Raw genomic sequence first — 59,003 nt, forward strand, 5'->3', positions numbered from 1 at the left:
AACTCCAAAAATCGGACCGAATTGCAGAACAGATCCTTCAGATCGGATCATTATGAACAATTGTAATCGTGATCGATCATATGTCAAGGAATGCTCTCGTTTAAGGTTAACTTGTATATTTAGAGATGGAATTAACGTCTCAAAAGAATTAAAATTCAATCACAGAAATATACATATGTATTAATTAGCAATTAATTTTCTATTATTTTTTATTTTTCTAGTATAGTTTACTTGAATAGTGTCACATAATAGTTATCCAGTTAGGAGTCGGTGTCATTCCTTTTGACTCTAATGACAAAATAACATTTGCTAATCTTGTTTTTTCTTTTCCTAAAACTGCTCTTCTCAAAAATAAAAATCATGTTATTGAAGAATGATACTCCCTCTGTTTTTTTTTATCTTTCTCACTTAGAATCTTGACACTATTCATGCATAGAGAGAATCTTCTCAAATGTTCTCAATTTATAAGAAAAAACATAGTCATGTGGGGTCTTGTTTGATTCGTCTCAATTAGTACTTTATTAATATTCAATCGTTATAATTTTTACTAATATATAATGAAAGATATTTAAGTTTTAAAACGTGCATTGGCAAACGTGCAAAGTCAAAGTAGGAATGATAAAAAAAAACAGAGGGAGTACTTTGCTGTAAATTCATTACTAAATTAGGGAATCTTGTAGATAAATTAGCGTGTTAATCCTCATAGTACTTTAGTGGGGCTAATATTATGCTAAGGACACAAATTAAACTCGACCTAATCGAATTTTCGTATTTTTGTATTAGCTTATCATTACAATATTTCTAACACTTTGCTCGTATCTTCATCGAATAATGATTAATCACTAATGGATAGTGGAGTGCAAATCCCTTATCCAAGACATAATTGTAATTTCACGCAGCGGGGAGGATTGGTAATTAACTTTGAAAAACAAAAATGAATTTTGTCTCTCCTCAATCCTCGTATTGTGTGAAAGCGACTAATATCTCATAAAAGAAAATAAAATTTCTCTGTCCTTTGTAGTATGTAGAGGTGGGCATGGGCTGGGCCGGCCCGGCCCGGCCCGTTGTTCGCTATGTGGGCTGCGGGTTTGTCACGGTCAAGAAATTTTATTTTCGGCCCGCACCGGCACGAGCCCGCGTGGGCCGGCCCGCGGGCCAAACGCTCCTTTCCTTTGTTTTTTTACCCTAAAACTGTCAAAAATAAAAATACAACATAAAACATGTATGGGCCGGCTCGCGGGAAGCACGAGCCCGGCCCGCGGGCCCGCGGGCCCCTGGGCCTGGGCCGGGCCGTGGACAAGTTTTTAAAATTTCAAGCTCGACCCGCCACTCATATCCCCAGCAGAATCGGGATGTCAGCTCTTTCTTGAGTCAGTTTCTCCGCCAATAGGCGAATAGCATAAGCTAAAACATTACCATTCTTAGACATTCTACTACACGACCTAAAATTAATGTAACTCTACTTTAGGTTTCGATACACAATTTTCATGTCATTCTCTATAAAGGCAACATTTGATTTGACCATACAAGATCGCATTAACATACAATTTCTCATAGAGTAATAATAATACCACAAAATAGCTCATCATCAATCATAGAATCATTCATGAATAATATTCACATCAAGAATAACACGTGTGAGGATCAATAAAAATTCAATCATAACAAATAAATAATAATATTCCCATTCACGTGCCAAAATAAAATTTTGCTCACTTGGATAACTAAATATTTACTTTTTTTTATTCCTCAAAAGATGCTAGTAGCAGTTTCTTTCCAAAATATAATATTGTAATATTCCTAAACAAAATAAGGGTACAAAAAAAATATTTAAATCATTGCTTGACTCATTATCCAATATTTATTCTCAAAGCATAAATACATAGCTAAATAATCTAGGGAGATACATTATTAATCCTATCCTTAATTTTCTTGTATTATTTTTCTGGAGTGAAAACTTCATTTTCAAAATCATCAACGTCCTTAGTGTTATAGTAGTAGCATCTTCTAGTCCTAATAGATCTTTGTATTTTCTAAGGCTGAGGCTCGTCTTCTTCTGACTCAATCACTCTTAAGTCTCATAACAGTATGGTAAATATTCATCCTGGTTCATCCTCTAGCACAGTCAAACTTGTGGAGAACCTCATTATCACTGTCTGGCATACCTACTCTAAGGATCCTACGCATGATAGACTTCTAGGCTAGTGTAGCTATCATAGTCAGACTCATATCCTCCATCATCCTCATCATAACTTAGTATAATAACAAATGATACTCTCACTTAGCATATAATCCCAACAATAAACAATAAGTAAGAATAACAACAGCATAAAGTATAGGAATAACTTAAACAGTTAGCAGGGAAGAAAATATAATCATACTGAGCTAACTATTTAATATAGACATATAATATTTCTATCCTATATGCCCTTCCTATACTACCCATCTCTCAAAAAATTCAAAATAAATTAAAAGTATTAAAATAAATGATATATAAATTTCGAATATAAAAAAAACAAAAAAAGAAGTTCGAATCTAAAACTTTTTTTGGACCAAATAAATAAAATAACAAAAAAAAATATCAGACCTTTAAAGAAAATAAATATTTTAAAATCTTGTGTCTAAAAGTTTCGAAGTAACTTGAACCAAACGAATAAGTAGGAGCTCGATTTCTGAGAATTTCATTTTAAGTAACTAGCTAGCTAGGCACCTAAATATTTAAAGTTGGTACGAAAGGCCAATAAACACTAAAGCTCCAACATACCACTTTGAAACACCCCGGATTCTCTATTTTTCAAAATACCTTTTTAATATAAAACTTAGACAATTATCAAAGTAGTATCGCCCGTGTGATAGCGTATCGGCTTATCAGAATCTTGCAGTGCAAAACATAATAAATAAATTTTGGAAATAAAACTTAGTCAACCAAAAAGTCAACTCTAAAAGTCAAATCAACAAAAGTCAAAGTCAACCTCAAAAGTTAAAATCAATGAAATAGTCAAAGTCAAAGAAGAAAAGTATAAAGTCAAATAAAATATATAGTCAACACAAGCTCTCCAATCCCGAACCCATGATGCATCACCTTCAAACCTGTAATGAATAACTTAGTCAACTATTGATTCCTAGAGATTGTTCACCAAATGGGTCATCACAGTATCAATAAGACATAGCTACAATCAACACATACACATAAAGCATGTAATTAACAAAGCTAAGTACTACTTCATAAATAAACAATCCTAGCATGATGGTAATAAATAATAAACAAGGATAAATAATAATAAAATGACATTGCAGACTACTTTTATTGAAATAAACTTCACAATTAACTAATAGATTAATTAATTTAGATGAAATAGTCTTGAACGAGCTAATTGTCTAAACCAAAACCAGTCTTCAATCTAGAAGACAAAATACGGGAGCGACTCCGTATTCCCCTGACCTACGATATCGGGGAACCTTTAAAACAAAAATAGGACACAGTGACCAATCTGGTCCAAGAAAAGCTATAGGCTACCATCATGTACTCCAACTCATACTTGTCCAACACTTCAGACGTGCACAGGTCTAAAGCTATTGATATCAACGTTTCAATTTACATGATTAATAATTTATTCACTTGTTATGACTCACAAGTAGGACAAGTAATATAATCACCAAAAAGTCATAAACTTCCATTTTTATCTTAAAATTAGATAAGGTGGTCAACAACTTACAACTAGAGATTAATTCTGACTTTCAAACCGGTCATAACCTTCCTTTATTCGTTAAACCAAGTCAACAACCAACCTTTCATAAGTATAAAAATCCACTTACCAAATAAGACCCCCGGTCCTCATAAAGTAATTAAATAATCCAAAAGGAACAACATGATTCAATCATGATCAAAACCAACATAAATATTAATCTTTCATGTGAATTAATAAAATTAAAGTTCCCGAATCCCATATGTTTGCGTCAAACTTCCATACAAACATAATATAAATATCATAACCAACATGCTTCACACTACAGCATAAAACATGCAAAACCAACTTGATAGAAATCACATATGAACTAGAAATAGTTCCCTATTCATGATACTACATAATCCTAATCCTTAGGACATGATAATAATCCAATCACACATAGGTATGTACGTACCTTGTGAAGACAAATCTAAAGGCCACTTTCACAACCTTAAAAGTCACCTAAAGATAATTCTCCAGTTAAAAATAACCAATATAATCCACAGTCAATACTTTATAAATTTCCAACTATAATAAAATACTTTTGTAGGTATAACAATTCACTTACCAAAGAAGGCCCTCAGTCCTTATAAAGTAATTGAATAATTCAAAGGGAATAACATGATTCAATCATGATCCTAACAAACATATATATTAATCCTTCATATGAATTAATATAATAATGTTCCCAAATCTCATATGTTTGCATCAATCTTTCATACAAACATAATATAAATATCATAAGCAACATGCTTCACACAATGGCATAAAACATACAAATCCAACTTAATAGAAATCACATATGAACTAATAATAGTTCCCTATACATGAGACTACATAAATCTCGTCCTTAGGACATGATACTAATTCAATCAACACATAGGTATGTACATACCTTGTGTAGACAAATCGAGATGCCACTTTCACAACCTTAAAAAGTAGCCTAATTAAAGAGAATTCTCCGCCTAAAACAACCAATATAAATCCACAATCAATGCTATATAAATTTACAGCAATAATAAAATACTCTAAACCCTTCTTAAAAGTGTTTAAAAACCTTTCCCACCATTAGAACTTAATTAGTAAAACCTCCTCGTATAGTACTACTACACTAGTTGTTCAAAACCCTTACAAACTTATATTTAAATCATAAAACATCCATCATTAATACCCTTTTTAAATTTTCAGCAACATATTATATACTAAATCTCTTTTTAAACATACTTAAAATGATAAGAATGATAGATAATATAAACTATTATATACTACTATGATTTTCCAACTCATATAACCCTAAAAATCCATGCTTTGATAATTAAAATCCCAATTCAAACAAAATTAGTAAATCTAAAATTTAATTACTTCATTACATAAATTATATAATCTTAGATTCATAATTAAATCATCAAACTATAACTTTTCAACATAATTAATCATATTAAAACAAACCCTTAAAATACAAATTTTGCATAAATAAAACTTGAGGAGGAAAAAATAACCAACAAAGAAGAGGAGGAGAAGGATGCATGACACTAGGCGGCAGCGGGTTGTCGGTAGTCGGTTGTGGTCGACAAACGGCGAGGATGAGCGAAGGCCAAAAGGAAGATAGAGAGAAAAAAAAAAGAAAAAAGAGAGAAGAAATAGAAGAGGGTGGCCGAAAGTGAGGAGGGAAGAGAGAAAAAAAAGTGTGGAAATTTTGGGGTTTTGGGGATTTATAAAGTTTTCCCCTTTTGGGCTTAGAAAAAGGTGATTGGGCTAAAAAAAATTATTTAATGCTTAATGAGTTGGGCGGTTGGGGTTCCTCAAACCCAATTTAAAAGTTCTTTCCACAAACCAAAAATTATTTTAAGCTTTTGAAGAGTATTTCAAAGTATGACAAACTAAAATGATTGACTTTTTAAATCTTAAAATAATTCCTTTGACTTTTAGATAGTCAACCTTGTGAGGAAATAAATTATATAAATGCTAATGCATACTAAATATATATATATATAAATATACATTAAAATACATTTATAAAATGCATAAATTTACAGGGGATTACATACTTAGAATGTATAATTCAACTATGTATTGGGTTTTGGATATATTTTGGTATGTGTTGGTAATAGTATGATGTTTTACACTTACATACACAATGCACTTTAAACTACTAAAAAAAACTAATATGAACCTGGTGCACACTAATTAGTGTGCACCCGATCCATATCACGTGAGTTTAGGATAGTGTATATTGATATGATATAGTGTATGTTAATTTGATATAGTGTATGTTAAAATGATAAAGTATATGTTAAAATGATATAGTGTATGTTAAAATGATATAGTGTACGTATTTTTGATATAGTGTATCTATTTTTGATATAGTGTATGTTTCTGTAATGCGTTTAAGTAAATATTTTTCGATAGGATATAGTGTACCTAGTTATGATATAGTGTTCCTATAGGATCTAGTGTACCTAGTTATGATATAGTGTACCTCTGTACGATATAGTGTACGTAGTTATGATATAATGTATCTATTTTTGATATAGTGTACCTATGTATCATATAGTGTATCTATTTTTGATATAGTGTATAAGTGAGTACTTCTTAACCGGTCACATGCCTGGCCTGGTCCACACTATTTTTACTGTGAACCGGGTCCATGCAAGACGGACTGTTAAACTACTACTGCCAATGTGCCACCCATATATGTATAGTAGTGTTGTGTTACACTTGGAATTCCCATGTAATTACTCCTTTGATCCTACACTAATCTATCTGTACAAATATATTAAAAGGGGTGTGTGACAATGTATATACGCCACGTGGCACCTCTGTTACTCCAGTAGAATTGTGCAATGTGTACATAAGTCATATCAATTAACAAAAGTAATTACCTTGCAACAAGATTTGAACCCATGACCTCTAGCTATTATAATGACACAATTACCATCTCAACCAACTTTTAATCATGTTTTAAGTTTCCACATTATTATATTTGTACCTTTTTAAATGTTGAGTTTTCCTTAATATAGTTTAATGGGAATGGGAAAAATACATAACAAGTTCGAAAAATAATACCAACCGGCAACCCGGGGCAACGTCCGGGCCCAAATACTAATTTGATCCTAAAAGATGTAGCTTTTAATATAATTGTATTATGGGTTAGTGACAGATAGTAGCGAAATGCAATAATCTTACATTGAATATGCAATATTGCACCACTGTTATTAATGGTTAGTAATATTATTCAAGTGAATATTATTAATGTGAATACCACAGTGTATACAATGGCTATTAATGGTTCGTGGCAGACAGTAGTAAGTGAATATTATTCAAGTGAATACCACAGTATATAAAAAAATGATTTTGTTCGATTAAAAATGTATATGTATTTTATGTTTGTTGGTAATAGTTATTAATAAAGAATGAAGAATTATTTGACAGGACTGCACCCGGAGAGGAGTATGTGACATTTATAATACCTTTTTTGGGTTGGTATGAAAACAACACAAAGTTTGGAAAGCATTAATAGCTTCTTTGATGGTTATGTGCACAAGAATACAAAGTTGGTGGACTTTATTGAACAATATTGCAATGAAATGGAGACGAGGACGAATTGAGAGAAAGCGACTTATGCTAACTTTAGTAGTTATGTAAAGAAGCTTGCAACGAACTTGAAAGTTTGAAAAGGTGTTTCATGGTATTTGAGGAGATGCTAAATTCAATGAAGTACAAGCAAAATGCTTGAATATATGTACGTTCATTGGACAGGGTTAACACAAATAAGTGATGGTGTGTTGGAGAAGTATACATTTGCCGATGTGGTTTGGGTGGTATGTAAGAAAACAAGGAATGAGATAGCTTTGTCTAAGAGGAGGACGTATTGTGTGAAAATTGATAAAGTTACCATATAGGCATCGTGTGAATGTAAGTTATTTCAATCGCATGTTATGATGTTCTTAATATTAGTGAGATTCCACAAAAGTACATATTGAATCGGTGGTGGAAAGATGTTTGTCGAAGGCATACAATGGCTAAGGTTGCGTACCATGACCCTTCTAAAATGGAAGAGGTGATGTGCTACGATAAGATGATGGACACTTTTGAACCCATATGTTTGAAGGCGTCCCATTATGGAGAATCGGATATAGTGGTTGAAACAGTGCAATTGTTGGATGTTCGTCTAGAAGAAAGGCATGCAATGAAAACAACGCTGAATGGAAAGGTGGCACGCACCCCATCATCGGTTGGGAACAACATTATAAAAAAAACAGGACACCGGCTTATGTTTGTAAAGGGCAACCGAAAATTTAAAATAAAATTAATACAATATTAAATTACAAGTGAATGAGCAAATAATTTTAGAAAAACTTAAAATTAGAAAATCTTAAGCAACGCGTTACATTTACTAATAGATCCGTAAAAGATGAAATTAGTAAATTTTCATTTATGTAAAAACATAAAATCCTTGTAATATTACCCATATAGTACCATAAATACACTTACCCCGAATTCAGAAAAAATTTACACTCCAAACTTTCAAGTTTTTGCACTGCATATGAGAGATGAAGAATTTTTAGGGAAAAAAGATAAAATTAGAGGTTTTCAGTGCATTTGCGAGAGAAAAAAAATTCAACTGCAAAATTCAAGTTTTCAAGACGAATACACTTACCCCAAATTTGGAAAAAAAATTACACTCTAAAATTTCAAGTTTTCCACCTCGGATGAGAGACGAAGAATTTTTGGAGCAAAGCATATGAAATTAGAGATATTTCAGTGCATTCGCGAGAGAGAAAAAACTCCTCTATACAAATTTTAGAGAAGAGAAGGTAATAAAATAGGAGAGAAGAAAGAGTCATTATGACAGAGGAGATATAAATGAGTTGCTTTTAGCCTTTCACACAGTACAGAGGACAGATAAGAGATAAATTTTGCTTTTTCAGAATTAGCAATCCTCCCCCTGCGAGAAATTACAATTATGTCCTGGATAGTGAATTTGCAAATCAACTGTCCGTTAGTGATTTATCATGCCTCTATCTTCAGCTGTATTGATTGCACATGGAGTGATCATCTTCGTTTTGTATATATATTGCTAACCCTGGCCTCAATACCTCTAAATTAAGAAACACTACCTTCAAACCATCATCTTCTAAGATTCTTCCTTCCTAATTAAGCTTCCAAAATTTTGGACATGCACTATGCAGACCATTAAAATTCAATTTAAATCCTACAATCACAAATTTAAACACAAATCCCCTCATTATGAATCCTAATTTCAATTTCCAACCCTAAAATCTCTAACTTAAAACCCTGATTTTAATTATACAATCATAAATGTCGAATTGTGATAATTTTGATACAAGCCATCTTAAATGTATAAAAACATATGCAAAGAATTAATGAATTTGGCATAGAACTTTGATCTTTAATCTCCAACTGGGAAGAAGGTTCAGGGAGAAGTGAGCTTGTAGGTCCTATTGATGATTCATATACCTTATTTTGATTTTTTTTGCAAATATTATAAAATCTATTATATATATATAGGATCACGTGATAACCACCACTTACGATGAAAATTGCAACATAAAATGAGCAAAAAATTTCTCAAAATGAGCAAAATGATAAAAAAAAGAGTAAATATTTCTTTAAATATGAACAAAATTATGAAATGAGTAAAAAAAAACATAAAATGAACAAACACAAAAGTTTTTTAAAATGAGCAAAAACATAAAATAAGAAAAAACTTGTTAAAATGAGCGAAAGTTTTCTAAAATGAGCAAAAATATAAAATGAGCAAAAAGGTCGGTTTTCAGGTTAAGGATAGTGTTTAGTGGATCCTACCTCTACGTATATCAGTTTTTAGTTTAGGGTTAGTTTCTAGTGTGTGTGTGTGTATATATATATATATATATATATATATATATATATATATATATATTATATATATATATATATATATATATTTACCCTCCTAGAAAATTTTGAGCCCAATTTTTTTTTAAAATTTTTTGTTTCCAATATTCATTTTTTGGAGTTACATCACTTTTTCATATAAGTTACATCACTTATTCATAAGGGTTATAGCGTGTAAAATTCATTATTATTTCTCATGTAAGTATGCATTCTCATATGAACTCACTTATATATACATATATACTCCCTCCTTTTCCTAAAGATCTTCCTTGTTACTATTCCTACAGATATAAAGGAGGATTCATTTGTGTGGGGTGTTGGGTGGGTAAAGTAGGAAAGAGAAAGGGGTTAAGAAAAATAAAAAATAAAAAGGAGTTAAAGTAGGAGAGAGAAAGAGAGTAAAATTGAATTAATAATGTAATGGTGGACCATGTGATAGGGACATGAGTGGGTAAAAAGGAGAAAAAGTTCCAAATAAGGAATAAAGTAAAAGAGGAAAGATCTTTTGGAAACGCACTTAAACGGAAATTAAAGAGGGATGATCTTTAGGAAACGGAGGGAGAATATATATATATATATATATATATATATATATATATATATATATATCGTGAGAATCGTTCATTTTACGCAGATTTGCCTCATTTCACAATATTTTTACTCATTTTATGTTTTGCTTATTTTATGTTTTTGCTCATTTAAGATTTGTATGCATATTTCAATATTTTTTGCTCATTTTACATTTTGCTCAATTTACATTTTTGCTCATTTTAGTGATTCTCACCATAAAATGATTCTTACTAGAAAAAATACACACACCGCGCGCACACAAGCACAAACACTTACTTTTATATATATATATATATATATATATATATATATATATATATATATATATATATATATTGTGACGGAGCCACTGCTGGTCATGGTGGGTCACTTGACTCACCATTCCCAAAAAGAAAAATTTACAAATAGTAGAACTATAGTAGTATGAAGCTGGGGGGGATCTTGCCATGAATTTTCAGGGTTCTTTTCTATTGGTTTTTCACCCTCGTATGGTGGAATTGATGTTTAATCTATTCACTTTTATAGATAAAAAATAACCTATTAAACATCAATTCCACCATTCCCAAAAAGAAAAATTTACAAATAGTAGAACTATAAGTATCTTTTTTAGATTTTATTTTTTGAATAAAATGGGAAATCCCCAAGTTAGAAAGTAGATTAATTTCTATACTTATAAAGTTGAGGAGACAGAATGAGGATATGAAATAAGGAGGAAGAATAAAAGAAAGAGGGTTTGTACTCTTTGTAGGTGGATTAGTAAGCAATGGTGAGGTAAAAAATAAAAATGCATTCACTAGTAGAAAAAGGACGATTTGCGTCCCCTGATTTGCGTCGCACAGACACGAAAGTGACGCAAAAAACCTATTTGCATCGCATGACAAACAGAGTACGATGCAAAACATGGGTACACGTACCAGATACGAGCTATATGCGTCGCACGTACCTTAAGTGCGTTGCAAAAAATCAATTTGCGTCGCACCTCAATCAACGTGCGACGCACATACCCAGCCCAATTTGCGTCGCACCGTATTTAATGTGCGACGCAGATACCAAGGCCCACTCATTTTTATTTCAAAAACCATGCATGCCGCGTCACTCAACCCTAATTCCTCACTTATTCTCTTCAGCCATTTCAACTTTCATCATATCTCTCTCCACCTCCCTCTCCCTCTCCCTCACTCAACCGTAACTCTCAAAGCTTCAGCGACGATTTTTCGGCGAATCTTCTTCTTCACCAACAACGACAACACCATTTCCGGCGAGCGAATGTTCAGCATCGAAGACCCGACAACACCAACATCGACGATTTTTCATCCTTTTTTTCACCGACGAGTTCGAATTCCTCGCTACTGTTTTCTCAAATTCAAGAACGAAAATTCAAGAAGAACGAGTTTTGAAGAAAGAACGAGGTTCGCTCTGATTTTGGCGATTTAGGTTTTTTTTAATATATTTAGTGTAATTTCATTCTTGCATGTTAGATCTGATTTTGTTTTTTTAGGTTCAATTTTTTTAATTTCGTTTTTTATATGTTAGATCTGAATATTTAAGTTTGCTCTGATTTTGGCGATTTCGTTTTTTTAATTTTTAATTTTGTATAGATTATGGTTGATTGATTTTGTTGATTTTGTAAAAACTAACTTCTAATTTTATGTTTTCTTTGTCGATTTTGATTGGAGACTCTTGATTGGAAGACTCAAGTATCAAGTTTGGCAATAATCAAGCGTGATATCAACTTCTTCTTTGGACTTCTTTTTTCATTAAAAAAACATGGCATACAAAGAAGCAACTGTGGTTTGTTGTTTCTCATTGGAGCATCAGTTGCTCTTCATTGACAAAATGAATTGGTCCAGATTGCTGGAAAATGCCGAAGCAACAATGAACTTAAAGAAACCGAGGGAGTTCCAGCACAGGATCTTCTATCAGATTGCAATAGGTTAATACTTGACCCTTGGGTGTTTTCCACTTTGTTTCCACAAGATCTGTAATTAGGCTTTTTTTTAATTTTCGTTTTTTTAAAAAAAATCTGTAATTCTGTAATATATTGACAGTTACTCTTGTAGTATATTTCTCTTCTGTAATTTCTCTATAATTTCCTCATTTTGATTTTCTATAATTTTATCCTTTTGGTTTGTAAAAAACATCCCTTCTATTCAATGTAGAATTACTGTTTGAATTCCAATTGTTTTTCTGTAATGTATTGTTCGTGAGTTTTTTTTTTAATAAATGGCAATTTGCGTCGGATGGGGTGATATGTCCGACGCAAATCAGTGTTTAAGGGCTATGTAAACCTGGGCAGCATGTGGGTGGGAGCTTTGCGTCGTATGTTGGCCATGTGCGACGCAGATGAGTGATTTGCGTCGCACGTTGCACTGGGTGCGATGCAAATTCCCGAGCCATTTGCATCGCACCGTATACAACGTGCGACGCAAATAGCTAAACGATCTGCGTCGTTTCCGCATACGACGCAGATCAATTATAGGTCATCTGCGTCGAGACCTGTGCCGTCGGACCTAAGTCCGACGCAAATAGGGGTCCCAGGTCCGACGCAAATCAACCTTTTTCTACTAGTGATTGTGCCGAGGAAGCCATTTATCTCTTTCCTTTTTTTCTTTTCTCTTTTTTAGTATGAGAGTACATAATGATTTTTAGTTACTATGAAGAAGAGGAACAATAGCAGGAAAGACTTGATGGCAATGAAGTTAGATATGAATAAAGCCTATGACATAATAGAGTGGGGATTCCTACGAAAATTATTGTTGACTATGGGATTCGATGGCAGATGGGTGAACTTGTTGATGAGTTGTATTACCTCAGTATCTTATTCTTTCATTGTTAATGGAAGAGTGAGTGGTTCAGTATCACCCTCCAGAGGATTACGTCAGGGTGATCCTTTATCGCCCTTTTTGTTTATTATGGTTGCTGATGCCTTTTCGCAGATGATCCAACAAAAGGTCACCACTAGAGCACTTCATGAGGCTAGAGCTAGTCGAAATGGTCCGGAAATCTCACACCTTCTTTTTGCAGATGACAGTCTTCTCTTTACAAGGGCTGCCCGTCAGGAATGCTTAACAATAGTTGATATATTCAACCAGTATGAAGCAGCATCCGGGCAGAAAATTAATTATGAAAAGTCCGAGGTTTCCTTCAGTAAAGGGGTTAGATGTGAGAAAAAAGAAGAGTTGATTGATATTCTCGATATGAGGCATGTTGATAGACACCAAAAGTATATTGGTATCCCTACCTTTAGTGGCAGATCTAAAAAGGTGATGTTTCGGGAACTTTTAGATAGAATGTGGAAGAAGTTGAGGGGACGAAAAGAGAAGTTGTTATCTAGAGCGGGAAAGGAGGTTCTTATTAAAGCAGTAATTCAAGCCCTTCCTAATTATCTGATGGGTGTTTATAAAATTCATGTTGCTGTTATTCAGGAAATCCACTCGGTGATGGCTCAATTTTGGTGGGGAGGGAGAGGTGAAGAAAGGAAAATGCACTGGTTGAGCTGGGAAAAAATGTTTAAGCCCAAGTGTATGGGTAGGATGGGGTTTAAAGATCTTGCAGTTTTCCATGATGCTCTGCTTGGAAAACAAGTTTGGCGCCTGATACATTATAAACACTCTCTTGCCAATCGTATTATGAGTGCGAAATATTACCCCCATTGTGACATCCTTTCGGCAAGGCTAAGGTTTTCTAATAGATATGTGTCGCGTAGTATTTGGGGAGCCAAGAATTTGGTGATGGAGGGCTTACTCTGGAGAGTTGATAATGGAAAGCAGATTGATTTATAGGGGGATCCTTGGGTTGGAGATGAAGAGGGAAGATTTATTAAAAGCAGTCGTGTGGATGGGTTTAATGTAGTAGGTGACTTGATTGATGAGGCTAGAAAAGAGTGGAGAGTAGAGGTGGTGGAATAACATTTTAATGAGAGAGACCAACGTTGTATCATGTTTATACCTTTAAGTTCAAGAGATTTGCAAGATGAGTTGACATGGGCTTACTATAAAGATGGGGCTTACTCGGTGAAAACGACGTACATGCTAGGGAAAGGAGGTAATTTGGAGGATTTCCATAGAGCTTGGGGCATCTTGTGGAGCTTGGAGTTTTCACCAAAAGTTCGTCATTATCTGTGGCGAGCTTGCACCAACTCGCTTCCGATAAGGGAGCTTCTTCATAGGCGACATCTTGTTGAGGATCCTTGTTGTCCGTGTTGCTTAGGCCATGTGGAAACTCAACATCATATGCTGTTTTTTTTCTCGAGTGTGTCGATTTTGTGGGAAGAATTGGGTTGCCGTGTTTTGTTGCAAGGTATCGAAGATGAAAGCATATGCAAAACCCTTGAAAGATGGAGTTCTCTTGATTCAAAAGTTGTTCAAAAAGGCAGCTACATTATGTGGAATGCATGGGCGGTGTGAAACAAGAAGGTATTTGAAAATCAAAGCCAACATGTTACCGTGGTTAGCCAACGAATCCAAAGGCAAGTTGACGAACATAATCAATATACAATGATTTATGGGAGCAATTCGAGGCCTCTAGGAAGCAGTCCAACTCAATGGTGTGCGCCCCCCTCTGAGGTGATCAAACTAAATGCGGATGCATCTATTAGCAATGATGGGTGGGTTGGCTTAGGAGTTGTGGCTCGTGACCCGAGTGTGCAAGTGATTTTTGCGGCGGTTAGAAGATGTCGTGCCTATTGGCCCTCGGAGGTGGCCGAATGTAAGGCTGTTCATATGGCCCTAAGATTAACTATTTCGCACGGCTTATCCCATGTTATTTTTGAGTCGAATTTGCAGGTGGTCTCCTCCAAACTCTCCAAGGCTGCATTATATTTTTCAGATTTGGATCCCATTTTTGGTAATGTCCTCTCCATGTGTAACACTTTTATTTCCATTCGTTTTAGCCATGTCAAAAGAGATGGAAATACTGTTGCCCATAATTTAGCTAGAGTAGTGCCGTTTGTAGTTGAGCAATGTTGGGAACGTCATAGTCCTAGCGATGTTGCCCCTTATGTATTCATGGACTCTTTGTCCCTTGATTAATGCACTTCTCTTTTCCCTCAAAAAAAAAATACTCTCACTATTTTTTTATCATTCTCACTTAGAGTCTTAACACTATTTAGAGAGAATCTTCTCCAGTTTTTTCAATTTATCAAAAGAAATATAATCATGTGGGATCTTGTTTGATTCATCTCAATTAGTACTTTATTAATATTCTATCGTTATAATTTTAACTAATATATAATGAAAGGTATTTAAGTTCAAAGATGTGTTTTGGAAGACGTGCACAGGAAAGTGAAAAAAGATTTTTTTAAAAAAAGAGGGAGTAGTTGGGTGTACTTTTTTTGTGATATGAATGTGTAATTATTCATATTTTTCAAGACATCTATATAAATATATTAAAAGGCATTCATAAACAAGGACCTGTGAGACGTGGCACTCTCCCTAGAGAGTTTTAGTTCATGTAATCCATCTACAACAAAATAATTAGAATTGCATGGTACAGGTTTTGATCCCATGACCTCAAGTTCATATACTAAAGTATTAACCACTAGACGAAGTTGTATTTAAAGTTTTCATTTTAAAGTACAATAATAATAAATGAAATTTTTTCTTACCCTGGGCTGCCTAGTACGTAACTAGTTATATATAATTGTATAACTTCATATGTGGTAGTGACTTAAACATATGTCCTCTGTTCTAAAATAAGTGAAACACTGCTCTTACACATCTCTCACATAAAAACGAGAAATGTTTTAACTTGTTTCAGAATGGAGGAAATATATTTTAGTTATCTGTAATATTTTTAAAAAGATTTATTGACCGAATGTCTTACCCGTTTATTGAATTTCGCCATTTTTCTTTCCGGTATTCGTTCTCTTATCCGTCCAGATGCTAAATAGATTATCTAAATGCCTAAATCTTAATTTTAATTGTTTGTTGTTAAGCCGATATTTTCACATTGTAATATAATTATTAGTTTTGAAATGCTATTTTGAATTTTTTTTAAAAAAATTCATTGATAGGACAAAAACATTACAAATAATTTGTAGTAATCCACCATTCATAAATTCCTAGATCTGCAAATATATATATATATATATATATATATTTATTTAATATTATGGTGACCCTTTCTCTTATTTTTACGAGCACACAAATATATGAACCCCACTCCTCGCTCCAAAATATTGTTGCAAATTGGTGGAGCAGTAGTGTTTTCCTTATAATAAAAAAGAATGAAAAAAAGTAAGTGGTGCAGTAGTCTAGCTTCTAAATTATAGCCTATAGCAGCCATCTTCCTAACCTATTGGGCCTTCTGTCTCATGTTTCTCATCTAGTCCACTCGTAGCACTCCTCTACACAACTCAACCCACTAAGCTCATCTCCCCGTGCCCGACACTCCTATCTGCCTGCTCCTGCCTCACCTTTCTCGAGGTCCAGCTACAGCAAGCCCACAACTTTCCCTCCTTCCAAGCCTACTTGTCTCTGCTCAACCACCAACGTTTCATCCTATGACCACTGGCACATTCAAAACCAAATTTCCATTCGACCTCTCGCCCCACGGGCCCAAACACCTCCACCAATCTGTTCTCTTCCCACAAGAATCCGAAACTAGCTTCCGTGGACCGTGATTCCATCTATTCTTCCTCTTTGTTATGCTACTTCTAGTACTATTGTCTATTGTGAATCTGTGATAATGTTTATATACTCCATGACTCATGAGTCCATGTATCATAGTGATGTTCGACATTAGCACAATATGTCGAGATGAACCTCTATTAAATAGAGTGATCATAAGGTTTATATTTTATATTCTTGAGTTTGTGAGGCCAAGTCTCACTAGAGTTACTTTGCAGGTGGGATTTTCTTACCTACCCCCTCACTCTCAAAGTGCATTGACTTCGTAACTAGGGTTGGATTGACATGTGCGAGATTTCGGTCAGTATGACACTTCTCCGTTACCAATCAAAAAAATGTTGAGATGAACATCTCATTTTGGCACGACAAGGTAGTTGTAGAACATGTTCAGGCGGTGCATGTCTTTTCTTCTTAACACTATGCTAATATTCTCGACTCTTTCTTGAATGCAAATCCTAATTGAGTGTTCTCTTTTATGTCATTTGTGGGGGTGTGAAACATAATTTTTATAAATTCTTTAAATTTACAATGTTATTTTACTATATGTTTTATAAATATTCTTTAAATTTACAATGTTATTTAGTATATATTTTATAAATATTAGATTAAGTCCAATTGTAATTCTACTTGCATTCGAATTATACATATTATTTTGTTGTTCAAAGAAATCTGATACAATTGATCCGTTCCAAGATTTTGGATATTCAATTCTTTTTTTACATTTCTATTGGATCGGGTATTCTGGAAAAATCCTATCGGACATGAATCATAAAAATTTTATTTTAAATATCCGAATTTTATTTTTAAAGTACTAAAATTTTCTTTTTCTAATGATATATATGACAAAACTTTGGATATTTAAGCAGAAATTAAAGCTTATACAAAAGATTAGGACAAAATAAATAAATATATATATATACTTCCTCCGTTTCTTAATAAGTGCAACATAGAGAAAGTGGGGGAATACCAAGGAATGTAGAGAGAGAAAGTTGGGACCACAATAAAGTAGAGTAATTCAAGTGATGAAACAAAAAAGTTGTGGTCCCCTCTTGCTTTTTGGTGGCATATTTGTAATAATATTGAACGTTTTTTACCATTTTGAGCTTGGTTGCACTTATTGTGACTATTCCAAATAAGGAGAATGTTGCACTTATTAAGAAACGGAGGTAGTATATATATATATATATATATATATATATATATATATTATATTATATATTATATATATATATATATATATATATATAAGCCAAGGGAGGAGGTGTGGTGTCCTCTTTTGAAGTGACTAAAATACCCTTTAATAATTTAAAATAGCATATTTTTTTACAAAAAAATTGAAAAATGAGAATCAATAAAACTTGCCAGAATGGAATATGCAATACCATTAATAACTTGACAAACTAGATTGACACAATCAATTCACGAAATCAATTAGAATCTTCAACCAAAAATAGTTAGCAACATATCGTGATAACATAATATTTCATATATACAAAGTTCAAACAATATGGTTTATTAACATCTATAATTGTTAAAGAACTATACTAAAGTCGCTGAAAAGAAAATTATTAAATCATCGACCAAATTTTACAGTGACGGTATTGAACAGTTAAAAATCATTCACTTTTAATTTAAAAAGATAATAACATCTACAAAAAAGACCTCAATAATTTACATCTCTATCAAAATAATTTTAGATGAAAAAACATGTCCATTTATTTATAACTACATAAGATTGTCGACGCACGCATCGCGTGCATATGCAACTAGTATTATATAAGGGAAGGGGGAGTAATGGTGTCCTCTTTCGAAATGCCTATTTTGCCCCCTTCTCATACAATTGAGAAAATCACGTTATAAAAATCACGCAAATCACTCAAATAATCCGAAAACTTTATTAAAACTTAAAATTGGCATACAAACTAAAACTAATAACCTAAAGTCAATACATACAAAACATTTACAAAAAATTTACTTACAAATCACTATTCTCAAGAACCATTCACAATTAATGGGTCATGATAAAAAAAATAGAGGTGTATTTGTAGTGAAATAAATTTAGAAGTTAGACAAGGAAAAAAATTATTTACTTTTTTATAGTTTCCTATATATAATGAAACTTTTACATATATTTGGACCTATCTTTTCTATTATATAATAGCGATTAATTATCAAGGTAAAAAGGTTTATGTAAAATATCATTCAAGAATTAAAGTACAACATATCTCTATTATATAAGGGAAGGGGAGCTATGGTGTCCCCGAATGAAGAGACTATGTTACCCCTTCCCATTCTAAATTACAAATTCACTTACAAATCAAAGGGGCTTCAAACAAAAATACAAAAATATAATTATAACAATCACTCACAAGTCAACTAAAAATAATATTACGTTATGCAAATCACTAAAATGAAAAACTTTACAAAAACTTAAAAATTCACTTACAAACTACAACCTAGAAAAAATTGACTTGAAATCAAAGTGTCTCACTTTCTTTACAATTTATGAAGTATGTACTTAATTCAAAAATCAACTAAAAAATTATAATATTAGAAATCATAATAAATTCAATAAAATTTCTATTTTGTTCATAGAATTTAACTTTGAAAAGAAAAAAAAAAAAGAATGGTGAGAGACTTAAGTGACAGAGACTAAACCAATCAAATTTTACAACAAAAACAATTATACTTCGTATGTCTAATGTTCAAATTTTGACTTTATGCCGAAGAAAATCAAGTTTAGTTTCGAAAAAATTCAAGCACGCATCGCGTGCAAAATCTAGTATATATATATAATATATATATATATATATATCATATATATATATATATATTATATATTAATATATATATATAGAGAGAGAGAGAGAGAGAGAGAGAGAGAGAGAGAGAGAGATAGAGAGAGAGAGAGAGCGCATATGCAAAAACTGTTTTAGAACAACATATTTAACCTCTTTTTAGGAAATAGACTTAATTTTTTAGAATATATGCAACACTTTTTAGAACAACATACTTAATTTTCTTAGGAAACATACTTAATTTCTTTAAGGAAACAAACTTAAATTTTTAGAACATACGCAACACTTTTTAGAACAACGTACTTATTAAATTTTTTGTTTGAGTATTATATACTTAAGTTTTTTTGTAGGAATTATATACTTAAATTTTTAGACCATATGTTTCATAACATATTTTTCTCTCATGTTAATTTTGTGATTATTTTGTCGATAATAAAAAAAATGATGTTCAGTGTGTTTGTTCTTATGCTCCAAATGTAATATAACATATGTTTTAAATAGTCTTTCTAGTATTTTAAATACTCTTTGTATGTACTAAATAGTTCTTATTATGTTCCAAATAGTTCTTAATGTGTTCTATATAGTTCTTGTCGTGTTCTAAATAGTCGCACTAGAGTTTTGATGTTCCTAATTTATAAATTTATGAAAAAGAAAATAAATATGAGTAGTATCGTATTCTTTATGTATGCATTTTGATTTTTTTTTTTAAAAACTGAAAAGTACCAAGGATCGAAATTTCTCAGAATTACTTGATAATTATTTACTTTCTTCTTTGGAACATGTTAAAAATAATTTAGAACAAACCTAAAATGATTTGGAACATACTTAAAATATTTTAAAACATACTTGAAATAATTTAGGACATAAGTTTAAAAATTTAAAACATGTATATATCAATATATGTATATGCATTGATTAGGGTCTTACAAAAAAATATATGTGCTCATGTTCTAAAAATCATAACATATGTTCTATAAGTTGTTGCTCTAAAAATCATACCATATGTTCTGAAAACAAAAATTTAAGTATGTTCTTAAATTATTGCATATGTTCTAAAAAGTGTTGCGTATGTTCTAAACATAAATCTGTTCTTACATATGATACTAGAATTTTTTACACGCGACGCATGCTTGAATTTTTTTCAAAACAGAAACTCGATTTTCTTCGGCACAAGAGTCAAAATTTGAACATTAGACATACGAAGTATAATTGTTTTTAGTTGTAAAATTTGATTGGTTTAGTTTATGTCACTTAAGTCTCTCACCATTCTTTTTGTTTTTTTTTACTTTTCAAAGTTAAATTCTATGAACAAAATAGAAAGAAATTATTGAATTTATTTATGATTTCTAATATTATAAATTTTTTAGTTGATTTTTGAAGTAAGTACAATACTTCATAAATTGTAAAGAAAGTGGACACTTTGATTTCAAGTCAATTTTTTCGTAGGTTGTAGTTTGTAAGTGAATTTTTAAGTTTTTGTAAAGTTTCCTCATTTTAGTAATCTGCATGCATAACGTAAATTATGCAATTTTATTTAGTTGACTTGTGAGTGATTGTTATAATTATATTTTTGGTATTTTTGTTTGAAGCCCCCTTTGATTTGTAATTGAATTTGTAATTTAGAATGGGAAAGGGGTAAGATAGTCTCTTCATTCGGGGACACCATAGCTCCCCCCTTCCCTTATATAATAGAGATATGTTGTACTTTAATTTTTGAATGATAGTTTATATAAACATTTTTACCTTGATAATTAATCGCTATTATATAATAGAAAAAGATAGGTCCAAATATATGTAAAAGTTTTATCATATATAGGAAACGTTATAAAAAAGTAAATAATTTTGTTCCTTGTGTAACTTCGAAATTCTAATTTCACTACAAATACACCTCTATTTTTTTTATCATGACCCACCATTAATTGTGAATGGTTCTTGAGAATAGTGATTTGTAAGTAAATTTTCATAAATGTTTTTGTATGTATTGACGTTCTAGGTTATTATTTTAGTTTGTATGTTAATTTTACGTTTTAATAAAGTTTCCTGATTATTTGAGTGATTTGCGTGATTTTTATAACGTGATTTTCTCAATTGTATGAGTGATTTGTAAAGTTTCTTCTTTTAAGTGATTTCTGAGTTATTTGTGAGTGTTGTAAATTAATTTTCGATAGTTTTCTTTGAATGCCGATTTTGATTTTGACATTTCTTTTGCAATTTAGAAAGGGAAGGGGGGCAAAAAAGGCATTTCAAAAGAGGACATCATTGCTCCCCCCTTCCCTTATATAATAGAGATATGTTGTCACATACAGACTCATTCTCACCGGATCCTGATCTTATATATAACGTGCCATGTTGTCACATGGACTCCCCGGCCCACTCCTCTACACAATCAGATGAGACATTAAACAATATAAATGTATGTATTAAGACTCAAATCCATAACCTCTAATTTGAGATGCACTGACCAACTACTTTACAATCTCATATTGGTCTTCGTGTTAAAAAAAATAAAAATAAAGACAAGACAATACCACTACACTATTTTACAAAATGTATATATTAATAGTCATTAATTTAATGTTAGTAATAGCGTGTCCTAACTCTCAATACTCTTATAGTAAAATAAAATAAAAGCTTTTAAGTTTTTTATAACCTCCCTAATTAACACTACTACACTATGATTGCATCAGTTATATAAATCATTCTCTTACACATTAACCTAAATTTCAAAAAAAATTGTATTATACTCTTTGTAACTAATTATTTATTTATATATATGTACTCTCCTGAATTCGAGGGTTAAATCAATGATTCATATTATAATTTACTATGTAAAAAATATAAAAAGGTACTAAAAGATAATTCACGAGCACAATTTAATGTCTATAAAGCTATAACTTTTTCTTCCACTTCTCTCATGTGTTTGAATATGCGATTTTTTAAATCGGGTTCGAGTCGTCTTTTACCCAATCTGAAATTTCGGATCGGAATGTTCCGATGTAAACAATCCTAATGCTCACTTGTCTGGCCCCCACAGGCCACAACCACACCAATCATGGTTTCGTTCATACGATCATGAAACTACGACCAGGCTTCTTTCAATCTCCTTTTTCTTACAAGGGTTTGTTCCGTTTTCCTTATCTTCGATCCTTATAAGAAAAAAAAAGTTGAAATGAGTTCAACTAAAGACATATTAGTTCATATAAGTTCTGATAAGTCGAGTTTAAAAGTTCGGCAAAAATAATGTTTGGTTCACCCACAAAATAAGGTCTAAGGGTCTGTTCTCCCCAACTTATTTTCAGTTTAGTTCAGTTCAATTCAATTCATTTTAGTTCGAATCAATTCAGTTCAATTTTAATTCTTAATTTATTTATTATCATTAATGTTAGTTATAGTTTAATTCAGTTCAATTTAGTTCAGTTCAAATGCAATCAGTTGAGTTCATTTGCAATCGGTTCAATTCTATTCAGTTCGGTTAAGTTGCAATCAGTTCAGTTCAACTCAATTCAGTTCATTTGTTTTATACCGAAAAGAATAGTCCTAAGAAGTTCAAATGTATTTAAATAAGATAAGATCTAATAAGTTCGAATAAAATCAGATAAGCAAAAATAAGTTAGAAAGAAATAAGAATCAGGGCATGTTCTCCCCAGCTTATTTTCAGTTCAGTTCAATTCAGTTCAGTTCAGTTCAGTTCAGTTCAATTCAATTCAGTTCAGTTCAGTTCAGATCAGTTCAGTTCAGATCAGTTCAGACCCGTTCAGTTCAGATCAGTTCAGTTCAGTTCAGTTCAGCTCTTGACAATACTTTTACTCTCACATATCACTATTCATTTCAGTTCAGTTCAATTCAGTTCAGTTCAGTTCAGTTCAGATCAGATCAGTTCAGTTCAGATCAGTTCAATTCAGTTCAGTTCAGTTCAGTTCAGTCCAGCTGTTTTATGACGAAGAGAACAGGCCCTCAACCTGATGAAGGAATGACTAAACTATAGAATGTTAGATATAAAAAGAATTAAAATTATTCAGAAATATAGGGGGGTAGCCTATAAAAAAAGCATCTGGATGAAAATCCAATCGTTTTAGTCATTGGAGACCTTCGAGGAAACTTCCTGGTGGGGATGTCCCTACAAATTGCGTTTGGCTGAACGTTAAGCAGACAACATTATCGTCATGGTAGTCACTTTCAAAGTCTCACTCTTTAGTCTTTTTCCTAGTGCTAAAGCTTCCTTCCCTTGTAAACCAGCATTCCAGGCCGGTCTCAAGTCAAATGCTTTCAAAGTTTCAATATCTATAATGCATAACACTATTGTTTCTTTATTTGTCTATTTAACTACTTTATTTTCTTCTTGTTATTACTCTTTCTTTTTTTAACATTGAGAAAATTTGCATTAATTAAAATCTAAATTACAAACTAGGAAAATAACACATAAATGAAAAGCATAAAACGACGAACACTAAACTGAGTTTTTCTAGCTCTTACAAACCATATAACGAAAAAACAAGCAAAACTAGTAAAAAAAAATGTTTGCTATTAAGGCATTTGGTGTTTGATGAACGTGCTAAATGAGTCTTAACTTTGATGGTTGTGATCGATAATCACTTGTTCCTAGTAGCGATAAATGAGAATATATTGTAGCTTCTTAGAGAAAGACAATATGCGCATGTAAAGGGTATATCAAACAAACCTGATGAAAGTAGTGAGACTTGAGAGGAGCGATTTCTTTCACGACCTGGATGTCGAACAAACAAACACGAGACTTGCATCTCACAACATGAACAATCCTAGTAACTTGTTGTCTACTGAAATATTTTGGCTCATGATTCCTTGAAGAACCACGTTCCTGACTCCTTACTCTCATGAGAGAGTATCTTGGGTTTTTCCTTCTGGTAGGAGAACCATATTTGAGTTGACACGATGAAAACCACCAGATTCAATTGAGGTCCCACCTTCAAATTTAATTTTTTTCAAAGATTGTGAAGATAACTGCCAAACTGAAATGAGAGGTAAGAAAAATTAGTAGTCGAACAAACTTTCGATTTACAAAATCTGAGAACACGCATTTCAATCATGAAAACCTTCCCCCTCCACACTCACATATTTTCTAATAGACAACTGGAGGACCCCTAAACTTTGGTTCCTCGCTTGCAAGTTCAATTTTTTAGGTTCTAAGCTATTACCGTATATTTGGTCTAATTCACCAGAACCCTTTCCCTCAATCACCCTCAAGATTGAGATTTTTAACTCAAAATCAAGGTAGCCCACTCTAGTATTTTTGAAATATCTAACTCTAAATTAAAGACAGGTGACAGGCTAAAGTTGTATCACCTAATAAAAAAATAACCTAAGGTCCACTAACTAGTTGTCAGGGAAGTCAGGATTGAATCCACATGGAGAAAGTTATACTATTATATCTGAATTCTAATATTATACTAACTAAATCAGATGAAAAGAGTTTTTTTACTAGACTAAGCAAATAACAAAACTAAATACGAGGGAATGAATCAATTAATAAAGAACTAGAATTATGGATCAATATGCATACAATTTAGAAAATCAGGGACAAACGATAACTACCTTATAAGTAAATTTATCTAGGGCACATGTTGTAATTTCTCTCGAACACTACCTCCCTCAAACATCACCTAGCCGCTCTCGCATGGTCAAGGATCACTCTACCTAATGACTGAAAGTCTATACAGTATCTCTCCTCTCGAAGCAGGTGCAGTATTGCGATAAATACAAATCAGGAGTAATTTATAAATCTAGCATGAATGATCCAACTACATGAAATAATTGAAATAGAAGGTAATTAGACTAATCTATCAATCCCTCATTGCATATATAGATACCCACAATCGTAGATAATAATTCAAACTTGGAATGATTGCAAATAACTAATAGATGAATCAAATCAATAATAGAGGAAACAATAAAAAAGATTACCAAATTGAAGAACTTTATTGAGCTTGCAAATAATCCAAAGATTTGATCTTGAATCCAAAGAGAAAATCAATAAACTAAGGTTTATGAATCACTCTAGAGAGATAACTATGAAAACAAAAGTTAAACAAAAGGTGAATAATAATATTCTGAATTGGCTATTTATACTAAACCTAAAACAAATAGGAAAAGTATTACAAAATAGCCCGAAAAATTTTAAATTAATTTGTCGGGTCAACCGCCCGATCGGGCCACGCATGCCCGATAGAATTGGGCTAAACAAGCTTATCTGAGCACAAAATGGAAAACACCCGATGCAATCGGGCCGCCTAGCTTTCTTCAGCACTGCCCACAACAGCGCACACATGCACGCCCGATGCAATTGGACCGACACGCCCTATTGGGCTTCAACAGCGAATTACGAGCGGGTGAAGGACACCCGATCGGGACCGCAACAAAACTGCTTGTTGTCACTCGTGGGTGCCCAATCGGGCTTGGAGCGCCCGATGTGATCGAGCCTGGACGCTTTTCTTAGCTCTTGGTTTCAAGTGCCAAGTCTTCAACTCTTCTTTGCTCAAGGGTCCCGGAAAGTGTCCTCGGGGCCTTGGCACTCTGCATCAAACCTCCCCAATCTAGTGTAACGTTCATATGATAGGATAAAATAGGAAAATAATTCCTTAAAACTTGTAATTCGACACTAACTAGAAAACCACAACTAGGTGGAGAAAGTTAGCATAAAATGGCTCTTAAGAGCACCATTGACATCCTTTTTAGCTTATAAGTAGGGGAAAAACTCTATATAAAACCATAACATCAAACTCTGCCAAGCTAAACCTTTGCTTGTCCCCAAGCAAAGTACAATATGAACATGAATAAAATTGCTTCACCCCTCAAGTAAGAAATTCAGGCTCAAACAATTTCAAACACAAAATCCTTCAAAACAAGCATTATTCAAGTTTAATTGTCCAGATCAACCTGACCACCAATCACCTAAGCAAACCATCAAATGCAGCTATCCTACATAACATGCAAATCTTGGAAAGGTGCTCACCGAGGTGTCACTCCTTTCAATTTTGTGGTGAGCAAAATATGTGCTCGATCGCCTATCAACCCAAACATAATATCCCTTCCCGCTCACACTTCCATATGTTTAGAAAGGTATAATATCGCTCAATCTAATTAGGTCGACTCAAATAACAAACATAATCTTTAACTTTGGCAAATTGACTTAGTATTATTCCAACACGTGCTCAAGAGGTCTTTCTCAGGGTTGTAATGTGGCTCAGGTAAATGTAAGGAAATTATTTAGGAAAGGTGGTGGAAAATCCAAGAAAAGGGGAGCAAAAATACTAGTAAAGAGTAGATGTGGTCGAAGCAACTCACATGGCCTCAACAACATGACCAAAATAATTACCAACTTTGAAATCTCATGAACCAAACAATAGCCATCTCCTTCAGTATAATTTTCAATAATTTGTCATGAATCAAGGAAATTTTTGAAACTTAATGAGTGAAGATCATGAAGACTTTTCATGTATTATAATTTTTTCTTTCTATCTTTTTCACTTTACTTTTGTTCTTTTCTTTGTACCAACATGATATTATTTCCAACCAACTTACGGAGTCGACCACACATCATAATGTGAACCTAACAAATGCTTCCCCCAAGCTATTAGGACAATATCATTGTAAAGGCTCAAGGTGTGTAATATGGCTTAATATAGAGACAAAAAGTCATTAGGCTCAGCGGGGCTAGGGCGGAAAAAAATTCAACAACTATGAATCACACCACATGTCCAAAGTCATCAGAAATTAATGAGTACAATGCCAAAATCAAGATAAGAATGCTACGAGGAACTAACACATTAGAATAGACTGGATATAGATATAAATTCAAAAGCTAGAATGAATCTTCACAGTCTAACCAGTTCAAGCATGCAATCAAAGTAGGCGCTTTATCATCAAAATCCACTCAAGATCAAGGCAATTAGAATTCACATCACAACATCACAATCACAAATGCCCAACTATCCAGTAAATTGACTTAAATCATTTTTGCAAAGCACAAGTTCGGGGAACAAGGAAGCAACTAATCCATTCATATTCAACTCGTATTGTTGGTGTTTTTTCAGCAATAAAAGAGAAAGAACTACTTACAAAATTTTAGCCCCAAGCTGAACGTGGCAATGACCTCATTGCAACAATGGAAAGGAAAGGCATGGATATTAGTCATCCATGTGAGTGTCATCACCATCATCATCCTCACTGCCATCATCATTCTCCTCATCATCCTCATCGCCCATGCCACCCCCACTACTGGATCCCGTCTGGTTGTAACTCGGGTTTCAGGTGTACCAAGATGGGTGTGGATCTGTCTCACCAATCCGATGAATTTTTGCAGTATTCATCGTACATGGGGTACATAGCCAAATGTTGATCAGTGACCAATGTATCGACACGCTCATCTTAGCTTTATATGTGGCCATGTGATTGTCCGAGTCGGTTAGGCCCGCCAACGGTTCAATGATAGGTGTTTTTATTTTCCCTAGACTAGGTGCTTTCAGGACCTCTTGGCTGAATGGGACCATGAATTTTAGTGCTTCACTATTTATCCGAGAGGGCCTGGACTAAGCTGAATCGCCTTGACCCTCTCGTTGAGTATCTTTGTTGTTAAGGATACGCCTTGCATCATATCCCTTGCTGAGTCATTTCTCGTTGAGGAAGTGCTGAGCATCACTTGGCCTTTTCCCGACATTGCCCCTTTGGTGATTTGGAGACATGGGTCTCTTCCCTATGTCGAGCAGATCTCCTTTTGGACAGATGGTGCTCTTCTTCCCATTGTCTAGATCGTTGCTGATCATGCTAGCTGTATTCCTTCACTTCGAATCGTTACTGGCTAGGCTGACCGCGGAGCGGTGAATGTACTCTTCCCGAAGGGAGGGCACCAGGGCGTGCTCCTAGGGTTTTTGCTAAAGGCGTCCTTGCTGCAAGTTGGCCAGCATTTCCATCTAGCTGCGTTGCAGGATCTGCTGAAGTTGAACAACTATTAGGTTGATATATGTTGTAGATATAGGTTGGGGGTCGGCATATTGCAACTGGTTAGAGGGGGAAGACACATTCTCATTGGAATGTTCTTCTTCAGGGATGATGCTTTGGACGATCGGGGTCCTATGGGGGTTAGGCGAGGGTATCCGCTCAGACCTCCGACGGTGAGAGGGCGAGGGCGCCCGTTCGAATTTCTGAGCTTGCGTTGAAGGCTGGAATCTAGAGCGATTGTCTTTGGTTGGGGCCATTGCTGAGTAACAATGAGGTGAATCTTGCTGAGTGGAGCCGAAGTAACTTTGTTTGTAATTTCTCCACAGGCGGCGCCAAACTGTTTATGTCTAGAAATTGAGGATTGTTGAAGTATGCTGAGTAGGAGTGAGCCCTAGAACGTTCGCCTGAATTGATCGTCCGTACGCCGGAAACCTGATAGACACGGTTAGACTACCCCAAAGGTTGTTCCAGGATAACCCCTCCGACGTTCAAGTTAGTTGGGTAGAGAAAGAAAGTCTAGAGAGACATGCTCTAGTTTCTTAGATGAGAAATCAATACTTGTTCATTGATGAGACTATTGGTATTTATAGCATTGTGAATTCCCATATATGCAACATTGATGGGATGGGCTTTATTGGGATCAATGGCTATGTTGCCTTTTCAGACAATTAGTCTTTCCAGCCCCATCTTTGGAGCCCTAGACAACCTGAAGCTAGGTCAACTCACAGGTGGGACCCACTGTACCACCTGTCTGGTAATTCCTGATTATGTGGCATATATATTAGGTGGGCCCTTTATTGAGCCCAAATAGTACCAAATTAGCATCCTTTTATATTAATATAGGCTACTACAGCTATATGAGTAACTATACAAAGGTTGAGATGGTGTAGTAGTGGTATCACTTCCCACTTCATATCTCTACCTGAGGTGTAGAGATCAAATTTTATGAAACTCATTTGAGTAATTCCCTTTTGTTAGAGTATAAAACTATTCCCGGAACTCCAACCATAATCTCAAGCTTTTGGTTGAGTTGGTCCTTTAACGTGATATCGTGGCCAGTGTGACATAAAGGTCACGAGTTCAAATTTTATCCACCCCTCCATTCTAAGTAGAATACTAACGGCCCGTTTGGTAGTCGTTAATAAATTGCGGTAATGGGAACGAATTTTATGTGTAATTTTATTAGGGAAGCACCCTTAAAATCTCCATGGGGAGACATTTTTTCTCCATGGGCAAGCAATCTCACCCTTAAACTTGTGTTTTTGTCTCCAAGGGGAAGCAATTTTCATTACCACTCATTACCACCCTACAAGGTGGTATTGGATGGGAATGAAAATTCAAGAAGGAAAGTGGACACTTTAGGATAAATTAGCATTACCATGGTAATGGACAATGATATTTTTCACAAATTTACACACAAATTCATTCCCATTACCACCATTTATGACCAACTACCAAACGGGCCGTTAGTGTTAGGTTTGAGGGAGGGTTATACAGCATTCACACTTCAAGTTTAGTAGGCTCTCGGATAAGTGGATGTGATCAAGTATAAAGCTATAAATGGGACTCCAACCATCAGTTTATCCTTTTGGTTGAGTTAGTCCTTTGACACTAATATTTAGGGGTCAAAGTTATTCAGATAAAATCTAAAGTCCAATCCAATCTGAATTAGTAATTCGGATTGAGATTTTTTTTGAAAAAATGCATTTTCGGATCGGATTGAATTGTGGGGTAATTGGATCCAAAAAATCAATATAATCGAATAGCAATATACCTTGTATTATGTATCTGGATTGGGTTTAAGTACTAAATTGGATTTTTTTTAGAAAAGCCTAATTCATAGCCCAATATCCATATCGCTTCAACCCTTCTCCTAAAACCCTAACATCACTTAGTTTTTCATTTCCTAACTCTATTAGGCTGCTATTGTGCTTAATTTATTTCATCGAAAAACTAGAGTTTTAGAAAATTGGATTTTCAGATCGGATCGAATCTAGAGTATGAAAATTCGGATTGGATTGGATCGGATTCAAACTCTAATCAGTGGGGATTCGGATTGAAAAATTGAAATCTATATTTTGTTCGGATCGGATTGAATTAGGCCCTAATTCAAACCATACACCAAACTTTCACCTCTACCAATATATTTCCAATAATGTCCCTTATTAGATTTCTCATTTCTCCAACGCACGCTTGCCAATGTACATTTTGTATCTTTTATATCATTAATTACATATTAGTAATAAATTATAAAAGTTTAATTTTTCTACTAATCAATGAGATGAATAAAAAAAAACTGCACATGACTATGTTTTTTCGTATATATTGGATTTTTGAAATGATTTTTAACCTATCAATAGTGCTAAATTAAAAATGAGAAATTTAGGGAGTAAATTTCAACCTACATCTCAAGGTTTTCCAGTGCAAAAAAACTTAGAATATGAAGGTATTATATCGTACATGAATAGTATTAGAAGATCTATAGTTGGTATTACAAAATATTTTAATATATATTCCCTCGGTTTCATTTTAATCTACACACTTACACTTTTCACGCATGTCAATACAAAACTTTGAGAACATATATCTTTAGTTTTGTATTTGTAAAAATTATATAAAGTTTATATTAATAAAATACATGTTATGATGAATCTAACAAGATCCCACATGACTATATTTTCATCCGCATATAAATTGCAAATGATGGTCAAAGTAAAATTTGTGAATAGTGTAAAATATCAAAGTGTAACAATTAAAATGAAACTGAGGGAGTAATATTTTAGTATCTCGAAAGAGCATGTAATTAGTATTAATAGGGTGTGTTAATGTCCAAAGTAGGTAGGACCGTCTTGCATTTTTATGGGGCCCTGTTCAATAATGGAAATTTGGCCCTTTCTTTCCCCTTAATGAGAGAAAGGGACCACAATTTTGCATAAAGAGTAGAAAGAATCAATACTAATAACTAATTGATAGATTAATTTATCATTGATAATTATGAAAAGTATTGATGACAATACTAAAGTCAAAGATATGAAAGCTTGAATTTTTGGTGAAAGAGATTGAAGAAGATGATAGGGGATATCGTGAATTATGGAGTCTGGAGATGAAGATGTGGAGTATTTGCCGTTTATACAAAGCATGATATTTTTCAAATTGAGACCTTTCAAATAAAAACAAAAAAAAATTGGACTGGAACTCTGTGCGGAGGGGCTATTTGCACGCCCGCAACTATGGCCCTGAAAGTAGGCACTCACTGTTCGTAAATTAAATCGATTTGAGAAACTTGACCCAACCCGATAAACCAGTTTGAACATAACCGAAAATTATGGGTTTTGGCTGAAATTTCCAACACTTTGGGTTGATTAGGCCAGCACGTATAATACAGATTAGTTCAATGTTCAAATTTGTAACCCGAAATTAACCTATTTTGACACATTTGACTCACTTATATAAAATATCCCAAAACATCATATTGATCCATAAAAATATATATTAATTATTTCATTAAACTTTGAACAACATTTTTTTGCATGATTTTGTTCATGTATTGTTAGAAACCACCATTTAAACACACTTTTTGTCACAAACCACCTTTTAACAAAAATTTGGACACGCAACAACCTTTTTGGTTTCATTTTTTGTGGGAAGCCAACACTTGCCGGAATCCAGTGTTTGACCCAGCTTAGTATTAACCATCATAAAACCCTTTTTTTCTAGATTTTCGCCATCTTTCTCCCTAGAATCTCTCTCTTCTCCTGCCTCTCTTGTGAGCCATCGACGCAACTAGGTTGTGGGGCGGTCACCATCCCCGCTATCATGGTCTTCTTCTGCCCCTTTCTCTTGCTCGTGCCTTCTCTCTCCTCCTTTGTATGCGTTTGAATTTTTAGAAAACTTCATGCATTTTTAATGGTGATTTTTGCAGAATAAGGATGAAGGGGGGGGGGGGGAGGGTTATGGGAAATTAAGGTGCAAGTGATAGTCAACACTGTAGAAGTAACATCAACTATCGGATTCCAATAAGTGGTAGCTTCCCACAAATACTAAAACCAAAAGGTGGCTATGTGCCCAATTTTGTTTTAAAGGTGGATTGTGACAAAAAAGTGTTAAAGATTGTTCTGAAAAAATCTATCTAGTTTCTTACATATTTTATCTAATCTAGATAATGATAATACTAATAATGATGATTAAATGTGTTAAACGTGTTACATGAATTGCTTGTTACACATATGTGTCAGGTTAGAATTAATTTTTCCAACTTGTTTATTATTTAGGTTTAGTTTAAGGCTGACCGATATCCAAACCAACTATTATCGACCCAAACACGAACATAACCCAACTTGGTCTGTTAATCGGCCTTACAAAAGCATCTCTTTGGTCGGGTTGGAATTGAATTTTCCAACCCATTTATTAATTGATTTTGGTTTAATATGATTGATTTCCAACTCATTATTACTCATCCAAACACGAATAAGACTCAATCCATTCAAATCAGTACATACACACATCCGTAGGATAAGAACCATACACACAATGAATATGAAAGACTAGATTATAAACACAAAAAAATTACGAATATATGTTCATTTAGCTAGTTAGCCATGTACATGTATTATTTGACTTGTTAGCTATACATTTAGCTTATTAGCCATATACATATATGCACCATACTATATGTATAAGCGTGTGCACTAGGCGTTGTCGAACCCGAGGTGTTAACCGGCCTTACTTAACCACTTCCATAACGGAATCCGTTTTTAAAATAAAAATAAAAAAAACATGTGCGAGCAGCACTAGACTACAAAACTGTCCCCTCACTCCATCATCAGTAGTGATATTATCAATTATGACTTGAGTAGTAATTATTTTTGCAATTTCATCTTCTTATTTTTAACTTTAAATCGATTTTAATGGAGGGCCGTGTTCATCTTTGTTAGCTTGATTTTCTGCTTCAAACTTCTAGAACCAGATTCAATTTTCTGCCTAACTGCGTTAATTTTTGACTGGAATTCTGGTTGATGATTGTTTTGACTGTTTGAGCCACTGTTGAAGGTGAGATATTTTTTCCTAATCTTTGATTACTCATTTTGTTTGTTTAGAGCATTTTGATTGATAAATTTGATCTTGGTTTGTCGATTTGGGGTTTTTGCAAATTATGATTCTTACTCTTTTCAGTGCATAAAGTGCTAATTTTTGAATTGGGCACTTTTCAATTTTTGAAGAAGATGAGGTCTTGAATTTTAAGATTAGGGTTCTTGAGGAAATAAAAAGGGGGTTTTGTAGGAATTGACTGATTGGGTTTTGTTCTGTGACATTGGAGTTCAATCATGGAGAAAGTTGGTGATTCTGAGGGTAAAACAATGGAGAAACAATCAAGCTTTCGACGAGTAATAGAGAAACAAGTTAGCTTTAGAAATGTGGTGGAGAAACCAGAGAGTTCTGGCAAAAAGATGGAGAAAAGTGGGAGTTTTCGAGGTGTCGTAATGGAAAAACAGAAGAGTTTCCGTGGGTTATTGGATAAACAGAAGAGTTTTCATTTGAAAATGGAGAGGCAATTCAGTTTGGGTGGTGGCAGTGAGAAGAAGAAACCCAAAGAATCCCCTGGAAAACGAGGCGATTCGCCCCTTCATTTGTTTGCTAGAGCTGGTAATCTGAGCAGGATCAAGGAGATTTTTCAGAATAGTAGTGATTGTAGGAGTTTGCTTCGTAAACAAAATCAGGAAGGAGAAACTCCTCTCTATGTTGCTGCTGAAAATGGGAATGCTTTGGTGATTGGGGAGTTCTTGAAATATGTGGACTTGGACACTGCATCAATAAAGGCTAGGAGTGGTTATGACCCTTTTCATATTGCTGCAAGACAAGGTTATATTGGTAAGGATTTCAATCTCGTATGACACTTCTTTATTCATTTACGAGTTCGTACTTAATAATAATGCTTTTGTTTTAGCTATGACTGCTGGCTGCTGCTCTTGTATGTCCATCGAAAGATGAACCATGTTAAACTGCATATGTTTTTTTTGGTTCATGTTGCACATCCTTGTTTTATTTTATCGAATTTCAATTGGCCAGTATTTTCAGAAATTATGATTCTTTGTCCATCTCTAGTGGTACTTCAAACCAAAAGTTAGTTTGGGAGGTGTTATAGTTTCGTCTGGTTGGTGTAATGTCCTGGATACGGGGCTTTGTACTTTTGGATAGTCTCGAATTTGTACTAGGTTCTTATTGTTTTTAGTGAATATTGAAGAAAAAAAATGAAATTAGCAGATTAAAAAATGTGTAAAATTACGTATTCCTATACGGAGTAGCTTTTTGCCTGTGTTTCTTTTTTGGCATTGATATATGGAAAGTTGGATAGTTTAATTCCTATGATTGAAGGCAAAACAAATTTTCAATGTCTTATATTTGACTAGAAGAAAAGTTTTATGCGTTGAAGTTCTAGATTTCGACCCTTATCATAATTATTTTACGATGAAATCAGAGAACTTTATGCTTTATATTGATAATGATGTATGCTTATCAAAAGTTTCAATTAATAGATATTGACAAGATTGAAGTTGTACTTGCCAAGCATTTGTTTTTATGGCATTTATGATAGTGTATCTCGGAGCTTCTGATTTAACTGCAAATTTAATGTTCTAGTTGTGCTTGTGCATAGTCTGCTAAACTCAGTACTAACTTTGCATTATGTTCAAGAAGTACTTGTTAACTGTCAATGTCGTTGAATCTCCTGCTGATGCTTGCAATTCTCTTCAATTATGCAGAGGTGCTGAAAGAACTCATTTCTGTTTATCCAAACTTAGCCATGACAACTGATCCATCTAACACGACAGCTTTGCACACAGCTGCTACTCAAGGAAACATTGATGTCGTAAATCTCCTCTTAGAAACTGACTCAAACCTTGCGAAGATAGCCAGAAATAATGGTAAAACAGTCCTCCATTCTGCAGCAAGAATGGGGCATTTGGAAGTGGTTAAGGCCCTTCTACAAAAGGATCCGAGCATTGGCTTTAGGACCGATAGGAAGGGCCAAGCAGCACTTCACATGGCTGTGAAAGGCCAAAATCAAGATATCGTAATTGAATTGCTCAAACCTGATCCATCCATCTTGAGTCTGGAAGATAACAAGGGAAACACAGCATTACATATTGCGACAAAGAAGGGGCGCACCCAGGTTATTTCTTCATCCTTGCATCTCGAACTCCAATCTCAAGTACATATGTGGGTGGTGCATACTGATACACATTTTCATGCCTTGAAGGGTAAACATATTAACATAAAAATAAAAGACGTAAGATAGAAAGAAGAGAAGAATAAGAAAGTTTATCTTATATCATATTGAAACATTTTGTTAGATTCTGGTATCTCATGGATAATAGATGACTATAGCATGGTTGTGTCAATTGTTGTGATCTGACATATGGCAAGTGATGCATCTGGATTGGGTTTGCTCCTCCTTACAACTACTAAAGTACTAATACCTGTGAAACCTTTAATAATCTGTCTCGGAACTTCTGTACTTCCTGATTCTGTGAACTAATTTTGTAACTGAAACCTGCAGATTGTGAGTTGCCTTCTACAGTTTGAAGGAACAGACATCAATGCGATGAATAAGGCAAGTGAGACTGTGCTTGATATTGCTGAAAAAATTGGACCACCAGAGTTGGTTTCAGCATTAAGGGAGGCTGGAGCACTCAGTTCAAAAGACCTTGGAAAGCCTCCGAGCACAGAGAAGCAACTTAAACAAACCGTGAGCGATATCAAACACAATGTGAAGTCCCAGCTGCAACAAACCCATCAAACTGATGTGAGGGTCCAAAAGATTGCAAAAAAGCTCAAGAAACTTCATACCAACGGTCTGAACAATGCAATAAACAATGCTACAGTTGTTGCCGTTCTAATTGCTACAGTTGCTTTTGCTGCTATCTTCCAGGTACCTGGCCAATATGTGGAGAAAAAAAGTAATGGGTTTTCTCTCGGGGAAGCTCAAATTGCCGATAATAAGGCATTCACAATATTCTTTGTGTTTGACAGTATGTCATTGTTCATCTCCCTTGCTGTTGTGGTAGTCCAGACATCGGTGGTGGTCATTGAACAGAAGGCAAAGAGGCAGCTTATGTTTGTGATAAACAAACTGATGTGGGTGGCTTGTCTCTGCATCTCAGTTGCCTTCATTTCTCTCTCTTATGTGGTGGTGGGTCCACATGGGCAGTGGCTTGCAATATGGGCAACAGTCATTGGAGCTGTGATTATGATCCCAGTCCTCGGCTCCATGTTCTACTGTGTGGTTATGCATAGGTTGAGTGATTCAAAATCGAGAAGGATAAAGAGAGCTGAGAGCAAGTCGCATTCCTATTCTATGTCAGTAGCGGGATCAGATCCAGAATTCTTAAGCCCTGAATATAAGAGAATGTATGTACTCTGAAAATGCTGGACCTCAAGTCCTTGAAAGTTTAGCTGTGTGTACTTGTGTATAGCTGTGATGCCTAAAATGCCATGTATGTAGCAGTGATCCATTTCATTAGCCTAACAACGACCATTGTTTCAGGCTGAGGTTCAGGGGGATCACATATCAAATTGTAATGTAATCGCTTTGATGCGAGTAAAAGTGTAAAACTTTTGCTGCTCATGCAGTTTTTATTGTCAATATAATCTTTGTTTGTTTAATGAACTAGTGGCTACTGTAAAGTTCTAGTAAAACATCAGAGAAGTGCAACAGAATGCTCAATTGCAGGAAGTAAAATGGAGTAATCACTATTTCAGGGTTAATGTAGTGCAGAATTTTGCGCCACCAAGACATTCAATCTTCCGCTCTTCTTTACACTGAAAACAATTAGATCTTCAAAATTACAACGTTTGGGAAAAAGAAACTTCTGCAGCAAAAAATAGAAAGAATAAAAAGAATATGTGAACTGACGATCCTACAACTGATCCAAAGCGTAACAGAAGCTATTCCAATGGCTTCATGTATTTACAAAAAGATGTTAGGACATTCTATGTAAAAATTGCAAACACATTTTCATTTGCACTCCAGTGGAGAAAAGAAGGCTATTGGAAAATCTAATTCTAAAAAATGAAGGGATTTTTCGTAGGAATCCCCCCTCGACATCAACCACGATCAACTGTGTCAAGGTTATTATCACGACGTTGACTCTCTGAGCGAAAGTGGGACCCATTATTTCCCCTCCTAGAGCTGCTTGTTCTTGAGTCCACCCGTAAAGTCCTTGTTGAGTAGCAATGGCGTACGCGGATGCGGTGCGTTCTGAACTCCATAGTGCTACTGGATCGAATTTGAACTGATAAGACCACTTCTTTATCTCTGGTGTCTTCAGACCACCAGTTTTGAGGAACACCTTCAACTAAATCTCCCAATGTATGGAATTCTGTATGCCGTACAGTGACATCCATGCTTTGTTCAGGATTGATTACCCCACAGGCTGGTATTACCTACACAAATTTGTGCATATTGCCAAAAAATTAATATCTATTGAAAGAACACATACAGCATAATTTCCTCTTTAACATTTTCTTGCTATGAATATGTGGTTTCATCTTAATTCAAGTGTTTGAATGGAAATTGAGGGTGTGTAGTTATATATTGAAATGCCGAACTGGAGTATCAAGTTCCTGACACGGGTATTAAGACAGAATGCAGTAACATTGCGTGAAATCATTACCTCAAGCCAAGAAGGGAAGCCGAAGGAACCTCTAGGACGAAGATCAGTTGGTTCTCCATTGACATTGATAGTGCATTGTCCTTCGCATATAATGTGAAACACTACGTCATCCTGTTTGTCCTTGTTAGTTATCTGGAAAAAGGAAGTCTCCTGATTTTGAAGACTTATACTGTCTGAGCTAACTGCTGTTTCTGGTATCTGAGATAATTCTTGAAGTAACCTTTTAATTTCTTCACTAGTATTCATAGCCTCACCAAACTCTTTCCTCCTAACTGATCTATCTACTCTTGCTAGATGAACACTAAATTTACACCGCACAGGTTTGTGATCACTGTCAATAACATCCATGCAGGCTTCATACCTGTTAATATGTTAACCGAAGAGATCAGAATGCGAGATACACTGTTGTTTTCACCATTGAGAAAAAAGAGTTCCAGAACAACAAACTTGAGGAAAGCTCAGATGAGGCTACCCAAGTTCAATTCACGGCTGGACAGAGTTCTGATAAGTTTAGATAAGTTTGTAAGTTTAGAGGAGGGAGCATACATTTGAATTGAGGCAAGTATTGGGCAGTTCAAACTGCATTCTGAAACTGGTCCTGTACGACAATCACGATATATTACTCTGTCACACCAAGCAGGAATCCGCTTCTTCTCTCCAGAATCGTAGCCTAGGAAATATATAAAGATTGTGATCAAATAAGATGAAAGAAAAGTGGAACATTGAGAGAAAAATGTAGATTTACCCCAGAAAAAAGAGAGAAAATCTACCTCCTAATCCTGGTACATGCCTTTCAAATTTGTAAGTTGGAGGAAATTTAATCATAGCCTCGCGCATTCCCTGGAAAACTTTCCCAGCTTTCATTTCTGCTCGAAGCTGATCCTTTTCTCTTAGCCAGTCAAAACTTCTTTGAGAAACAAAATCTCTTGCTTCATCATATGATATCCCAAAAAGTCGATAATTAAAATCACCGAAAAACACAACCATGTCTGCTTCAGATAAATCAGGTCTTCCTTCGTCAGAGTTCCCGTTGGCACCCTGCAGCACAACCACATAGAGCTTGATCAAAGGTGCAACAACTTCTGTCCCACATTAGTTTGTGCAGTTTGACATTTTCGGTCAAAAATCATCAACTTTAACTTTATATTATACGTCGTAGTATAAATTCAAACTTTATTGTATAAAGATCTTGTTATATTTGTTTCAATGTGTAATTTCAAAATATAAGTTTTTAAAATTTGTATTAACACACAGTAGTGATTTAAGGTTTTAATGGTAAAACAAGGTGTCTCGGAGACTGAGGAAGTCAAACTGTGTAAACTAATGTGGAACATAGACAAATTATGAATTTAATGAAACCAGTAGAAATCACAATTCTCACATACATTGGCTGTACGAAGAACTTGAGCAGCAGAAGACGCTCCAGCTGCAAGAGAGAGGAGCAATGGGAAGCCAGAAGAATAAAGCAGCCAAAATAAATATAAGCACAACGCAAGAGAGCAATACAAAAGCAGACATCGCATACCAGCAGCAACATTAAGTAAGTGAGATTGCCGAGAGTAGACCATAGTTCGAAAGATATGATCGAAGTCAGCATTACGACGATTCACTGCTTCCAAATGTGCAGCTAAGTGACAGTTTACAAAACATATTATTCTATCATGGACTCTCAACCTCAAGCCTACTCCTCCCTGCAAATTTTTGTTTCATCAATACATAAGAGACGCGTGCTATATAATGAACTATGAATTACTGAATTAAAGGTCCATACCTTGTTACCAATCGTTCTGCCAAATCCACAAGCAACTGCTGCAACATCAAGGTCTCCAGCATGCATTCTCAAATTCTTTCGTACCCTGAAACAGATACTTACAGTTCAGCATATATGTACACACAAAAGTAAGCTGCTGTTCTTGGAAGTCAGCATCAAGATAATACAGTCATGCATAGTTACCAGATAGCTACGAGCAAGCCAGCAAGTTGGCGTGAACCTACACGCTCAAAAATCATCCCTTCATCTAAGACCCTACCAATAGCATCTTGCCAATGTTGCCCAATGGCACTTCCTTCTAGTCCTACCTGTATGTACGAGAGAAATTAAGAAAACATCCAAAGATCCATGTGACAATATTAATCTATAGCCCATTAGACAAATAGAAGTAGTAGAAGAAACTTAGTGTGGAGTTCCTCACAGTTTCTTTGGCTGCAGACATGGCAAGAAAGCCAGCTCCCATTTCCACTTCTTGCAAACCAACCACAACAATTCCAACATCAGATACCGCAGAACCTAACCATGACTTGAGTCCTTCAGGGTTAGGTTTTCCTTGACCAACATTCCATGTTCCTACTAACATCTTTATACTTTCTCGTCTCGTGTACAACAACTCTTTTGAAGACAGTGCAGTGCGTACTACATTGTCAATTGGGCCAGGAGATGTTAGATGCCATCCACGTATACCACCATGGATAGCCATGCTGAAAACATGACCTCCACCAATTGCCATCTTTATCACTGGACTACTATGAGCAACCCATCCTGCCATAAGACTTCCTTCAAGGTCCAACAGCTGCATCACACCACTAGCATATCCCACCCATAGCCTTGGACCATGGGTACAAAAGCATAGAACAGCACAAGGATGATGGTGGAATTCTTGGAGACGGTTTCCATTTGAATCCCACTGAAGAATTAATCCATTTGAACATCCACTCCAAATGGTTCCATCTGAAGTTAGTACTAGTGCCTCAGTCTTCTTGTTTTCTTCATTAAATGCCCCTGTACCCCTTGTAGCTACTCTACGTACAGCATCTGCTGCACCCATTATAGCATTACGTGATCTCTGTAGAAAACCCTGAGGCTTTTCCTTCTTGGATTGAGAAACGAACTTCACTTTCATCTCATCTTCTGCAGGTGGTTGTTGATCCTGAGGCACTGGCATTTCAGCTCGATTTTCAATTTGACCATCAATGTTAAACACTTTAACAAGTTCCTTAGTACGAGCATCCCTGCAAAAGAACTCACTAATTAGGCTAAGTTCTAGTCACCTGAAATAGGCTTATCTGCACTTATTTGAACTCGTCTTAACTTATCAGACTTTCTCTTTAGTTGTCAATTCAACTTGTGTAGCCCTTACCTGACTTTATGTGAACTTTTTACAAAACATTTTACATAATAGTTTGGCGGCATCAACAACACAAAATAATTCAGAAGATGTGATTCTATATTGTTCTCTTTCTATAAAAATAAGTTGGAAGAGTATATTGCTGATCAACATTGTATTAGAAATTTGACATCAAATAGAGGAATTGGACGGAAATGGATAGGAATCGACACGAAGCATACCATAATGAGAAGGATAAAGAAGTAGCACACCAGACCCTGCCTCTGGCATGATCAGATAGCATAGCCTTAATATCTGAAGAAGAGATGTTGCATACGCCGTTCACTGTAACTTGGCTTCTTAAGTCTACATTCCCTCTCTCAACCAACAAGGCGGCCATGTGCTTTTCTTCTCCTGATAGAGACAGTGACTTCTCTATTGACTCCCATGGCCAAATTTTGATCACGCCACCTTCTGCACCAGACCACAGATCGCCTGCACAACCAGAAAACTCGATATTTATAGAAAGCTGAACTCAGTTGTATGAGATATCGTTTTGTCATTGCAATAATTCTAATTTCAACCAGAATGTGTCCAAATTTTGCCAATTCTTCCATTAAGATCAAAGACTAATCAATGCCGAGCAAGAGATGTTGACCACCTCAATCAATAATCATCTCCACCCAATTTCTCCAATTCCATCAACCATAACAAGTGTGATTTAATATCAATCACATATTACTAAAATTATGAATATATAAATAAAACAATGAAGTACATTTAACTCATAGATTTCTTTAACCACTTCATCTTACTTTATTTAGCATGACCCTTATCATCAATTCGTCACCTAAATATTCCTATCTTATGAAATTTATTATTCAAGATCCCACCTTCATACCAAAAAAAAAAACACCAATTTTACAAAATAAAATGATTTTTTTTGGCATGTTACACCAAAATCATATAGATCATCCACCCATGTAGTAAAAGAAACATGTAAACAAATAAGTTGACCAATTTCAATCAAACTCATCCACCCATTTCTATGCCTCTCAAATTCATTAACATCGCGAAGTGACCACCAACCTACCATAAAACAAAGGATTAAAAAACGATTGGGAATAAATGTCAATGCAATATGTTAATCAATAAATTTACCATAACAAGATATGATGATGGCAAGAACAGGTCCTTTATGAGCTTGCCAAGCAAGGCCCTCACGAAACGGCGACGTAGAATCATCCCCAGAATCCGAATTCTGATCCATTCTCCATGATCTAATCTTACCATCTTTATGTCCAGTCCAAACAAGTCTATTCCCATGATCAACCACCAAACAGATAGTCGGAGACGTCGCGGCGGACTCATAAAACGGGGCTGTATCCTCATCCCCACGTTTACCTTTGCCACCATAACCAGCACCAGCTTCATAAGCATCTTTAAAGTTCCAGAATCTGACCCCATTTTCCTGGCCTGCCCAAAGCTGACTTTCTGTACACCCTATGGTACGCAAGAATCTCCCAACTTGTGTCTCCCTTAACGGATGCGGACGAAGCTCCAACGCAGGGGGTCGGGTTGGGTGAACCGCAGCTCTTGTAGGAGCTTTGAATATCCCCATTCCGCCATTAGCGGTGAACTCCTGCATTGCTAGGCGTTGATCATCTTCATCAGAAGGGGAGGAAACAACAGCAGGGAGGGAGACAGAGTGATCGTAACGCGGGTTTTGGCCAGATGATCCGGAGGCGTAAGGGAAGAATTCACCATCTTCATCGGAGTCATTGTTGTAGAATGGACCACCAAGGTGACGCTGCTGCTGGTGGTGGCTGGAAATGCGCCCTTCATCGAGGGAATGGTTTCGGAGCTGGTTCGCCCTCTTCGAGCTTGAGGAACCAGAATTGACGGTGGTGGTGGTGGGGGTGGTGTTGGTAGCGGTGGTTGTGGCGGCGGAGTTAGTGGTGGAGGTAGTGGTGCCTTGTCGTGTATTAAGAGAATGAGTTTTGAGGTTGGGGAGAGATGATAAGACGTCCCTGTCTTCGTCCTCTGTCATATTTATGGTGCTTCACTATTATGATGATGATGATGATGATGATGACTCTGTTTTTGATCGCTTTGAGTATATAATTTGATCCCAAAAGAAAAATGAAAAATGAAAAATGAAAAATGAAAAAAGGAGAAGAGTTTTTGTGAAGATAGAGAGATAATAGAGGAGAGAGAAAGAGAGAAGATGGAAAATGGAGAGGAAATGGTAAGAGAGAGAGAAAGATGGAAGTTTGAAAGGCGGAAGTGGAGTAGCGGGAACAAAGGGGAAGTTAACGGACAGGAACGTTTTTAGTTTTTCTTGGTTGATTGTCTCATGTAAGAAACAGAAAATAGACACACAATTCTATATTTTTATTATTCACAAATTATTTGAATATGCGGATTAATTTTAACATGAAATTATATAAATGTAAGACTGGATTTTTCTAATAAATCCATTTTATTTTACATTATTCTAGTCATTCCTTCTCTTCCCCCTCCTTTGTTTTCTTAATATTCGAACAACAACAAATAATTTGAAAAAAATAACTAAGGTGTCTTATCGAACGGATTAAACTAGTTACTAAATGGATTAAACTAGTCACTGAATATGTTAAAGAATGTCATTACGAAATAGATTAAACTGGTCCCTAAATAGATTAAACTAGTCATGAAAGAGATTAAACTGGTCCCTAAATAGATTAAACTAGTCCCTATATTAAAAAAAGGTGACATGTTCTCTTCTTAATATTGGGCTTGGGTCATGCCTTATTTTAAATTAAAAGTAGGCGGTCTCTTACAAAACTAATTGTTAATTATTTTATTTTTCTTTTTGTATTCGTATTTTTATTATACACCCTTTGCCCTCATATAGTGTTTGTTTCTTTTTTATACGATCTACAAGAGGAACATTTGACATTCAGTATCTTCAATTTCTTATTAATAAAAATATATAAAACGTTGATATTATATAGTGGGACGAATCAAACAAAGTCCTACATGCACACATTTTCTTTATATATTAATGAGAATATTTGATCAAAGAATTTAATGTTGACCCACCTAAAATGAAACAAGCACCATATTATAGGACAGAGAGAGTATGATTTATGACTTTACAATTTACATACATTTTATGAAAGTCACCTTCTTGAAGGAAATCTATTCTTACTAGGACAAAATGTGTACATTGTTAACCAATTAACAAGATTTTTTTTAAAAAAGAAAATAAACAGTAATGTACGTTTTTAGAATTTATTGAGATTTTGACTCTTTTTTTATTCTAATTCAATTATCATAGATGAAACATTTAACAAGACACATATACATTAATCTCTCTACTTCATAGTTAAAGCTAAATGAAATTCAATGAGATCACTGATTCTCCTCTACTTATTTTAAATAAAAACTAGTATTTGGGCCCGAGCGTTGCCCCGTGTAATATTTTTTCCGAACTTAATATGCATTTTTTCCATTCTCGTTAAAATATAATAAAGAAATTAAAAACTCAACTAATAAAATGCACAAATATAATAGTGGACATTTAGATTATGAAAAAAAGTTGGTTGAGATGGTAATTGTGCTAACTTTATATATATATATATATATATATATATATATATATATATATATATATATATATATATATATATATATATATATATATATTTTAACAGTTACATAAGGTAATAGTGGAATCCAAATTTTAGGGAAAGACCACTAGGAAACTAAAGTGCAAAGAAAAAGAAAAAAAAGAAAAAACCTATACCTAGGTTCATATATAAGGTAAGTTAAAGTCCTTTGTAATTAGGGAGAATATGGTGATCTTTCTTGCAAGGGGTGACTCAATCCCATGACCTCTTGAATACGAGGTGATGCAAATACCATTAGACTATCACCTGCTACTCTTATATTTTCTTATATCAACCTCGCTAGGTTTGTCTTCGTATATACTTTTAAGATGTCAAGTTTGCAATTTTTCTCAATGCATTTTTAATAATTTTTCTATCCTCTTTATTGTTTGGGGTACTTTTTTTTATTGTTCTATTCCCTCTGTTTATTTTTAATTTACATACTTTTCTTTTTGATCTGTTTTTTTTAATCTACACATTATTGCTTTTATATTTTCGATAACATGTCCTCTAACTCATTTTTTTAATTCTCTCCACCATTGTAGTATAATTTTGTATTTTATCCTTGATTCTCTCTACAAAATAGAGTGAGTAAACAGAAAAAAAAAAAACATATGGAATATGTGTTTTGCATTTCCTCTTACGAAAAATACATATGTGACTCTATTGATTCTCCTTTAATTTCTAGGAAAAATTGAAATAGAGGTATGAACTTTGGGCGATAATTTTTAAAAGGTTTGAACTATTGACTAACCTGTGTAGGTCCCAACTTTAGGGGGTCTTAACTTTTAGCGAGCCCTAGTGACTTAAAACTGGCGATTTTTAAAAAAAATCTTACCTAGTTCCTACTTTCCTCCCTCAATTAGCCCTTCTGGTGTGACCCAAGTTTTACAATTTATGACCTATTAAGCCAGTTTCAAGTCACTAAGGTCCGCTAAAAGTTAATACCCCCTAAAGTTGGGACCTACATAGGTTGATTAATAGTTCAGACCTTTTAAAAATTATTATCCAAAGTTGAGACCTCTATCGTCAATTTTTCTTAATTTCTATCTTGCCATCTTGGTATATCTGGAAAAAAGTGAAGGCGAAGCAAGAAAATAGAAGTTAGGGACTGAAAAAACATATTACAACTAATAAAAATGGACGAAGAAAACAAATACTTCCATTTGAAGTTATGTGATTGTTTGTATATTCTTTGGTAAGTTCTGAGTAATTTTCAACATATTTCAACTTTTCATGATTTCTCCTTACCTTCTAAAAAAAATTCCAACATACTTCCTCCATTTTTTTATACATTTTTTTTTTTGAATAGTAAAATTAATTTATTAATAAAAAGTCATACGACATCTACATAAGCAATCGAATCAAACAAATACATAAGTTGAATCAAACAAAAATTTCCTTCATAAAAACTACGATCGTCAAACAAATCTTGCAATGTGGAACATCTCCCGCTTATATCGCTGGAAAATACAGCCTTGTTGGAGAGACAATGTAACGATCCCTTGTAGTCGTGAGGATGATTTCCGTTGGATTCATCTGACCGTATTCGAAAAAGTGATAACCTTTGTGATCCCGCATAATTCTTCACCAACAAAATAATTTCACGACAATCCATTAGATTTAGTATCCCGGATTGTAACCTGTAGAAATTCCCCCTCTAAAAGAGGAGAAAAACCCTGTCTTTCGAAGGAGGTCAAAAAACCTTGTCTTTCGAAGGAGATCGAAAAACCTTTTCTTACGAAGGAGATCGAAAACCCTTTCTTTCGAGGGAGAAATCGTTATTGGAAACCTAAAAACATATAAAAAACAAAGGTGGGGGCTTTCCAACGGTAAAAACCGATGAAATCCCCTTTAAAAATCAACAATGGAGGCTAGGGTTTTTGAAAGTAGGGAGGAGAGAGGGGAGAGAGAAAAGTTCCGTAACTTCCATTTTTTTATACATGCTATATAGAAAAAGTGGGGAGTTTTTAAGAAAGGCAGAAAGAGAAAGTCGGGGACCATCACTTTTTGAATAAAAACATTTGTTAAGGAAAAAGTATTGGTATTTTAAAAGAGAAAGTGGAGGACCACCAACTTTTTAATAGTATTTTAAGATCTTTATGGTGAAAATAGATCCATTTATAGTATACTAGCATTTTTTGCACGCGATGCGTGCTTTGAATTTTTTTCAAGATAGAAACTCGATTTTTTTTGACGTATGTAAAGTTGGAATTTGAACATTACACATACAAAGTATAATTGTTTTTAGTTTCAAAATTTAATTGGTTTAGTCTCTGTAACTTAAGTCTCTCACCAGTCCTTTTTTTTTTTTACTTTTCAAAGTTAAATTCTATGAACAAAATAGAAATTTTCCCCTTAAAGGTTTTCTTATTCCCAATACATGAACTTTCATTGCCATAATATAAACTTATTACATTATCATAAATCACCTGCAATTACTATGGCAAGTTAAAATATCTCACTCCATATTTCCTAATACTCAACTCGTTGTCCTCATCCTTCTTAAATTTATAATTCACAACCATACGTCCCCATCTATTTGTACCGAAAGCTCATATTAGTCTTAACACCATACGCTTAGTATTGCCATTATATAGCTTTAATTACCATGCTCTCTATTATCTAGATGTATATTTTCTTTCCCAACATCCATTTATATAATCTTACTCATCCAATAGAAGAAATTATGCTCCAAACTCTTTTACTTGACCCTTTTGCGGATATGATCTTTTATTACATAAGTATTGTAAATTATATCTCTCTAATCGATACTCCTCTAAACCACCACGAAGATTGGATCCTTTATTTCAGTGATACGACATTCTTATCTCAATCCTACACATCCTCTGAACTCACAAACCTCTCGTAACAACTCCATTAACTCATAAATTAGTATTTGACCTTTGAAATTCACATCCAAATTTACTCTTTCCTAACTATCTAATCTACATCCACCACATAACATCTTCATTCTTAGTTAGAACCTCCCAACAATTACTTCATCCTTCATTTATGACATCACAAATCTTCATTCTTATATAACCAAGCTCCATATTATTTTCGGAGATATCTTCGGATGATACCATTCGGCCTTGTTTATACGTCATAAGTAAATCTTGGGATATTTGACTACTTCTAATAATATCCTCAAAGCGACAATTGTATTCATTAAACAGAATTTCACAAGTACCCATCTTACAGCAAACTCATTCTAACTTAGGTTCCAAACTCCATATGACATAATTCATCCATGATATTGTGTAAAGATATAACTTGTTTCACTAGGCTTACGTGTTTCCAAACTTAAATTCCGAAAATAATGTTCATTAAATTGACCCAAATTCGAGAGACTTTTTCCTATGAGAACTTCTTCATAAAAATTTAAGTAGGAGTGAAGATCCTCTCTGTCATTAATAGAACTAGAAAAACCTGATTTATAATTTCACGAGTCCATATTTGCTCATAACTCCAGTTCATAATTTTCAAAGTTCATGATCATATATAATCAAAATCTCAAACCATAATAAAGAGTCTTTCATACTTTCAGAATTCCATATTAAACTTATATCACATATATTCTCACAATTGTCTTAAACCTGAAATTTTAACTCTAACATCCTTGATCAAAATTCCTTTCTTTTTCTCTGAAACTTTCAAATATAACTATAGTTTAAATCGAGAGCAAGTTCATACATATATCGAGTCGACGTCCCGACTTAGTTCATAAATCGGAGCACTTGTTGTAAAACCATTTATATAGTTAGATATACTAAAGATCCTTGCTTTAATTCTCATAGCTACACTTTCATATAAAAGATCAACTTACTAAGCATAAGAAGCTTATTATAAATTCGATGTGGAAACAAGTAGGTTTAATAATATCACACATCTATATTATTGAAGGATTCAACTACCTCCAATCAGTTCTTCATAAAAATATCACTCAGTAAAACTCATCACATAAAAAGCTTTCGCTCGTAGCTTAAAACCAAATATGTAGTTAACAACTCTTGTAAACACACGAATTACACTTTGAATAATTTTGTATTTATATAAAAGGCTTATTAAGCTCAGCACATGGAATCACATAAAGCACAAATATAGATTCAAAGGTGGAAGGACATGTGTGTACCTTGAAAATATTCCAAATAATTCGACATTCTGGATAACCACTATAGCTCGAACTTCATAATTTATCTCCATATACATACGCCAACAACCTCAAAATAATAACAACAATCATGAACCATCCTCACAACAATTTAGATAAACAAATTGAATTACTCATACTTTCTAAGCTCTTCCATGAACCAACCACCACAACTCTTATATACAACCCATTCTACTAATCCAACTCACAACATCAATTCCATCTCTAACTAACATCATTCTGATTTCAGAGAGTATTATCAAACGACATAATTTATAAAAACCAATTTTTATAAACTTACTTATTAAGAGGCTTACTTCATATTAGAAGCTTCAATCCAATAAGAAAGATAAAATATTCAATCTTTAGGTTTAACAACTCTTATCATAATTATATTTGCTAATCAATAACAAAATTGAGAACCAAGTTTATTTCTAAAATCAGAATATAAAATCCAACTGCACACACTTGAATTGGAATCAAAGGAGATGAGGAATCAAGAAAAATTAGCTTATACCTTCATATGGAAAGGAATACCAAAATAATGGAAGCAACAAGGCAAACAAGCCAACCACGGCAGCAACACAACACAAAGTACAGCAATAGCGCTGAACTTGTGTAAGGCGTAACTCATAGCTCCGAACTCCAAATTGAGCGATTTTTGTGCTCAAATTCATTAGCTCGAAGTGATCTACAACTTTGATTCAGAAACAAAGAGAAAAATTGGATTGCATGTTATAGATAATTGAGGAAACAGATTGTCGGAATAAAAACAGAGGAGAGAGAAAAGAAGATAGGAACACCAAACTTACAAAGACCATAACTCATAGCTCCGAACTCCAAATCAAGTGATTTTTGTGCCCAAATTCATTAGCTCAAAGTGATATACAACTTTGCTTCAAAAACAAAGAGCAGAATTGGATTGCATGTTGTAGATAATTGGGGCAACAGATTGTCGGAATAAAAACAGAGGAGAGAGAAATGAAGGTAGCAATACCAAATTTGCAAAGACCATAACTCACAGCTCCGGACTCCAAATCAAGTGATTTTTGGGTCTAAGTTCAATAACTTTTCGAGATCTACAACTTTGATTCAATAAGTTTGGGTAAATTCTGACACTAAAATGCAGAAATTGAGCATGCACAGTACGGGGTATAAAATCAGAGGAGAGAGAAAATTATTGTTTGGGGTTTTATTTTGGTTTTAAGGTTTTTCCCAATTCTTAACCACTTGGGTCATTAAACTGAAATCTTGAAGAGAATAATTGATCTATGGGAAAAATACACTTTGGCACTTGATTGAGAAGTTATGAAGAGGAGAGAGTGATGCTCTGGCATCTAGAGTAGATAGTATGAGTGAGCAGACGTAATTTGTAATTAAAAATGGGTTCTCTTTATTTCAAAGCTTGAAATCCTTAACTCAATATCTCTATTATATAAAATCCATACTAACTTATTTGTACTTGGAACTTACTTTAGACGATAAATAATAATTCTCAAAGTAATTTCTTTATTAATATGAACATAGCTAACTTTGACTAAAACGTGTCTTAAAATATCTGCTATTATACTTATCAAATCTCATTTATAAAGTCGTTATTAAACCTGCTTAAAATATAGACTATTACACTATCTATGATTTCTAATGTTATAATTTTTTAGTTGATTTTTAAATTAAGTATACTACTTCATATATTGTTAAGAAACTGGACACTTTGATTTCAAGTCAAATTTTTGTGAGTATGTATTGACGTTGTAGTGTATTGGTTGTAGTTTGTAAGTTAATTTTTTGGTTTTTGTAAAGTTTTCTCCTTTGAGTGATTTGTATGATGTAAATTATGCAATTATATGATTTTAGTTGACTTGTGAGTGATTGTTATAATTTTATTTCCATTATTTTTATTTGAATCTCCCTTTGATTTGTATGTGAATTTGTAATTTAGAAAGAAAAAGGGGTAAAATAGTCTCTTCATTCGGGAACACCATAGCCCCCCCTTCCCTTATATAATAGAGATGATGATTTTTGAGAATAATGATTTGTAAGTGAATTATGTGAATGTTTTTGTATGTATTGACGTCCTAGTATATTAGTTTTAGTTTGTAAGTTAATTTTTTGTTTTTGTAAAGTTTCCCGATCATATTCGTGATGTTCGTGATTTTTTATGATTTTCTCAATTCTATGAGTGATTTGTGAAGTTTCCTGATATAAGTGATTTCTGAGTGATGTTGAAATTTAACTTTCGATGGCTTTTTAGAACCCCCATCATAGTATGGACATTCCTTTTGTAATTTAGAAAGGGAAAAGGGGGGTAAAATAGGCATTTCAAAAGAGGACAGCATTGCTACCCCCTTCCCTTATGTAATAGAGATATACTTCCTCTGTTTAGAAATAGTTGCACCGTTTCATGTTTTCACGCTTACCGATGCATGGTTTCAAACGTTAATATTTCAATTATCAATGGATAAAAATTATAAAAAGTTAATATTAAAAAATATACATTGAGATGAATCTAATAAGATTTCATATGACTATGTTTTTCCTAAAATATAAATTACTAAAGATAATCAAAGTGTAAGATGTAAATAGTAAACACCATACAAATAGTGCAACTATTTCTAAATATAAGAAGTATGTAGTATTTATTATAATATTTTCATTTAAGGGAATTATAATATCTATAAAAAAAAAAAGGAGGAAGTATTTGTGAAAATAGTTCATAGAGATGAAAAACATTCTCCGGAAAAACTATGGGTTGAATTGAACTTTTAAAAGATACGGACCCAAACTAAGAAACTAATAAGTCAATGAAACTTCTAATGGGGAATTAAAACAAAGTTCTAAACCTACCAACCAATTAGCATCATAAACTTAAGAATACTACTATTATATTGATTGACTTATGGTCATGTTCGTTGGAAGTGTTGGATTTGTGGGCGACCATAAACTTGATCTTCTAAAGACCAACGTTGCACTTACATAATCTTTGGTGGGCCTCCAACTATTGGAAAAGATAACGAAAGATTAGAGCTATTCACCGACGGGATGGCCCGTTAAATTCGTCCAGATCGGCCTATTAAAGTTGTGGGCTTGGACAAAAAAATTTGCAAAAAGTTTCTAAATAAGCCCGACCTGCTAATATAAATGGGAGGTTATGGACAACCTCAAACATATTGCAGGCTAGTCCGTCCGGCCGTTTATCATAATATCTATTTTCTATGAAATTTATTTATTAATCTTACTAATTTAGTGTTGATTTATCTTTTGGAATATATAGTTTATTTGGACTAATATAGCTTTGATAACACATGATTATCTTTATTCTTACCTTTACAACTTAACTTGTCGTCCTCTAACATTTTTTTTAACGAATTTTTTTTAAATTTCTGTTTATCTTACATTGTGATTAAACTTTTTTTCTATTTTAACCAAAATTATGTTTTAATCTATATATATTAAAGGAAATTAGCTAGACTTATTTGGCAAAAAAAATAAAGGTATTAATAGGCCCGCATGCAAGCTCGCCCGTTTATTAGGACGGGTCATGGACAAGTAGTTGAGCTCATATAAAAGGGCTTGGACTAGGCATATAAGCCCCGCCGGACAAAAATTTAACCCGTCCCGCAACCTGTCCAAGTCCGCAAATGATCACCTCTACGAATGATCAATTTAGAAGGAATCTTAACGAAATTAAGAATATATATATGAAGACCAAATAAAAGCCAAGGATCTGGGGTGTTAATAGATAATACAGAGAAACATTGAAACATAAAACAATTAAAAGTAAGGCGGTTTAACCAACCATTGTTTAATAGAAAAGACTTACAAATTGTCTTGGAATGAAACTGATACTACTAAAGAGAGTTACAAATCTTGTGGATGAAGAGAGAGAGGGAGAGAGATTATCTGAGAAACTGATGTAGCCGTGTATTTTGCTCTGCCTTCACCTGAAGAAGAGTCCTCAATTTATAGGCAGGGAAGAAAGAAACTGTGACGTTGTTTTCCTGTAGATGAACAATTTGTCTTCTGCTTTATACTGTTGATAATTTTTTTTTTTTTTTGTTGAAGCTTTAAACTGTTGATGAATAGTTTTGCAGCTTTTCACTGTTGAAGAATTTGTCTGTTGTTGTTCAAAAATGCTAGTAAAGCTGTTGTTCTATAGCATTTTGTCTGTTGTCGCATAAACCCTGTTGCTGCTTTGGTGATAGTGAGAGAACCTTTTTTTTTTTAAGTCTGGAAACCAGTATCTTCTTCATCGTCACTCAGGTGGATGGAGGAGTCTACTGTTATTTCATTGACCGAAGTTATGGAGGATTCAGACATACTATTAGCTACTTGTCGATGATCCATGCGTAATCTTCGGGGGTTTTTGCTGAGGCAAGTAAGGAATTTGCTTGTGATTTTTGGGCTAGGAACTGAGATTGTTTTGCCCCTGATGTCATGACACTTGTGTTACTATTTTTCTTTAGCCATTCTCTAATGACTGGTTCGAGAATAGACTGTGGTGTATTGAAGTTTGACCACCATCTAATTTTGAATTTTCTTTGGAGATCCATGCTCCCTTGATCTTGGTTTATTACGAGGAACCATTGACAAACCCAAGGGAGGTAGAACTTCATTGAAAATAAACATGAGGCAGGAAAATTCCTTTCAATATTTGAAGCTTTATATTGGGTTCTGAAAGTATTATAGCTTTTCATCACTTGAAGGTGAAGGATTTTTTGTAGAAGAGCCATAGAATTTCCACCAATGTGTAAACCAAGATGGCAATTTATCTGGCTGTATGGTTTTAGTGTTGAAGTAGATTAGCCAGGAATGGGTAATCTATTGTTTTGTATTAGGAAGGTGGAAAACCAAGCCTGTTGGTAATCCCAATAATTTAAGGTTTTACAATGTGGGAAAGTGTTATTGAAGCTAATAGGGAAGGCTTTGTGTTTTAATAGGTCTTGATTCTAGTCGTGAGGACTGAGAACCTTTGGGATTTTGATGTTTGAATAAGAGGGCTCTGGTTGTTCATTTTTATGGAAGAAGTGTTTGAATTCAGTGGAGCCATTGATTTCAAGGATTGTCTGATAATATTATGTTGTTTTAGTTCGATCCCATGGTTTGTAGAACCAATTTTTTCCAAAGATTTTTTGAATTGAAAAATAGGGATCTTCATCATGATATCCATGTTCAATTGTTATAATGTTTTGAGAAGCATTTTTTACAAAATATTCGGAAGTCTCATTTTTCTTAGGTTGAGCCACCACAACCTGAGAGCTTCCTGGTTTTACAAATTATTTTTGAGGAGGGGTTTTTTGAGAAGATTCTCCTTCCTCTGTTTTTGAAATAACTGTAATATTTTTACCTGCGAGAATTTTTGCTTTCTATGGTCGCTTTGCTGGAGTTACCCTGGTTTTGCTTAGAATTCTGGAAAGCTTGGACGATTTGGGGGGTGTTTTAGGATGGACGAAGGATGCTCAGAGATGGAAAGGAGCCAGTCTTGAACATCCTGTATTCTATCAATGGAGGAGGTTTCACTATCCACATTCTGAATTGCGTCATACTAGGTTTTTATTGGTTTTTGTGTGGTGCATATGGTTTTCTCAGGAGGAGGTCGGGATTTCTCCTTATCTTTTATCTTTTTTGGCATTTCTGTAAGAAATTCACGGGTTAAGAAGTCAGGGATAGAATTCTCTTCTCCTTTTATATGCTCAATCTCAAATTCAAAAATGCTTAAGATAGACTGCCATCTGGCAAAAATACGTTTTGCAACAATGTTTTGGACATCCTTTTTTAAAACAGCTTTAGCAGCTTCATAATCAACTCGTAAAATGAATTTTTTATTTAGTAAATCAGATTGGAATTTGGTAATACAAAGGACAATTGACAACATTTCTTGTTTTATAGTAGAGTATTTTTTCTGGGTGTCATTCCAGTGCCCTAAGGTGAACAGAATAATGTATTCTTTTCCATTATCGACTTGTTTTAAGATACCTCCGTAACCTTTGTCACTAGCATCTATTTCAACAATTTTAGGTAGATTAGGGTTTGCTAAACTAAGGCATGGAATCTTAAAACACGGGTCTTTATTGTTTTAACAGCCTGGGTATGGATATCAGACCAAGACGGTGGATTCACTAGTGGAAAAAACTGCATGTGCTACTTGTCAAGTGCTTCGGTTGAATAATCAACCCAAGCACTTGTGAATATTTTAATATTAAAAATTTACAAGTGCTTGGGTTGACTAGTCCACCGGAGCACTTGATGTCAAGTGCTCCGTTTGACAAGTCAACCGAAGCACTTATACTTGCACATAATCACCGCGCGCTTAACTTTATTACTGCACTCAAACTCCTCCCTCAAGAAAATAACCCTCACTTTATCAATTTGGAACCCTCAAAAACTCAGAACTCCTTCGCTTCCGTCGTGCTACGCGCTTCTCCATCGGACGTCAAATCTCGCCGGAATTAGGTCAAAGGAGAGAGAAAAACAATGGAGTGGGTCAGAGATCAAGTCGATGCTATCAATTCAGATCAGACAACTTCTCAATCAAGCTGCTAGTCATGGTTCGTCCGGTTTTTCTTCTAAATCTTAATTTTATCTCCTCTTTTTTGTAGTTTTTGTTTTCACATTTGCATAATTTGTAGTTTATTATTGTTCGATGTGTTCTTTTGTTGGTGAATTGTATATGAAGGTTGCTCAATTGAGGTCTGGTTTTAATTAGGGTTTGGAATTTATTTTATACGATTTTTGGTTGGTTTAATAAAAAAATTGTTTCTTGAATGTTTTTTTGTTGTTTGTAATGAGGATTTATTTTGATTTTTACAGAGGAATTGAGCAATGTTCAAATTCTGAATTTCGAAATTCTGCATTTGTTGAAGTTGATGGCGTGCAATCGAAGGATTTAGTAAATTGTAATCGAATTCGATAGCTTTAGTGGAAGAATCCTGTGAAGTTAGGATTTGCATGCCTGCTCTTGCTGGAAAGGCCGGGAAAAGAATGGATACCCTTTTGGTGCCCTTGGAGCTGTTATGCTGTATTTCACGCACAGAATTCTCTGACAAAAAGGCATACATACGGTGGCAGAAAAGACAGGTGACATTTTCTGGTTCTCTCACTAACCTTCTGTGTGTTGTTTCTCTAGTTAACCCCTGCCTCCACACTTCTTCAAATAATTAACCTGGACACATTAACGGATGCATTCTCTTACATAGATAGAGGCCCCCGCTGTGTTTCTTGCTGACTTCTTGCTGTTGATTCTATATGATGTTCTAAATTAATATCCGTGCTATACATGATTTTGTGTCAGTGTAGTTAAACATGTTGGAGGAGGGGCTGATTAATCATCCTGTTGTCGGTTTTGGAGAATCCGGAAGGAAGGCCAATGAAATTAGGATTCTTCTAGCTAAAATTGAGGAATATGAGGTGTGTGCTCTTTGCTGGCTTCGTTATTTGTCAATTTTGAATATTAACCTTGTTTTCCCATGGTTTTCATGATAATATTGGGAATCCCATTATTAATTATGGTGTGAGTAATTGTTACAATCTGCCATATGAATCCTTTAGTGTTGACAATGTTTAAGAAATGATGAAACTCATACATTTAGTGTGCTTTCTTCCATGTAACTGTAGTCTGTACATGTCTGTATCTCTATGAGGTGACTTTGGTTTTGAACATCATTGTTTTGTGTCTCTTTCTGCTTGATTTTCTACAGTAGTCTGAACTTTTGGATGACAAATTTAGGTGTTGAAGCAGCTTCACCTTGAAGCTCATGAACTTACGCTTCACGATGATGATATTGAGAGGGTTCAAAGGCCTTGGGAACTTGTCCCTGCCGATCATAAGATAGGAAAGCCACGTCCTTTGTTCAGGAAATTGGTATGCTAGATTGAGACTACTCTTTGCTGTTGCCCAAGTACATTTCACTTTCCTTCATTATGCTCCATTTTTTATTATTATATTTTTATGAAATTATTTTTTTTACTTAAATTATAAACATGTTTCTGCACATACAGTACCTGGACCATATTATATACATTTATAGTGATTTATTCTATCTGTATCATACCATTCTTAGCTTATTCCATGACACAAATATCTCTAAGACATTTTTGTTTTTTGTTATTTGCTATTTTCTGCATGTTTAATTATCATGAAGCTATAACATTGGCTACTTCAATTTCTGAATTTCATTTGATCAAAATATAGAGAAAAAACACAGTGGGAGACTCTCACCTCTCGAAGAGTGAGGAGATTGTACTTTGAGGAGATCACACTAATCCAGCAATACAATTATATTATCATTGCTTATTTGCTCGAAATTTACTGTTTTACTTTTCTAGCTAATTCTTAGCGGAAGTTCAGGGTAAGACAGCTAAAGTCGCCCCTCTTTTTATCAGTTTAATACCCCTGTCTGTAAACATGAATAACTAAATAGCTATCTCCGTTGAATATTTACCCCCTATGATATCAAAAACTAGTTCTCCAAATGATCTGATGTTATCATGAATCTTCCATGTTAAGTTGTCATAATACAAATCTATTGCTTGCTTGCAGGTAGTGGCACAACTTTTGACTACATAAGTGTCACACCTCCATACATGGAAGTGGATTATGGGTTACTTATGACCCAAGTATGGGATTCATCCTTGGTTGGAGAAGATACTTTTATTGTAAGCTTTGCATATCTCATTTATAATGTTATTTCCATTGTGTCTTGATTAAAGAGGGTATTTTTGTTTCTTGTAATTGGTCCCACTTAGCTCATGCTCTTTGTTCTAGTTATCCTTGCATCTGGATTGTGGTAATAGTGGCTCGTCTCTTTCATTATTATTAGGGAACATTTTACACTTAAACAACACTAAGTTTGCAGGTAGTGGCACAACTTTTGTTCTAGTTATCCTTGCATCTGGATTGTTCTTTCCAAGTTTTACCTTGTGTTAGCATCTGTAGGTTCTTTCACCTGATTATAATATCTGGTAGATCTTACTCACATTTAATCCACACTCTTTTTGTTTAATGTACAGCTTAAGGAGTTGAACCTTGATGGGTATGAAGTAATTTTGGTCACTTCTGGTGCTGTCATTGCTGGTCGTCAGAGGCTTAGGTTCAGGAAATTGGATTTTACTTTACTATCTAACATCTGATGCTCCTAGTTCCTTTTACATTTCACACCTGACAATTATGTTCAGCTCAGCACTAATTTTACTTTACTATCTAACATCTGATGCTCCTAGTTCCTTTTAATGTATTGGATATGAGCCCCACATTTGCATTTCATGCCTATTGGTATCTGCACCTGCTTTTCTTATCCCTTTCTTTGGGTTATTCATGAAATACATATGTAGTTTGAGCTTGTTGTGGCAGTAATTTTGTATGTCTCTAATATTTGCTATAATCTGTTAAAACCATGGTTGTTCAACGTTTAAAGTTAAAGAGTTTCAGGTGAGTGAATTTCTCTTATATAATGTAGTTTTTCGTGGATATGTTGGTCTGGTGCAAGTGTTGACTTTGTTAGTTTGGTCTTTCTAGTGCAGTCTTATCTTGTATTGTTACTTGTTTTTCTGTCTGTCATGGTCTAATCTCAAGTGTGCTATGACATCTCGCCGTGAAGCTGTAGTGGCCTGGTGCAACATCATCTATTGTGAATTTTGCTACCGATCTCTGGGAGGTATTTTAGTCAATACTGCAGAATTTCATATGTCCATTCTAATCATCAGCTGCAATTGATGCCTGTGCTGGATGGAAGAGCAGTTCTATACTCCTTTGTATCTGTTCCGGAGGTGCGGCTAGGTGTTGCCCTGGGAAGTGGTGGAAGTCAACTCCCAGGAATGGAGCTCTCTGTTG

The 59,003-nt window shown here is 34.4% G+C and overlaps 4 protein-coding genes across 12 annotated transcripts; 3 read left to right on the forward strand and 1 right to left on the reverse strand.

Annotated features, from left to right (window-relative positions):
- Positions 1–14,695: 14,695 nt before the first annotated feature.
- On the forward strand, positions 14,696–15,229 carry LOC125495535 (uncharacterized). Its single transcript, XM_048640285.1, has one exon. It carries the CDS (start codon positions 14,696–14,698, stop codon positions 15,227–15,229), a length of 534 nt encoding a protein of 177 aa, XP_048496242.1.
- An 18,145-nt stretch (positions 15,230–33,374) lies between these two features.
- LOC104889060 (ankyrin repeat-containing protein At5g02620) lies at positions 33,375–37,261 on the forward strand. Its single transcript, XM_010674200.4, has 4 exons — positions 33,375–33,645; positions 33,769–34,464; positions 35,355–35,764; positions 36,152–37,261. Exons 2-4 carry the CDS (start codon positions 33,921–33,923, stop codon positions 37,013–37,015), a joined length of 1,818 nt encoding a protein of 605 aa, XP_010672502.2. The 5' UTR covers positions 33,375–33,645; positions 33,769–33,920; the 3' UTR covers positions 37,016–37,261.
- A 242-nt stretch (positions 37,262–37,503) lies between these two features.
- Positions 37,504–50,402, reverse strand: LOC104889061 (type I inositol polyphosphate 5-phosphatase 12). Of its 3 annotated transcripts, XM_048641216.2 has the most exons (13): positions 49,987–50,402; positions 49,692–49,871; positions 49,157–49,244; positions 41,611–41,863; positions 40,460–41,273; positions 40,222–40,346; positions 40,039–40,123; positions 39,793–39,958; positions 39,653–39,693; positions 39,038–39,305; positions 38,814–38,937; positions 38,268–38,628; positions 37,504–38,037 (listed from the first exon to the last, which is right to left on the reverse strand). In XM_048641216.2, the coding sequence occupies exons 3-13, from the start codon at positions 49,182–49,184 to the stop codon at positions 37,699–37,701; spliced, it is 2,604 nt and encodes an 867-aa protein (XP_048497173.1). In that variant the 5' UTR covers positions 49,185–49,244; positions 49,692–49,871; positions 49,987–50,402; the 3' UTR covers positions 37,504–37,698. The 3 variants fall into 3 exon arrangements, with proteins under 3 accessions (XP_048497173.1, XP_010672504.2, XP_010672503.2); XM_010674202.4 differs by lacking the exons at positions 49,157–49,244; positions 49,692–49,871; positions 49,987–50,402 and adding an exon at positions 42,530–43,472; XM_010674201.4 differs by lacking the exons at positions 49,157–49,244; positions 49,692–49,871; positions 49,987–50,402 and adding an exon at positions 42,530–43,472 and having other exon boundaries at positions 39,653–39,958.
- A 5,083-nt stretch (positions 50,403–55,485) lies between these two features.
- Positions 55,486–57,854, forward strand: LOC104885056 (protein unc-13 homolog). Of its 7 annotated transcripts, none has more exons than XR_007272577.2 (5): positions 55,486–55,722; positions 55,985–56,251; positions 56,466–56,581; positions 56,875–57,072; positions 57,714–57,849. XR_007272577.2 is itself a non-coding variant. In XM_048641217.2 (5 exons), exons 2-5 carry the CDS (start codon positions 56,123–56,125, stop codon positions 57,738–57,740), a joined length of 402 nt encoding a protein of 133 aa, XP_048497174.1. In that variant the 5' UTR covers positions 55,487–55,722; positions 55,985–56,122; the 3' UTR covers positions 57,741–57,854. The 7 variants fall into 7 exon arrangements, 3 of the variants coding, with proteins under 3 accessions (XP_048497174.1, XP_048497175.1, XP_048497176.1); XR_007272576.2 differs by having other exon boundaries at positions 55,487–55,722; positions 56,471–56,581; XR_007272575.2 differs by having other exon boundaries at positions 55,487–55,722; positions 56,872–57,072; positions 57,714–57,848.
- Positions 57,855–59,003: the final 1,149 nt, after the last annotated feature.

This window comes from Beta vulgaris, chromosome 3 (genome assembly GCF_026745355.1).
Source record: "Beta vulgaris subsp. vulgaris cultivar EL10 chromosome 3, EL10.2, whole genome shotgun sequence".
NCBI classification, from domain to species: domain Eukaryota; kingdom Viridiplantae; phylum Streptophyta; class Magnoliopsida; order Caryophyllales; family Amaranthaceae; genus Beta; species Beta vulgaris.

Excerpts from the sequence above, each read along its gene's own strand:
- LOC125495535 (XM_048640285.1), top strand. The coding sequence starts at position 14,696 with ATGATTTATGGGAGCAATTCGAGGCCTCTAGGAAGCAGTCCAACTCAA.
- LOC104889060 (XM_010674200.4), top strand. The coding sequence starts at position 33,921 with ATGGAGAAAGTTGGTGATTCTGAGGGTAAAACAATGGAGAAACAATCA. Across the intron at positions 34,465-35,354 it reads TGCAAGACAAGGTTATATTG|AGGTGCTGAAAGAACTCATT; the intron begins GTAAGGATTTCA and ends TCAATTATGCAG. Across the intron at positions 35,765-36,151 it reads CAAAGAAGGGGCGCACCCAG|ATTGTGAGTTGCCTTCTACA; the intron begins GTTATTTCTTCA and ends TGAAACCTGCAG.
- LOC104889061 (XM_010674201.4), bottom strand. The coding sequence starts at position 43,418 with ATGACAGAGGACGAAGACAGGGACGTCTTATCATCTCTCCCCAACCTC. Across the intron at positions 41,864-42,529 it reads CATCATCATATCTTGTTATG|GCGATCTGTGGTCTGGTGCA; the intron begins GTAAATTTATTG and ends CTGGTTGTGCAG. Across the intron at positions 40,347-40,459 it reads TGTCTGCAGCCAAAGAAACT|GTAGGACTAGAAGGAAGTGC; the intron begins GTGAGGAACTCC and ends TCGTACATACAG.
- LOC104885056 (XM_048641217.2), top strand. The coding sequence starts at position 56,123 with ATGCCTGCTCTTGCTGGAAAGGCCGGGAAAAGAATGGATACCCTTTTG. Across the intron at positions 56,582-56,900 it reads CTAAAATTGAGGAATATGAG|GTGTTGAAGCAGCTTCACCT; the intron begins GTGTGTGCTCTT and ends TGACAAATTTAG. Across the intron at positions 57,036-57,713 it reads GTCCTTTGTTCAGGAAATTG|GTAGTGGCACAACTTTTGAC; the intron begins GTATGCTAGATT and ends GCTTGCTTGCAG.